Genomic DNA, 71,313 nt, shown 5'->3' with positions numbered 1-71,313 from the left:
ATGTGGACCAAACTCCAACCACTTTTAAAATGTTGTAGTTTCAGTAAAGGTCATTCACTACTATAAAAGCTCAATTGATGGTGTTACAGCAGCTTAGATGGCCCACTGTAGCTGCCTCTATACAAGCAAATGACAAGTTACCTGAGCACTGGAAATCTCTGTCTTGTAGTGTTAGAACTGTATCATTAGCCTGTACCAACTTTTTCCCAAATAATTCCTGGGTTCTTGTTCAAAAGTTAGCACTGGATGAAGATTATCACAAAGAGGTCATGTGCACATAGCCAACCTCTTTTGGAGGCTCAGGGGGTTTATCAGCATGGACATGGGCTATTCTGTGCTAGATAGCCTCAATTACTATAAACATTTCCGGACACTTGTTTTGCCAGCTTAAACATGGCTTATAACTGTGTGTACGCTCCTAGGTCGCTCATTGCAAAGCAGAAAAATTTACCTAAACACCATTGGATGGCCTTTAAGATAAGGCATATAATGAAAACCAGGACTAAGACTGACTCCTGGGACTGTTACCATGCTCAGCAGATACCCAATAATTTCTTAAACCTCTGTAACATACTTGTACATTTGATGCCTAAAATATAGCCTATGTTATGAATGCCTTGAAGTGTTATATATATTGCTGTTATGGTGACTATTATTTCATGACAAATTAAGCACATACTCTAGTTAGAAAGCCTAAGCTGGTACAGGTAGAAGCTTGAAAAGTATCTCTTTTTTTAACTAAAGGAATGAGTATGCACATGTAGTCTGTGTCTGCAATTAATAATACAGCAATGCCATCATGGACAACTGCATCAATAGATTAAACCACCCCCAGCCTCATTGTAATTCAACACTGTAGGAGGACAAGGTCATGGCTGTATTCAGGGGTTAAAATTAAAAGGAAAATTCATTAACTTTGAATCCAGCTTATCATATCTGCAAGACTATATTCTGGGTAATTGCTTTATGTTCTTAATAAGATGGGAAGCAGTAGAAACTGAAACACTGTTGAAAATAACTTTGGAGAATTAATACTTTAAACAGTATTGTCTATAAAACAAGCTAGTAATTCAAGAAATATATGTGTTTTAAAAAGCACTTATGAATACATCAATAAACATAGATTCAATTTTCTTTCTTCACTTTGAACTCCGATATTTTTCTCAAATAACTTTTGGAAATTAATGATAATCAACAATTTAGGAACACTGTGGTGGAATTCAGTGTAAAATAGGAGTTGAAATCTTTATGCATGACAAAATCTAATGAAAGGTAAAAATCTTTGGCACTTACTTTATTTCAAGACCTTTCTTTTGCCTTTCCTCCTCTTTAGCAGAGGACCCTTACTTTAGATGCATGCGTGGGTACTGGTATTGTTGTTGGCATCACAGAAACAATCAGAGTTACTGAGATTAGAACTGATTTTATATGCGCGTATAGCAGTGCAAACAAAAGAGCGTAGATATACAGATAACCAAAAGTTGTATGGCTAAATTAATATGATAGCAAACTTGAAATCAGGGCCAAGTTCAGTACCAAGGATGTGGGACAGCACCGATAACATGAACTCTAATGCTTTTTACAGAAAACCTTGCAGCAGGAAAGAAAAAGCTCCAGTATCACTGAGTTAGGGTAATGGTTTCTGTAAGGTTGTGCAGTGAGAGTTTCCACAAGGAAGGTCTACATAGGTATCAGCTGAAACCACCAAGTTCAAACTGTGCCCTGGCTAAAGATGAAAAACTGTATGTGTGTGCGCTTTCATCTACTTGTTTATAATCTGTTCAGACGGGAGGTGAAGAGGTGGCTCTGCCTTCCCTGCTCTGATGTTAAAACGCTGACTGGGCTTTTTCAAAAAAGTGGGAAAGATTATATAGGCACTAAGTATTTTAAAATGAAAGCCTTTCAAGAGAGTAGTCTCCAGCTTCTTCAGAAGATGGGGTGGACACCATGGTTCCACTGGTGTGAAGGTGGGTGGTTGCACTTCCCTTGCTGCTGGGCAGAAAATGGTTAGAGTAGGGAAGAAATGCTGTGGGTCCATTTCTACCGCGCTTGATGTGATGGCAGTGGAAAGCAGCACTGTTCCCTGCCAGCCTGTTCCCATCTGCCTCAGGGTGGCCAGAAATGAAGGAGTACGAAGGTACTTAAAGTTTTCTGTTCAAGCTCTGTTCTTGTTTGCTCCAAATGTCATCCAGTCTGAGAGGGGAACTAAGTCTTTTATCACCCTCAGTCTTTGATGAAACTACCGATAAGGGATATTCACTGTTCCTGCTGTAAACTTTGTACAGATGAGAGCAGGAAGCTTGTGTATTCAGTGCCTGTGTATGTGAATGATGGGACAGGAGTAAAACATATTTTTTTTTTATCAGGGTGCACATATGCGCTGGTTTTGGCTGGGATAGAGTTAATTTTCTTCCTAGTAGCTTGTATAGTGTTGTGTTTTGGATTTAGTATGAGAATAATGTTGATAACACACTGATGTTTTAGTTGTTGCTAAGTAGTGTTTACACTAAATCAAGGACTTTTCAGCTTCTCATGCCCTACTGACTGAAAAGGTTGGAAACACACAAGAAGTTGGGAGGGGGCACAGCCAAGGCAACTGATCCAAAACTGACCAAAGGGATATTCCATACCATATGACATTATGCTCAGCATATGAAGCTGGGGGAAGAAGAAGGAAGGGGGGGACACATTTGGAGTGATGATGTCTGTCTTCCCAAGTAACTGCTATGTGTGATGGAGCCCTGATTTCCTGGAGGTGGCTGAACACCTGCCTTCTCATGGGAAGGAGTGAATGAATTCCTTGTTTGCTCTGCTTGTGTGTGCAGCTTTTGCTTTACCTATTAACTGTCTTTATCTCATCTGATGAGTTTTTTCACTTGTACTCTTCTGATTTTCTTTCCCATCCCACTGGGGGAGAGTGAGAGAGCAGCTGGGTGGTGCTGAGTTACCAGCTGGGGTTAAACCACAGCAATATGATACATGTGTTCATGGATGTCACTGCAGTCTTACTAGTGTAAAGAGTAAAACCAAGGAGAAATCCTGAACTGCATCATGCATTCAGGATGGTGCTAACTCAGTTGCATGCCTGGTGTTGGATAGGACCTGTTATGTTTCCTGCTAGTTCAGAGCATGGGCAGAGAAACCACAAGTCTGTCTGCAAAAATAAAACCAGAAAGGCTATACAGACGTGCCCTTATCACATACTCAGGCTGAAGGCAAAAGAGCTACCTGAGGACTAGTTTTACAAGCAAAAAGAATATCTTGGACAGTCACTTACTAGGTGAAGCGGGGTCAGACCTTGACTCAGGCCTCTTTCATGTCATACCATGTTTAACAACACAAGTGTGCATGATGTAGGAATTACACTGCCAGACGCACAGTAGTAAATACCAAATTTCTCATTTGCAACTTTTGTTCCATTTCATCATCATTTCTGCTCTCTCTGGCGTGCAGAAAGGTTTATCAAAACTTTTTTGTGCTATTGCAAATTAGTGTTTTTCCTTTGTAGTTGTTCCCCAGTGGTCATTGAGTGAGAGGACCTTTTGAGAGGTCAAGACTGCTGACACAGAAAGTCTTGGCTTGAAAGATAGCCAAATATTCTTGAAAGTATTTAAATTTATCACCAGCATTGCAGGAATAAGGTGATGGAAATAAAGAATTATTAAGAAGAAGAATATCTTAAAACTGCACAATGTTTTAAATCAACAATTTTAAAATTACACAGAGCACATAAAGAAGACAGGAAGTCTCATTAAAAGTCTGTTCTCCACTGTTGAACTAAATTCTATGATGTCTCAGATCTACCGAATGATATATTCTATGTTCCTTTCATGTTATTTCAATTTTAGCGTTAAAAAAAGCGCTACGTACTACTACTGCTCATATTTCAAAATGAACTGATGCTAACTGAGGTTTAATACAGAAATGGTGATAGTGCTTTTTCATCCTCCTTGGAGTTAACATTTGTTATCTGCAAAACACATCCAGACTAGGTGGACATTGAAAATATAATCAGAGAAGTGTATTTCTTTATAGCAATTTTGCAGCAGCTGCTATGGCAGTACAACAACATCTCTAAACCAGATTCATATAGACGATATATAGTGCCATGGGGTGTTCTGAGTTCACCAAGAGATGAAATCCATTTTTCAGTAACACAAATACTGGCTTCATTTACAAAGAGTAATGGATCAATTTCTTGGCCACAGGCTGCGTATCACAGTCTTGTATTGAGCTTCTTTCATGCCCTTAAGGGCAAGCTTAAGGAGAAGCCTTTTGGGTCACGTTTCCTGCCATGTTAAACTTTGAAATGACTGACTCTTTTGCTGGCTTTGAACAAGTCTTAAAAATGGTAACCAAAACAGATGCTGACTCCATAATTAACGTTTTTTATGGTTTGCAAGTCTAATCCACAGGTCAAGTCACAGGTGAAATCCATTGATTTAATCTTTTTCTCTTTGAGTGACAATCACTTCAGCCTAGTTAGCAGTGCTGAAGGGTTTTATACAGGACCATAAACTTCTGTTTTCATCAGGTGCATAAGGAACAAATATGTCATGTAAACTTAGGAGAGATGTACAAGCATACATCACTTACCTGCAATAAGAAGTTGCTTCAAAGGGTGACTTCTGTCTCAGAAAGAAAAATAAGGATATTTGTTACCTCTGATCCTCACTTGGTCTTAAAAGTGTCTGAGGCATGAGCTGAGCCTGGTTTTATAACTTCATACAACAGTTTTAGTATATGTACTTTTTTTCATCAGGATAGGTAACTTGGCTTCAGATATTACCAAATTAAACCAGTAATCTTTCTTAAGTGGACAAGCCCTCACATTCCTCAAAGTTTCATTGCTTGTTTGAGCACCAAGTATCATAAAATACAAAGTGTTTCTTGATTTACTGCTTTAATTACTGTGAAAAGCAGTATGGGTAGGAGAAGACATAGTCCCAGAATTTGGAGTCCGAAATCCAGGCTGTATTTGCAACTTGAACCACTGCATGACCATGGAATAGCTGCATCTACTGAAATCAAGTTGTTCTAGTGCAAAAGTTACTATTAGCTGCCCCACAAGTCAGTGTTTTTCAATGTTATTATTACTTAGTACATTGTAATAGTTTCTTTTTCTTTGTGTATTTCCAGAGGAAGGAGTACATATGCTCTAACATCTTAAAAAATGCACAACCAGTACCTTTGATTTTGGTCACCAGAATTTAAGAAAATGGTATGGAAAAGAATAATTACAGGCATTTAGTATACTTCAGTGTCAATATGTATGGATAGGAAAACTGAAAGCATTAAATCATATTCAAAACTGACATGTAAACATAAACCAACATCCTGAACTACCATCTACTCCAGAAACTTTACAAAAACATTGCTATAGTGAGGGTAAATCTGTTCTGTATGGACAATGAAAACCTTGCTCTTGGTTGAAACTCTAAGGGAAGAGAACCTTTCTTCTGTTGTGTTATGCAAAACACAGCAAAAGAGTTGTCTTAGTCTTGCTAAGAAAGTCACCTTTCAGAGTACAATCTATTTACAAGAGTGCTGAGAACACTGAAGAATATTATGAGTACTGATGAAAGAATATGTACTGTGAGAATTAACGTACCAGGAGTATAAACAGAAATATTAAAAAGTGTACTCCTTATCTACTTCATGGTTAATTCAGAGCAGAGTGGTGGGACTGTAGTATCAGTTTAGGACACTAAGACATCTTGTTTTATATATTTTACATTTGTTTATCATGTACAAATACTGAGAATATAACTGCTATTTAACAGAGGTGAGGAGACCAGAACAAGTATGAACTGCTTACTTTTCCAAAACTCATTCTAAAACATATACAGTGAGACTGGAAGTCCTGTGGTGTTCACACTGATTTATTTATCTTTAACATATGACACCTTACATGGATTTTTACCCTGCTTCAGTGGGCTTTTCCAACTACAGTTTGACATCATGGCTTATCACACAACAATGATGTGCCATGAAGAATGACAGGGATGTGGAGCAACTCACAAACTTTCTGGATTTCATACTGACACCCAGATTTTTTTATCGGGGGGTACATAAGTAAATGTGTTACAGAGAGTAAATGCATAATTGTGCTGCCGGTTGCGAGCATTTTTAAGGCAACACAGAGCTTTTTAATTTAAAAATATTATGTGCATTTTTACAAGCAGCTGGTGTTTAAAGTATGTTTGTAAGCAAATTGCAGTTGATATCTTCTCTACTAATTTGGTATCCAGGGATAGTCTTGAAAATTAGATCTGCATATGACTAACGAAAAATCTGTTCTGCAATGTAATTAACGGAGCTGAGGTAGACCCTCATAAAATGACACTAAACATAAGAGGTGAGTCTCAGAGGTCCTGTGTCATCGTGTTTGCGTTATGATTCACGCATGAGCCAGCTACCAGTGAAGCCCCTGGAAGGAGCCTTCATCACCGCTGGGAAGGGGCACTGCGCTCTCTGGTGGGCATACAGGGGACAGAAAGCAGGAGTCTCAGGAGGTGGCAACCGGTGAAACGCCGCCGTAGCTGTACCCGTCCTAAGGCTGTGAAGGTATAGCTGCTGTGCATTAGCGCTGGGAGAGCTATACCTCCCCCTGAAACACGCAGGAGTGTCTTACGAGCCCAGTCCTTCTGCTCAGCAGCTGAGGACCGCCTGAACTTGATATGCCCACAGCAAACACTTTTGGTTAGAGCCAACCCCGACCTTCATGATGTTTGGTGTGGGTCCTACATGGGCTGGGGAAGCCAGAGTAACTATGCCATTTAAAACAACACCAGCGTTCATTGCTACTCTCCTGGTTTGGCTACAAGGTAGCATCAAAAGGCCTGAGGCCTTTGCTTTTGGGCAAACGCGCACACACACGCAACATGCTGTGTTAGCTACTGAAAGGCCATAGTCCTCCACAAGGGCTGCTCCCCACCATAGCCCTTACAGTCACCGAACTGACTTCCTGAACCCTTTCCCTGTTCCCCATCATGCCCCAGAGCAGCCACCGATCCAGCATCAGCTGCCTCGCTCCCCCTTGCCAGGCACAGCTGCACCAGCCAAAGGCAGCAGCGCTTCTGGTACCTCCCAAAAGCCAGCCCGGCATTCAGGAGGTGGGAAATAGGGCAGAGGCGGGGCAGGGTTGCCTTCCTCTCCCCAGCCAGGCCCCTGCTAAGCCAGGGGACAATCTCAGGGCTGGGGGCCCTGGGCTGGCGGCCATGGGCTGGCCCTGGCACTACAGCTGGCTGACGTCTGTGGAGGGCTTGTCATATCCCCCCACAGCATCAAACCTAAACCAACAGAGCAGTCAGAAAACATAGGGAACTGCTTTTTTTTTTTTTTTTTTAGATCTTAATTTCTCAAAATACTTCCTAAGCCCTTGGCTTGTTTGCGTGCTGTGCTGAGGTACTGCGAAGGCAGATCTGAATGCTAAGAGCAGAACAATACTAAACCTTAAAGGACAAGCCCTCAGCTGCTGAACCATCTCAGTGGCCATTACAAGAATGTCTATTCCTTCATTTGAACCTTGCAACTATTTCCATATGTACCAGCAAGCTCAAGTAAACACTTGTTGCTTTTAATTTGTGCTAGGAATATCAGCACTACATTTTCCCATCTCTCCCTACGTTCCCCTGGCCTCTTTCATTGCTCCGGCAAGGCAACATTAAAATTAAGTTGACCTGACACGACAAGGTTTCTCATCATCATGTAAAGACTCACCTTCCAGCAGTTGTCTATCTCTGTAACTTGTTATTGTCTACTCCAAAGTTTAAATGTATTACAGGGGGGATCTTTTCTATCATGGCAAGTGTATTCCAAAATCAAGCACCTATCACAGTAATTGCCAGGTCCATCCTTGCATTCAGGAAATGGGATTACAGCCCAAGACACCAGCTCCTCCTAACCACAGTGGAGGCACTGTATGAGAAGCTGCCTTACGTACTTGTGCTCTGCCTTTTAGATATTTTGCAAGTTGTCACCATTAGCTTCTGCCAGAAGACATGTCCAGGTCGCACCACAGCAGTTGCACAGCTGACATGTTCACTGAAGCTCAGTTGATCAGGAGCACAACATCCGAGACCAGGCAAAGCTCCTTTCACTGCTTGCTCCAGACCCATGCTGAGGGCTTGAGGGGATGGCTTGCACCTATGTTTTGGAGTGGTGACTCTGCTCTCCCCTTGTCACTACAGAGGCACAGGATGGACAAAATAAATGTTGTTTTATGGGCAGCTAATCATGTGCATTAGCAGCAGGATAAAGTTTTTATGGAAGGCACCTGTATTTTCTTAAGTTTAGCAAATACATACATATCCTAGCCGAATATGATTGAAAAAAAAGATAAAATCAGTAACTGAGTTAAAGGTTTGGGTTTCTTTCTTTTAATTGCAGATTTAATGCAATTGCCTGTGACCATTGTAACTACATGGATAGCTACAGTCAGCAGATGTGGAGGAAATACACTCTCCATGAACACAGCAAGAAGGAACTCAATGAAACTGGCTTCATGCAGTGTTTCAAGAGCACCATCTTGTGGCTTTCCCTTTCCAGAACATATTTCATTTTTTAAAATCCCAATACTACAGCATAATTTACTCAAAAGGGTTGTCAGCCAAAGTAAGGGCTTTGGAAGGTGGGGAGGCAATCCTTATCATACTCTTAATCTAGATTCCTTTTTTTGAACTCTGAGAGTCAGGAAGAACTTCATATTTTTACCACTAAATATTCTGAGCTTTTTTTGTTTCTTTGGTTCTTTAAACTGAACTTTTGAGAGTGATTACTGCCAGAACTTTGAGTTTTAAACTTTTTTTTTCTGTGTCAAATGAAACATTCAACATGGTAAAAATGCCACTTCTTCACGATGGAGCTGTTGGCTAGTGACAGCATATCTGACACATGCTGCAGTTTTGCCATGCTTTAGAAATCAGCCTCTGAGGTGAACAGCTTGGCTGTGTGCTGTGCTAACACACCATCAGTTGCACAGTTGAAGTAAGGAGGGTTTCTTTTCTGGTTTGGTTCTTCCATGTCCCACAGTCCTCAAAGCACAAAGGTTGCTGCTGGAGGCTAAATTGCACTGATAAGTGCATACAAACTTGGCCTTGTTTTCACAAGTGATTATATCATGAGATTAATCATCATTATCTCACACTTCTCTCCAGCTTTTCTGGTTGCTGTCACGCGACAGCTAAGATTACCTTTAATGCTTTGCAGGAAGATGTAAGCATCTCAAGCAGCTTCTTGGGTTTTTCAGGACAGCATAGTAAGGGCAAGAGCGAAGAGCTGCAAAAGGCAGATAGTCAATGTCGATTTCAGAAAGTCCTAAATGACTGCATCCCAGCTAGGGCCAGGATGAAGTTAAGGAATATTTTGGCTCCGTAGTTGTTCAGGCCAGGGGGAACAGCTGCTATCCACAGCAATTTACAGAGCAAAGAAGCATCCCACCCTTCCTCACCATACAGAGCCATGCCTAAAGATAAGGAACTGGGAGAAATCTGCACTCTTGCACCAGCCAGACGGGACTCTGACAGCCTGCAGGTATTTATCACCCTCTGTAGATCTGAAAGGCGTATATAATGTGGGCAAGAAGCTTATCATTCTCCTGCAATGTCACTGGGACTGCCAAATGCTGAGTCAAAGCAGTTTTGACAACACAGCTGTTGGGGACGACTCATCTCCATATGGCAAGTGCTATGCTCTTGCCCTAGGCACGATTCTCGCACTGACTACATATCAAAGACAGGTTCAAGATAGGCTCAGCACAGACATTAACAACAATCTGCACCTACCACTTTGTTCCCACCTTTGGCACATGAATCACTCTCCTCAGCACTGGTTGGGGCACCTGCTAGCACTAGCAACCAACACCCTCACTTTCTATAATGAGCTGCTTACTCGCTCAGCAGGAGATGCCAGCATGCCTGGGTGGGGACTGATTGTCCACTCTGTTTTTCAATGCCGCACACCATTCACTGAAGCTATTTATGAGGAGACCAACAATCATGTGGCTTTCAGTAAGATGCATAGTTTTTATACAGGTCCATTGTTCAGCACTGTTGGGCAAGACTGCCATAAATGAAGAAATAGCTGTGTGGCCACCACAGATCCCCATGTTTTTTAGTAATTTTGCATAAGAAAATTGCAAGCATTGGTTACAAGTCAAGGTCCTTAAGGCTGTTGAAGGCTTGAATCTTGAATGTCTATTCCAATTATTAACACTAAAGCTGGTAGACAAGGGTCTGAGGATCAAGATAAGACAAATGGTTGGGCAAGGAGAAATAGCCACAATGGTTGGCAGCAGACCCATTACAGTTTGGCCAAAGCTTCCTTAGAAGTCAAGTAATCTGACCTTTCCAACAAGGTTTTGGGTAGAAGGTAGTTATCTCTTATCACTCAGAAGTTAATGGAAAAACATGTTTCTTCATATTGTACATCTCCAGTTGTGACCACTGAAGCCATGTAGTCTAATTCTTCCCCTTATCTGAAGGTAACAAGGAATTTTCCTCAAAATTCTGTATGAGCAGATAAATTTCTACAGGAAACAACAAAAAGGCAGCTGTTCTTCACTCTCTGTATACAGTTGTTAGGCTTACTATAGAGTGGAGAGTTCCCCTTAGTAATCTCAAAACCTGAAAAGGTAAACCTGTTAAGTTTTTGACATCCACATTCACTCCAAAACAGGCACACAATTTTTAATTCAATATGTATCATACTCTGCAACACCAGCCTGATTCTCAAAATCAATGCACAAAAGGGCAGTTCTGTCCAGCTCACGTAAAGATATCTGTGCTCTTCAGGATGCAGGAAGTTCAGCAGATGAAAATTTTAAAACAAACTTTTGCTTATAATGTTTCTTATCTGTGCTCAGCCTACAGAGTACTAACAGACTCACTGTGGTTGCACACGTGTCAAAGCCCTTGATCACTGCTTTTTCCTCCCTTTTTTCCCCCCTCCCTCCTGTTCTGCTGCTTTTTGATCTCTTCAACTTTAAATTTTTTAAAAGGAGTGCATTATAATCGGTTCTGTTCTCTCTTCTTTCCATGTCTCTCAAACAATACTGGAGATACCAACATCCACTAGTTGAGGACTGTTATTTCCTATACAAACACCATTCTTCTGACCTGCAGGACTGGTAAAGGCAGTACGGTCTAATTACCAGAAAAAGGTATAATAGGATAGAAGGCCTCTGCCTTTCATTTTCAGATCTTGATCATATCTGTAAGCAGATTTAAATAGGTTTATGGAATGAAAGTTGTTGATATAACTCAGCTGGCCTCTTAGGTCTCAGGTTTAGGTTAGGAGATCAAGTTTGCCACATAAAAACAGAACGCTAGAGGTCCTGCTCAACTGTTTCTACCACTGCCATCACAAATGGAAAATTAACAAGTGCAGGAAAAGTTGCCATGCAGTACGTAACAGCTGTCCCAGTCCAAAGAGCAGGACCTACAATGCTGCCTTCCCAGACTGTTATCTACTTATTGATAGGAAAAACACACCCAAACCCCAGATATCTCCAGAAAATCATCAGTCCTTTTCTTGAGTGCTTGCCTTTCTTTGCTGTGGAATCACAAAGACTTTACTGACAGTGAGCTATTTCTGCAACAGTAGCATAAATTCAGCCAATAGAAAATTTCCCATTGAATGCTTTGGTTTGGAAACTGCCAGTAATTACTGCTAAGAGCCTTTAGGTAAGCTGCAAGAACACAGCACAAAAATGGATTCAATAATTTTTACACAAAACCAGGAGATTTGCTCTTTGTTAAATTAACATTAAGAAGCACTTACTAGAAAACTTGAGAAATGAGCATGAAAAGAAATCTTAAGATAAGAAATAGGAAGTCCAGATTTGCCAACCAAGTTGTTGAGAACAGTAATTTATTTTCACATTTACAAGACAAACATGAATAATATTTAAAGTAGCATTTACAAATATATACAAATATTTAAAAATTATCTTACTATTTAGAAAACTGGCAAAGTATTTTTTAGCAGTATAGCCAAGATACAGTACTTTTTTTTTAAGTTGTAAAAGGTGTCACCTCAGTTCAAGGAAAACCTGTACTTTCTGAATGAAGAAAGAACAACCATTTAAGATTCACCATAAGGTAAACCATCGCAGGAAATGGTATTATGAACTTTCACATTTTAAAATCAAGGTAAACCCTTGAAGAAACTAATAAAATCTAGACTCACTCATAATTTTATGTTAAAAGGTACTTCACTCACCTGACTTGACATCGCACTATAAATGCTTTTAAAATACTTTTTAACAAGAGTAAACATTTAAATAAAACACAGTTTACACTTTCTGCTTCGGGTATTCAGGGACTGAGATAGGGTTACACATGGCAGGCTGCTTGCCAAAACTTTGTCTTGTTCAATATTATTGTGGGGTGCTTTGAGGACTGGAACACAATAGATAAACCGTCAGGACAACATTTAAAATGGTATTAGACTCCGTATCCGGAATTTCCTTTTAAATTTATAGATCGGTAAGACTTTTTAAAAGGTGTATGTTTGATGATTCCTAGGAATTTCAATACAACCGAATAGTAAAACGGAATAATAAAATTAACCTTTTTTAAAATATAGAATAGCAGAAAGCATTTTCTTGTTTGATTTTCTTTGTGGATAATTTCATATCCTAAAAAAAACTTCTATGGGACATCTGACAATTTGTAGTGGGATGGATGGATCACAGTCGCCGTAGATTCTGTTTGCTTTTCTTAGTCCCAGGAAGCGGCCCTAGCTTAGAGTTGGGTTTCACTGGTTTGCCACTCATACAGTCACTGGAGCTGTGGTAGCTGCACATGCACTTTGTGCAAAAGTCAAAGCCACAATTTTCACGATTGCATGTCGCTCTTTGTAGATAGGAGTCATACTTTGCAGGCGAGCCACAGCGAAGGCAGACTTTAAGGCTTTCAGTGTTTTTCAAGGTCTTGGCAGCCTGTTGGAAAAAGCATATTGTGAGTGCAGGGTAAATACACACCCCAAACATTCCCTGATGTTATCTAATTGCCACAAAACATATTACAACTTCTACTCCAGAGATACGAATTACAAACTTAGCCTAATTCTGGTTGTATCAAATTCTGATGGAGATTGAACAGGAATAATCAGTCTATAACTGCAGGTACTTTGGACTGGAACAGAGGTATCCAGTTTAAAATTCTTTACATTTTAAATTTAAAGGACAGGCAGACTAAATGCAAAGCAGTAAGAAAAACAGCCCTCCTGAACCCTCCAAATCTCATCCAAGGACAGCGATTTATTTGATTTTAATTAAAAAAGAAAATAAATCAGAATTCCATTTAGATCATTAACATTTTTGAAAAGTGAACAGTGTCCAAAAATCTCAGCTGTGGGGCACTTGGCTTGAGGCACCAAATGGAAGCAATTCCTACTTCTGTCCAATGGATTAATTTTTGACACAAAACCAGATCCACGATTCAAAATCATTCAGCATTAGAAAATTATAGGCCTGTATAACACCTTATATCACTCAGTTGTTAAACACAAAATGTTTTTATAATCTAAATGCGTGTGTATATGTATAGGTTTATCAGGGAAAGAATTTTAGACTGCTACTTCAGTATACAATTGAACTTTCAGATTCCTAAAGCTACAAAGTGCTATATAGTAGTATTACAGCAGCTTGATCATACTTTCAAGTGCAATCGTATCTTCTTATTGCACCACTTGGCAGAATAAGAATTTTGAGTATAAAACCTTCTTCTGGTTAGGAAAATCTGTTGCTTATTAACAAGCAATGACTTTCAGTGAACATTATTAAAAGTCTTACAAGACATTCGCAATGTAGAACTGCACTGATCTGTGGGGAAAAAAAGCTTAAGAAAAACAACAAGGTGAAGGGAAACTTAGGCTGTTGGCAGTTGTTAACTCCAAATGTTCGTGACACACTACAAATATGTAGCTAAAGCCATTTTAATGTCAGATAATTAGTTGGAAAAAAGCATAGAATGAACAAGAGAAATAGTTGTTTAGTTTTTTAAAAATAAGAACTGCTTAGTCTTTGATCTTTTTAAAATTGCCCTTCAATGTTGAAGCAAAATTGACAGTTTGTGTGGAATTGCTGGAAAACATGTGATTCATTATAAGCCCATGGAAACTAAGAAGAAATGACTGAACTTTTTCATGTTTGATCCAAGCCAAAATATAAGCCAAAAAACCCCAATCACTAAGCCACTTTGAGGGTACTTAGACACCCAGGGGAAAAAAAAAAATATTTAGAATATCCCAGTGTGTCAATATTCTCCACTTAGTTCCTGACATTGTTTTAAAATAGGCTCAATAAGCAAATTTCTGGCAGCCATACTAGTAAGAGTTACAAGCATTTCAGACTGGAGATACTAATTTCAGAAATATGGCTTACAAGCTGATCATGTGCCAGACAACATGTGAGAAATTAAAGATGAATGGAAATCACCAGTTACCTCAGAAAACTCCATGAGTCTGCTGTGATTCTTAGGTGCTTTGGATCTGGTGCCTTTCTTATTCAAGCTCTTTGGTGGGGTTGCTTTCTGAATGGAAGTTAAAGCTGCTCGGTAGAGAACATACTCCCTTGTTGCAGCATGCTCTGGTGCCTTAGTGCCATTCTAATGAAAAGAAAAACAAAAATACAATTTGAGAAGAGTCTTACCTAATACTGACTTTTTGTTTAATGCAGGTCAACAACTTATTATTGATCCTTCCTCCTGGCTAGAAGGTTTCCAATAATAAAGCGTTTTGCCAAGTAGCATGCTAAAAATGCTACGTTAGCTTTCGCAGTCACTGCTGTTATAAATGCAGAGAACAGACCCCTAGTTCATACCACCAAAACCAACCATCTTCTATTACATAAGGCAACGTGCTTTCATATTAACACCTCATAATTATTTAGGCAGAGCACGTAACCTAGTCACTTCAATGTTTTAAAGCACAAAGCAATGTTTCTAATTCTTCACAGTGAACAGGGGTGCTTGGAGTTTTCTTTCTGAGAAGTAAAATCTTCCCAACGATTTTCTAAGTTTGCAGTTCAGGTTAAAAAAACCCCATACAATAGCAGGGAGGAAAAAAAATTATGGGATGAATGTTCAGTGGTGTCCAACTGTTTCACCCCAACGGGCTACCACTGTAATATACTACATAAAATTCAAACTAGTTGACTACCTTATTCTGTGGCAGATCCTAAGCCTTGTTTCATTGTGTCTCTATCTCTCAAGAAAGATAAATACCCCTAGTGATTTAAGAGAGTCCTGTGCCTTGGTAACGTGCAAGGCTAGCGTGGTTGGATCTTGTTTTTATTTCATAGGAGAAATGAGCATTAGGAACAGCTTACAGTGCAAAAAGCTTTTCAGTTTTCTGTAGCCAACACATTGCACTTGAGAGACTGTTGCTAGAAAGTATAAACAGAGAAGCTGGTTCGCACAGTCAGCTGAGTGGTTTCTCTCAGTCTCTGTCCCTTCTGGATCAGTGGGGACACTGAAGTAAGCAAGCCTCTGCTGAGAGCCTCAAGGGCTTGCCCAGCGGGCAGTGCTGGAACTGACCCTCTCCTTCCTGCCTTCCTCTGTCTGCCAGGACATGCAAAAGCTCTTAAGAACATCTCCATCTCTCCTTCGGTAACATTCTCCGTCAGCCTTCCCTGGGCTCCAAAGACAGCGAAGTGACTAGCAATACTTGAGACTGGGCATCCTAAAAGGACAAACTCAGACACTCCAGTGACAATGTCTTCAGTCTAAGAAACGCTTCTGTGATCCTTAAGGCTGGAAGGAGTCCTGACATGGCAGAAAGACTGCTGGTTTAGGTTTGAAATATCTAACAAGTGCAGAAACTTACAGAAAGGTTTTTCACAGCTTTACTATACATCTGGAAAATCCATTTATCTTCTTGCAGAATCTTCTGCCATGTTGTGCTGACTTTGGCAAAACTGCAATGACAATACAAACATATCAGTTACCTCCTAGGAAAGGGAAAAAACTTATTTAATAGTGGGAATAATTACGTAATCTTTTTCTTTCATGTTGAAGATGGGGTATGTTCATTGTTGTAGTCTTTAATTTGCTTTCTAGGGAAGACATTCTCTCTCTATATCCCATGGCTTACATTGACAGTCCATGTTTTAAAGTATTAATACATAATACTAACCATTGAGTAAACGTCACAAGCCCCATATCTAAAACATTCTTAAGCCATCTGATTAGGTTGTTTGCTTTCCCAATGAAATACAGTAAGATCAATATACTTACTTTATCAAATCCATCTCACCAAGATGCCTTAAAATATTTGCTAATATATGCCTCAGGTCCTTTTGGAAGAGTTCAGCAAGAATGTCTATTCTATCTAATCCCATTTTCTTGCCAATTAGGTTAGAAAGTTCAACCTTTCCCCTAAAAACAATTTTGTCTACTGCAGCCCAAGACTTGAGATTTCTTTTACCACTTTTTTTCAAAGTTGAGCAAATCATTTCTTCGTAATGGATTACTGGCAACAGAGTCTTCTTTGAAAACTGTGCTTGGTTTTGGTTCTTCATGAGATAATGCTTTGGTGTGCCACAGAGATTCCCAGCTAAAGGTATGCTATCCTCATGTTCTATTGCATCAGCGTATTGATTACTTAACATAGAGGAATAACCACTGTCCTCATTAAATTTACTGTTTTCCAGTGCCTCCATTTCATAGATACCTTCATCAAGTCTCTGGGTTACTTGTTTGTTTTCTTTGTTATGTACAGGTCTTCCTTCATCTTCAAGATCTAGACATCTGGTGGCTGCATGGTATGAGTCACTAAGGAGTATTTTCTCATGCTCTTCAGCACAGCTTTTACAAAAACCTTCCTCATAAATCAAGGGGCAGGATTCTCCCAGTTTTGTTTTCTCCACAGCAGATTTCAATGGTGCAAACTCAGTGTGAAGAGACATACAACCAAAATCACGTTTCATTTTGAAAGAGTGGTTGCGGTTTGATTTCATTATTTCGTTTGTATCCTGCAAGAAATAACAAGGACAGTATTACAACACAGCATAAACTGCATCACAAATTCTTTTTCTTATAACGAACTGATCACACCTTCCTTCTGCATTATGAATTTTAAGCTTTATCTAACTCACCCTCTAGTGTCTAGAACGCAGACAACTAGCGCAGCTATGGATTTGAACAGCTACACATTAAATCTATGCAAGAGATTTTCAAAATTACAGCTTTATGCGGCATATAACCGGGGCGAGAAAACTGAGTAATTTACGTTGCCACCATTCTACCAGTATAGATTACTTTTAGACACACCAATGCCTCCAATCCGTACCCTAAATGCAGCGACACACAGAGGACATTTGCAGTCCCTGCAAGGGACACCAGTGGCAGAAGGTCCGTGAGTGACAGCAGGCCCATGCAGCGGTATAACCAGGCCAGAGCAGCCTGAAATTTGCACCCAAGGCCAGAGGCAATGCTGCTCGGGCAGCCAGGCATCTGGCATTTTTAAAGGGGAGGAAGCTGGGGGGCACAGGAAAAGCTTGAGTGTTCACATGCATATGCAAATTACAATGGAAAGCAGCGACCCCTAAACAATGGTCAAAGTGAAATAAAGTTTACTTACAAGCATGATTTTAAGAGAGTGGGAGGTCGATAGGTATTATAGGGAGATTGAGCTTTCCTTCCCCTGTTTCTTTCCCCTCCCCCCAAAAGTGTGGTGCTATCTGTATTAACAATTGCAGGGGGATGGGTGAGGGCTGAAGGAAGCCATCTCCGTCGTGTTAAATCGAAGGGGAAAATTATTTTCAGCATGCTTTGCAATCCGCAGGAAAAATAAAATACCAGCTCGAAAGGGGGAGCTTAAGAGATTAAAGCACTTCCAGCAGTTTTGGGAAAAAAAACTGAGAAAAACTAGTTTCATGAACGTTTCAGACAAAAAGTCCTTTCTTCGTACCTACGTTTGCTGGAAGAAAAGAGCAAAAAGGCTTATGGCTTTGTACAGTGTGAGCTGGGGGAGAGATACAAGCCCTCGCTAACCTCCTCCTCCCCTTTCCCCGTCGCTTGCGCGCCGCGAGAGAGGAGTTTTTGGGCTGAAACCCTGCAAAACTGGGAAATGTACCCCCCCACCGCCGCCGCGTTTCGGGGCGCCAGGGCCGGCCCCGACCCCCCCGGCAGAGCGGGCTGAGCCGCGGGCCCCCGCGGCGCTGTCAGGCAGCTCCCGCCCAGCGCCCAAGATGGCCCGGGTCGGCGGCAGGTAGCCCGCCTGCCGGCCCGGCCCTGCCCCGCCGCCCCGGGAACCGCACCCGGCACCTTCTCGGGGGGTCTCCCTTTCCCCCACGCGGGAGGATTCCCCCTAAAATGGTGGCGGAGGGGCGGGCAGGAGCGCGCCGGGGGATGCCCCCCTCCGGCAGCATGGCCCGGCGGGCGGGAGACAGCGCGGCGCGGCGCCTCCCCCCTCGCCACTGCCCGCCGGCGGGAGCTGCGCTCCCCACCCCATCCCGGACCCCGGCCCGGGCCCGGCCCCGGCCCCGCGCGGCGGGCAGTGCGGCGATGGGTGGCGGGACCGGGGCGCTCCGCGGCCGCCCATACGCCGCCGCCCCGTCCCGTCCCGCCGGCGGGATAGCTGCGGGGCGAGGCCGGGGAGGGTGACGGGTCCGGGCGGCCGCCGGGGATCCCCATCCCCGGTCCGCCCGCCGCCCCTCGCGCCGCCGCCAGCGACCCCAGTCCCGCCGGCACGTAGGCCGGCCGCCCCCACCGTCCCAGCCACGGAGCCCTCACCGCAGAGCGCCGCTGCCCCGAACCCTCTACCGCGGAGCTCCGCAGCCCTAAGTCGCCCCGCCGGCCCCGCGCAGAGCCCCGGCCGCGGAGCCCCGCGACCCGCCCGGCCTCACCTGCAGGGCTGCGCCGCGGCGGGCAGTGAGTGCGCGGCCGCTCTCGCCGGGCACTTTTAAAAACTTTGAATTTGGTATCCAAAACCGCGCCGGCCAATCAAACGCCGCCGGCGAGGGCGGCGCAGCCAATGGGAGGCGGGCAGAAGGCGGGGGCCAATCCGGAGCGCCGAGGGCGGAGCCGTACCGGCTCGTATTTTCCCTCCTCGGCCGGCAAGGAGGGAGGCGAGTGGTGCGGAGGTGGCGCGCGCGCGCGCGCGCGCTCCGCAATGGGCGGGGGCGGAGCGCGGGAGACAGGCCCGCCCGCCCCCTCTTCCCCTCCCCCGCCCCCCGAAGGGTCTCGCGTCGCTCTCCTATGGGAACAACCGACCCCCGCGCCGCGGGGGTGACACACGTCCCGGCGCTGCCCGGCCACTTCTGCCTTGGCTTTTATAAACGGACGCGCCTGGGGTCCGCCCGTCCTCCCCGCGCCCCGCAGCGCGCGCTCACGGCGTGCAAAGCTCCTCCGCCGGGGACGGGGCTGTTAAGTCCGGCGGCGGATCGTACATCTGGCCTCCTCCCCACTGGAGAGTGGCATTGATTTTAAAGCGTGATCAAGGTGAGCAGTAACTGGCAGAGTGAGGAGGAGCGCTGCTGGGAGCTGAGCAGCGCGGACACCGCTGCAGGGAACCCGCTACTGCTGAAAATAGTCTTCTCACCCCTCAGGGAGGTTGCGTTTGTAGGGAGACAGCAGCCCTTGCGTTAAACCGAACACGGAGCAAGAAAGGGACTTCAAGTCTTTACGCGGTAAAGCTTGCCATGACAGGCCAAGGAGGTACCACTCAAGATAGTGACATCCACCTTGCATGACTCTGCCAGATGCCAGTTCTGGGATACCTGGGCCAGCCTCCTGCCAGAACCACGTGGTATCTGGCCCTCTTTGCGCTGACCAGAGGCCGGCCACTTGCAGGGCAACGACACAGCAAGTGTCCGTTCAGGGAATGGGGAGGCTGTGAGCCAGGCAGGATCCAGCCAGGCAGGCCACCGGCCGGAACATCAGGGAAAGTCTAGAGTGACAAAGACCTGAACGCTTACGTAAGTTTCATGCAGTAGTCCAGTGCTTAGACCTGGCTGATGGCCCTTTCTTTGTTTGGAGGAATATGGAGCTGAAGTTAGAAGGAATCGCAAGCTCCATCCACCACTTGGTATAAGATAGCCCGGCTTCAAGATGACTGTCCCAAGTGCTCTGTAGTCTTCCATTTACAGTACTGATCTGGTAGGAATAAAGACTTCAGTCCTAGTTTCTGCTCCAACCAATAGCTAGTTATTTTACACACAAATTGCATCAATATTTATTTTTACTTCCTTACATGCTAGTTGGGAGTTGTAAATCTGGAGTAAATCTAGACCTAGGTCGCACACTTACCAATAGGAAATACGTATGCCTCACCTTATGCACACAGGCACTCCTACATTTGAAGTTAATTTATGTGCCTTTAATTAAAAGATCTGGAACTCTATCATTGTTACCCAGCAGTATTTTCTAGAAGACAAAGCTGACAAAGGTATTAAGTGATTCTATGCGTTTTTTTGACATGCATTGGTTCAAACCGCAGCTCAAATGTAAAAGAATATAATAAACTGATAATAATAAGTTGATTTTTATATAAGTTTTTAAAATAATGCATTTCTATAAGCTAGCTGTCGCAAACTTACTTTGTTCCTATTCTAACTTCTTACATTAATTTTAATTAGAGGTCTGAAAGTAAACACCCCTATATTCATGGTAGCATTTTTCCTCGGGTTCCAATTTCTTATCTACTGGTATTTATATTTCAAGTACAGTCTCTGTGTATATACACACATGCATAAGTACAATGCATGATGGGATAATGTGACATGGAAGCTGTAGGTTTTGTATTGCTACACGTGTTTGGGATTGTAAAATGTAGTCTAAAATAAAGGTTAAGTCTTTACCCACAGATATAAACACGTGCACATGTATCAGTAGATTAGAAAAGCAAAAGTTTTACTTTGCTTTCACAGATCGAATGTTTCAAGATGCTGTTAAATAAATAGACAAAAACAGTAAGATGCCGTTCATATCATGTAATGTTTAGAAAATCAATAAACTGGAGAGTCAATGAAAAACATAAAGGAGAAACTGAACTGAAGCCGAATGGAGACTGAAATATCAGCCAAACAATATTGTAACAATCCTTTTCACTTTTGACTCGAGAATGGAAACATCCTTTTGAAAAACAATTCACATACATAGCTTGTCACTTGGCTTCCACAGCTTTTTTTATTGGAGGAAAGGATATTCCTAAACAATTTTTGTCTTTATTAATAACGGCCAGAAGACCATGAAAACATGAAGGAGATATATTTTGACTCCCCCTCCCATGCCACATATAAGTGATTAACAAATATGCAGACTAGTAGTGGGGTCATTTATTTATCACTTTCTTCCCATCACTCAAAACAGGATTTTTTTGTTCTCGCAAGTAAGCTATTTGACACTGTACTGACGTTTAAACTATTGTTTAAATGAAAACTGGAACTAGAAAAAGCTCTTTTTTTAATACGTACCTTTTGAGAGTGGAGAAAGTTAAAAACTTCAGTTCCTTCTGGCCCAGTCAAATTTACTTTTTAAGTGGCTTGCTGCAGCAATAATGAATATGAAAAAATATGAAGGTAATAAAGTCTTTTACTCAGCAACTAAGAAAGCCGTTTATCAATGAGACTGTTTATCAGCCACGAGGAAACAAGTTGTGGTGCCTTTCGTGATCTGAAAAGGAGTTGCATTTTCTGGGTGGTGCTCCAAGAAGCTCCTTTGCAGACAAATGCCTCCATCTGTTGTAATGGGCTGACAAAGAGCAATGCTCAGGGTAGATTCTGTTTTTCATTTTCTGAAATAATTTCCATTAAAGATTCATAATCAGCATATTCTCTCAGAGTTTGTATCATTTCATCTAGCACTTCTTCCCCTAGCATGAAACACTCAATATGATGCACCGATCTGCTTATCCTGTGGTCAGTAATCCGGTCCTGTGGAAAGTTGTACGTTCTGATCTTCTCCGATCTTCCTTTAGTCCCAATCTATCAGACAAGAAGAGTCATTTTATCATTGTTGTCTTGTTATAAAAAGGATTAAATATTGATTAAGCATCTAAAGCGAAAGCTTTCTCTTCCTCCCATGATTATCCAAAATTTGTTACAGTTACATAGTACTCAGACCAATTCAGTAGTTGCAATAATTGTTCTCGAACATGTTAAAGAACAATTTTATTGTATCCTTTTCTAATGTTAATCTGGTTCTTCATGCTGTAATCCAGTTTGTTTCACTAGATCTCTAGAATTTACATAGTACTGAAATTTTAAATCTGGCTAATATACAACCTTCGTTGCTGAAGTAGAACTGTAATTTTTTTCCTCCTATAAGTCCTTCCTGGGCTCCTGTTCGTCTATATTTCCATACACTATTTGCAGTTCAACACAGGAGCTACCCCAAGAACACATGCTTATACAGAATTATATCTTTACTATATCTTTACTAAGTGAAACTTACTTGAATCTTTCGAACACTGTTTCTCTTTTTGGTTTCTTCTTCCAGTTTGGCGTTGTACAGTTTAGCACATAGCATTTGCATAGCCTTCTCTTTGTTTCTAATTTGAGATCTTTCTTGCTGACATTCAGACATGATCCCTACCAAAAATATCATGACATTTAACAGTTAACATATACTAAAAGGTTTTTGCAATTTCTAGAAGATTTTTATTATGTTACAATGAACTGTTTCTTTCTTCAATACTTATTTGGGACTGGGAATGTAGAAGTCCAGGCTTATTAACGTCTAATGATACATTTTGGGACAGAAGTGCAGGCTGAGTTGTACAGGTGCTTTAAGCCAGAAGACAAGAAATTTGATTTGATATGTTGGACAACAGGTACATAACGAAATAAAAGATGTGTCATGTGATCTGACTTACAGAAGACACCTTTAATACTCATAATTTTTGGCCACAGTTTCAGGAAATTTAGGATTTAAGGAGCAGTAAAATACATGAGATAGTGAGTACATGGACTATGATCAGAATATACAAAAGTGGGCACTATTTTCTTTAAAAAAGGTGTGGCTTCTTCCCCCAAAATATACAGTTCAAGTTAAGATGAGAAGTGAATAGCCTAAGAAAAGAGTAGGGAGAAGAAATACAGGAAGAAGATAGCACAAGCTAAGTCATTATTTGGATTTATTTTAATTAACTCTGGTAAGATTACAGTATACTTTTATAAGATTGCATAGCATTACTTTATGAAAGACTTGTTTACAAACAACTTTTTGGATCGCAACAAAAGTTTATAAGAAGAGTTAGGATGAGAGAAATAGAAGAAGTAACAGGACAACTGTAAAGGAAGAGAGATCAATGAAGAAGGGAAAGGTGGAATAGGAAAAAGTCAGGAGATAAGGTGAGGTATAAAACCCCCTATGAACCATCTCTAGTGCATAACCACAAAAAAAATTGCAATACATTTTAAGATTTCTGTAACAAACACTAATAACTGCCTTCAGCAAAAACTAAGATCATTTGCTGGTTTTAGTTTGTGGGTTCTTTTTCCAAACATGCAGGCAATACAAAACTTTTTGAATCTGGAGTGCCTTTTTGTCACCATATCTTGAACAGAATTCTATCCTCTCCACTGTTTACCTTCTGCTTTACTAAGGTGATGCAAAAACTGCAGAATGGATTCATGTCTTCAAAAAAAATCAAGAAATAGGTGGCAAAAATCTGGATAAGTGAAGATAAAGGGCACTCAGGATTACCCTGGGGCTGTAAAGCCTGACTACTGTTTGTGGTAGAGAAAAGTTAAAAAGCAATGGAAGTCAAGGCAGCTGTTGGGGATTGCTCAAAGGGAAGTAAAAAGCTTAGGAATGGCAATAAAAAAAGATATGATAGCTAAAATCAGGTAACGTTTGAGGGTGTATCTTATCCCTCTTACGTTTCCTAATCTGAGCTCTGGGGATGGGCCTCCTATTTATGCGTGTAACCTATGGGAAAAGAGCCAGCAGACAAATGGAAGCCAGCATCCTGAGTAGACTCTGCAATTAAAAGCAACATTTTAGTATGGAAATAGAGCAATCTCTCTTTTGGACACCAGTCAAGAAAGGGCATATCATCAGATTTTAACCTACTTTTCAGTTTCTTTTCCATTATTTGAAAGCTTAATATAACTTTTTCATAAGAAACTGGTCTGGATACTTTTAGAGTGTCATGCTTAATGGCAAAATGGATAGCTTACCCACTGAAGCCAGTAGTCTCCACTGTTACAAACGGGAGTGGGCACAAGATGGTGCATTTAGAGTACTATAAATATGTGAAAACTAAATGAAAACTCTGCTCTACTGTTGTCCAGGTTTGAAAATTAAACCATTGTTTCTAAAGAAATTCTGACAGTAGTTTTGCAATATAGATCTTGCACTAAGGAAAAAAAATGAAGAACCTGTTGGAATATGGACTATCCGTACAGCACTGTCTGTGGTGTTGACATGCTGGCCTCCAGCTCCACTAGCTCGCTTTGTTTCTATCCGTAGATCTTTTGGATTAATTTGCAGTCTCATCTGTTATGGGAGACAGAAAAAACATGCAAACAAATAAAAAAGAACACGTTTATGTTGTTTCTCTCTAGACAGACTGCAAATATGCATAGTTGGTTTATTTTATAAGGCACAAACTTTTTAAAGTTTATGAGTGGTAGCTCGCATCCACTTACAAATATAGCAATAAATCCTTGTAGCCAGATTGGAATGCGACATGATGCAAGCAAGGAAATTGGACAAATAGTAGCTTAAGACATAATCACCCCCTAGCACTGATCTTCCGCCTCTTCTGAAAGCTCTGCACCCTCTTCCAGCAGAGTTGACCATTACTTGAACTTGACCAGATGGTTTTTAGATAAAATGGAACATATTCCCTTTGCTGACTCTGGAATGGGGTGATGGTCTCTGGGAGGAAGGAGCAAGACAACTTCGGGAGAGAATAGGAAGGAGTAACATCTTTGACAATTTGCTAGGTCAACATGAAACAAAGATCAAAACAAAGCTTTAATTCTTAGCCAGTTGTTTTTAACCAAGCAAATATGGCGAGAATGAATTATCACCCTTTGGAAGCGAAAAGTGAGGACACTACAAAAATGGGGCGGAGGAGGTGCTAAAAGAAATCTCTAAGAGCTCTATTAACTACTTCAGCCTTTTGTTACTTTGGAAAAAAATTAAAGTTTTCCACAAAACGTGCAAGAAAATAGTGAATTTTCAAGTTCTAATGAAGTAAATTGCCAGTGACTTTCTTGAGATTAGGATTATGAAGAAATCCAGAAATTCTTTATTTCACCCCCCTAGACAAAAATAAAAATAAACAAACAAACATGACATAGTTTAAAACTAAGATTTGAAAAAAATCATTAGGGGAGAATAACAAGAGAGACAGAAAACAGTTGGGTATCGGCAATAAGGCATGTTAAAACTTTGTTCATGCTAAAGTCTGTTATACTAAAAGATAAATATTACCTCGGTGGGTTGGGGTAATATTGCAACAGTCATTGTGCTGGTGTGAATTCGTCCTTGTTTTTCTGTCTTTGGCACCCGCTGAACACGATGCACTCCTCCTTCAAATTTCATGTACTTGTAAGCCTCAAGACCTGCTATACTGGCAACTGCACGTCTTAGGCCACCTTAAATAAAGAAGAAAAACAGTTGTAAAGCTGTAAGAAAAACTGTTGGTACTATGCTGTTATATTTCAAACAGTGTATTTAGACATCTTTGTCATTTGTTTCTTAAAATTATGAATTTACCATTTAAATACTTAGGCAGAATTATGCTGAAAATGGAAGAAAGCTCTTAAAAACAAACCCAGACATACATACTCACACACTATCTCAAGTAAAGGACTGTCAAATTCTTGTAGAGTCCAATTTATTTTTTATATATACATAAAGATTGTTTATGTACAATGTACATACAGGTACACGTACAATCATAAACCATAGCAGAACTCTAACACCAGTAGTAAGTTTACATAAAGATCAAATTTTGAAAGCCACCTTCAGAAACTACATCAATTTTTTTATAGTTAGTTCAGAACTTTATCATTCAATAGGAAAAAAACAACTCTAACTAAAGGATGAGTATCATTCATACACCACTTATCCATTCTCCTCTGTGCATCCTACCCGTGTCTCATCTTTGCTCTTTCATTTCATTTTAATCTTTCACCCCCTTGGAGCGAGCAGAACTCCAACTCCTGCCCCTCTTACCAATACATGTGGCAAAACACTTGACCACAATGTACTAAAACTAGCATTGAGCAGCTTGGAACCTGGAAGTAAAGCCCAATACAATCATAGTTTCATGACAGAAACAGTGTTGCAATACTAGGTAATGGTATTCTTGCATGCAAACCCTTCAGTCGTGCCAGTGTAACTGTTTGAAGGATCAGAGAAGTGATGGCACTATAAATTAATGTAATTTTTCACCCGTTTTGGTTTTTAATCCAGCTCAGTTCCCAGATCCCATTCTTAGCACAGCAGATGGTGTGCCAAGGGAATGATTAAGGGGGAGATAGGCAGCCCTGAAAGAGTATTGCTGTTGAAGTCTTGCAACATGAAACCGCAGCCAAGGAAAAGAGGAGGCACGTACTTCTCAGAAATACTGTTTCAGGCTATCTCTAGACTAAGGAAACCTACCATAGGGACAAGATAGCAGCTTTTTAGAAAAGGAAAATAGACAATGTAGAATCTGAAAATGCCCTGCAGAGCAGGAAAAAATCATCGGCCAGAATGTAGACCAGGTTCTTCACCTCCACGGAGAAGGTTTGCAAATGTTTTTCTTACACAGAAATTTAACATTTCCTCATAACTTTACTAAAACATATTTCCTTTTACAGTCATATTTGTGGGAAACAGCCCTAAACTGCCTCTTCCTTTCTATTTAATCTCATTTTTTTTTCTTCTGACTTTTAAAATCTTTCTCCTGGTTGTAGAAATCTGTACCACTTTGATTCAAATGCACCGTTCAACATTCACTGATTTAATTTACAGTCATTATCTACCATCAGTTCTGTAAGATAAATCCATCACGCTTAGAGTAAATCTGACCATAAAGCATGTAGTTTAACAAATAAGAATACCTGTCACTATCTTCAGCTGAGATCAGTAAGTTTCATTCTAACAGGTAGCGTGAAATCTTTCTACTGTTATGTAAAGGTTATTCAAATAACAAAATATTTCTTCTCTACTCTAAAAGAATTGCATATAACCTAAAATAATTAATGTAGCTGAGTAAGACAACATAGTTACTCCTTTACACATAAAAGCAAGTATCATAAGCAACCTCTGCACATGAGAAAGAAGCCAGACTATATCAGGAGTAAAAATAATGTCAATGTCCACAAGGCTACAGCACTACTGACAAGTATTAATTACGTGATAATCAGCTCATTGCAAAAGCTAATGTTCTGTCTTTTCTCCCTGGCAGTAATATATCTATACTGCGGGTACAGTCTGTCTATCTGAGCTGCAGCCACATCCATGACACGCTCAGGAGAGATTAAGTTTGTGGTGATAGCAGTGTGCCTGTGGCATCGTAGTGCTTAGCATGAGATGACCAAGAAACTGCTTCAAGAGACAGGTATTTCTGTCATACTGCTTCGAATCAACTATTACCAACACAGGTTTAATATGAAATGCAGTCAAATCCAAAGAAATTTCAACCAACTCTTTACCCTGGCAGACATGTTGCTTGCCCCTTTAAATTAAAATACCCCTCTCTGTCCTGAAAGCTGGTGTGCACAGAACAAGGGTACGCATTTGCACTCGTTTTTTATGTGTCCTCTTATACACAGATTGAGACAAAGTCCCATATCTGTGTCTCTGCCTGCCACTACAGGGTGAGAGGTAATGGATAAATAACATCACGTGGGTTGGAGCTTTAATGTATGCTAAATCATGAACGTGCTATTTTTGTACAGTGGCATCTCTTGGGGTAGGTTAATAAAATCAGTTAAGAGTGGACTGAAACCAGTTCTTAATTGTAGCTTTGTTTAACATTCACGTTGTTCACACATGCTCACATTCAGACTTCAGCCAAATTCCGGAGCTCTCTGAAATGAGGGAGCTGGATGTTCTAATGTAGGACCTTGCTTTTGCTCATGCAGTCCATAAAAGTGGAGTGTGAACAGGATGCAACAGCCTAGTGTCATCAGCAATCATCCTTAACTCCATTCTTACTCAGCACAGCATAGTTTAAACACTGAGGGTTCAAACATGCTTTTCAATGGCAGTGCTGCCTATAATGCCCCTACCTCCCACTTAATTTCTAGCTCGTCAGTTTTGATAACATAGTCATGCAAGTAAGATCAGAAAATACACTGCAAGAGGCTGACAAAGGCTAGGGTTGCCTTTATTTTTCTCTAAATTTACATTGTACCTTCCTAAACATTCATTTCAGTGCAGAGGCAAGACCTCAGCAAGACAAAAGAATTTAAAATATATATCCATTAAAAGCCTAGCAGTTTCAAAGAGAAAATACAGCTAGATATATACTAGGTTAACATATTACTTGAATTTCCCTATTAAGGCATTAAAGATAATACCTCTGAGAGTGTAGGCTCCTTGTCTAAGGACTGAGCTTTCACCAAAAGGGTAGTCAAGCGCAACTCCCTTTCTCTTCCAATCACAGGACTGCAAGTGGAGTCAGACCTGACTGAAAACTATCCAGTAAGAGAGTTTTTAAGCCAAATCAGTGGACTGGCCCAACTAGCACCGTGGCCTCCAAGTTGCTAGAGCTGAGCGAGAGAAGGAACAAAGAGCTGGCTGGAAGGTGGGACAGCCCTTGTTTAAGCTGACTGTGAAACTGTGCTCTGAAGGTGAAGTTGTATGTGACTGCTGGGGTTTACCCCATCTAGGTCTTGCCTCAATAGAAAGGGGAACTCTCCTCTCCCCCAGTATACGAAATAAAGGTGACCCAGACCCTTCCCCCATTCTGTTTATACCCATCTAACCAGCACCATGTTTATTCCACTAAATTTAAAAATAAAAGTTTAAAAATTAAAACATTTCTGTTGGCTTTGAAGGCTGAACGGGCTCAGCTCCTGGCAAAGCATTTGCCTGGTCATGAATGAGGATAAACATAACTTTACTCTTTCAGCAACAAGCTGTGCTTTAACATGGAGCTGCTTCTCGCCTTTATCTTCACTCAGACTGTACAGACAGTTTACTTGACAAATGACCATAAAAAAAGTTTATTAATAGTAACAAATCTAGATAATAGACAATACTGAATTCAAGTGTCATTAAATTAAAAAAGTATATTAATTGAATCCACAGCAGCCACTCTAGGAGATTCCGATACTGTGAATACCTGAGTTCATGTTCACCAACTTGAAGTCAGTCACCTCCTGAGAACTTTCAAGTTATTAAAACATTTTACAGATATAACATTTTTATAAAGCAAATTCTACTAAAGACTAAGAACCCAGAAGTAAAATTCATATTAAGTTAAATCGTATGGGCATATCTGAATGGTGAAGACATGGGCCTCCCTTTTTATGAAGTGTGAATACAGGCAACAAATCAAGCCTGTACCTAGATTTTCAAGTTCCCAATTTGTTATGTCTGACTGTATTTCTTCCATGGAGTCCAATTTTTGAACCTTCTTTTAATCCCTCAATATATAACCGTGAATCAAAAAGTGTACTAATGCAAGAAGGGTCTTTAGGGCACAGGAAGACACTCATTAGAAGGGGAAGGTAGCTTACTGGCATGAGAAGCTCGATTAGGAGATTTGTGGATATTTATTTTTTGTGAATTTTTACACAGTTGAAACAGAAAGGGTTCAAGGTTCTTGAAAATATCACTGAATCCACAATATGGCATAAGTAAACAAAAGTGTGAGAAGACACTTCACATTTCTCACAGCTTGCTAAAAATCTCTCTGCAATTATTTTAAGTGTTTGCTGAAGAAAGATTAGGGTTTTTCTGACAGATTGCATACCCTAACATCCTAGCTTTTCTCATCTCTTCTTCAAAGTTTCACTAAAAAAGAAAAAAATGCTGATTAAAGTATGAATACACGTAAAGTTTCACAACTAATCTGTGCCAAGAACAGTAAGCTGCACAAGTGCCCATCTACTGATCCATGCCCACTATGATATGTGCATTACCTCCACAGCAATATGTAAGCAAAATGTGCTAGTTTACCCACAACAGCATGGATAGCAGTAAGCCTGCAGATGAGTTAACAGACAGACTTAGCATATTTAGCCTGCTGAGAAACATGGCTAGCAATCTGTCAATCAAAACTCAAAATCCCTGCCATTGGTCGGGCATGTTTTGGATTGCTTAAACTGACTGAACCTCTTGCTGCTGAAAGGATGTCCTGGTTTTATCACTGCCACCACCAGTACCCACATGCTTCTGCTTCCCCCATGCCCATTTCTCCTCTTGTGCTGGATTACCTGAAAACTAGTCAGGGTGTTTTTTGTCCTATTTTTCAATTGGATTGACTGAGAAGACACATAATCACAAGTGCCTATGCAAAGAAGTCAGCAGCAGCACAGAGACTTCAGCCTGATCTTTGTGAAACAACTTTACATACTAACTGGATTAAGCTAAAATTAACTAACATATGCCACTGCCTCAATTTGTTGTGTAAACCTACTGATCCCCATCCTTGCAAAAACAGTATTCCTTGATATGCAGTGAACCAACTTCACAGCACACCACCACCAGAAGATCCAGTTTTTCGACCTCCTTGCATTCAGCCCCATGTTGCTGCTTATCTTATTCTGCCCCTAAGGCTCAAGAGAACTGACTTAACACATTAACTAGGCAAAAAACTATCCCAGTTGTGAAAAGCAAAGTCTTTGCCAGTTTAAGTGAAAGGACATCAAAACAAGCAAAAAAAAAAAAAAAAAAAAGTAGGACTGCTCACAGGGGCAGAGGTAAAGTAAGGAAAAGGGCAGAAAGGGAAAACATCTCCTTTTGCTGGCACCAAGCTGTTAAACTGACTACCTGTGAAATTTTAGTTGAAGGCTTTCATAAATAATTAGATCTCTTATCTCTCTACTCAAAGACTTAACAACTCCCCCACTTTGCTCACCCATCAGCTCTTACAGAGGAGCTACATCCAAAATTCCTGTTTCCTTATATAAATCCCCAGATGATATTATTTCAGATAAATTAAAGATGTTTTAGATTAAACCTCAAGATTAGTTCTGATTATACTGATTCCTCTCTGCCAAGGGATCCATCGTAATAAGCAGACTCTCAACCCGCCACCAAACTGATCTATCAACACTAGAAACATTAAGTAACTAAGTGGAACAGCACAGAAAAAGTATATATAATCTGTATTTGTAAAAAAGATAAACAACGTATCTACATCACGTTCTGAATTTTCTTCTACCAAGCACTTAGTTTCACTTCTACTTTTTGAAACTACTGGAAGACAAAGTTTATTTTTTAGCACTTTAGTATTTTAATACTACTTCTGAAATGGAATTTCATTGTCAAATACAGAAGCTGAGGAAAATTGTACTCAGATATTCAAGCAATCTTTCACTTCTAAAATTAAGTTAGTGCAAATTAGCTTCCTGTAGTCAGGAAATTCAAGTGCCATATGAATGACTGTTTCAACTTAAAGAGTTACAAAGATTAAGTATTTTTATTACTGACCTATTTCACTGGGAAAGTATTCTAATATTTCAAATTTCCACTTTTTATAGGCAGCATATCGTTGATACATATCAAATATCTCCGAGGTGAACAGCATGGCTTCCTGCCCTCCAACTCCAGCGGTTACTTCCATGACAAGATCACTCTTGTCTGTTTCTTCTGAAGGAATCAAAAGCAACACGATCTGTGAATACAAAAAACACCCAGCTAAGACTTCCCTCTGACACTGCTACCCACAACTGAGATAGGATAAAATGCCAGACAAGTCTGTAATCAATCTCGGCTGCATTCTCCTGCACTAACTTGTTGGTTTCCCAGAGGACAGGCTTCTCATGCCTCTTGCAGTGAAGAAGCAGCAGCCAGGAAAGGGGCGGGGGGGGGGGATGCTGCACTGCAGGAAGGCTCCCTGTGTCTGTCCACAGTCACAGGAGCTACATAGGTCTCTCTCAAGACCTACAAAACTTCACAGAAGGCTTCACCCATCAGGAGCACCCCAGCATTTGGACACCACAGGATACATGCCTGTTCTTGCATCTCCCTTCCCATCAGATTCCCTTTTAGCCCGGTCTCAACTGCAGAGCTAAGAAGGCATGGATGTTCAGGAGGACAGTCCTTCAACAACAACTCAGCTGTTTCATTCATTTATTTATTTAAAAAGGGAGAGCCAGCCTTATATTGACCTGTAGTAGAAAGATACACTACAAGTAAAAAACTGTATCACAATTTTGCAGGCTGGATCAAAACTCGGGATGATTTGCAAATGCTTTTCAATCATCTTTCTTTACTATCATTAGGTGACATTTCTTTCCACAGACAACTACTTCTGGCAAAATCGTTAAATATTTACAAAATTATTTATAAAGTGACTGTTGTGTTGCTGTTGAAGGAATAAAGAAGGTGATAATACCAGCTTCTACTTCACCAATAACAGTAAGAATATGTAACAGTTTACGTAAACATTGTTATTTTCACCTTAAATAACATCGATACTATGTAGAACCTATACAAGGTAGCGGTCTAAAGTAGTTACATCGTATTTAAATATTTTTTTTCAAACCCATTAGTGTGTGTGATACAAGTTTAACGTTTCCAATAGATGAAAAGCTGGACACCCATAGCGGTACACCCAGGCAAAACAAACTGTAGCACCTACTTATGAAGATGTATCGATGCAACCAACTTCAGATACAAGTAGGCAGTTACGAATGGGCCATCTCTATACCATCTCCATTTTTTATTTTCCTTAGATAACAGACACTAGTTGAGAAGTATAAATGGCAGGGAGGGGAGGAGGAGAAGAGTTTATAGTATACATTTTATTTTGATGAGAAGACAATTTGGCTTTGTTAATTCAAGAATGGCAAGGAAATAGAGGCTTTTAAAGGGCGATCTAACCTCATGTTTCAGTTCAGCTATCTCTTCTTCGCAGGAGGCGATTTCCCTTTCTGCAAGCTTCTGGAAATCTTCGCTTTCATCTGGAATATTGAGTATGGTTAATCCTCAGACTTTTATCAGTGCGACTTTCAGAAAAACCTTCTGAAAAATAACCACAGGAAGAACTTACTCTACCGAAAAAGAAAACACCAAGCAACAAAACAACAAACCACAAAAAAACCCCAAACTAAAACCCACCACACAAAAGCCCCCACACACTAAACCTGTCAGAAAGCGAGATCAATAATATGATCTGTAAAAGATACACAGTACATGTTAAGAGTATCTTCTGATATTCAGGGATGAGACATGGGAAAATCTGAAATGCAAAAAGTTCCACTTAAATATTAAAAAAAAAGAAAAAACTAAACAAAAACAAAAAAAAACCCAACCCCTAACCCAAACAAAAAACTAACAGTTGCTGTGAAGGTGGTTGAACAATGGCCCAGGTTGCCCAGAGAGGTTGTAGAGCCTCCAGCCTTGGAGATATTCAAACCTCGAGTCGACACAAGCCTGAGTGCCCTGCTGTAGGTGACCCTGCTTGAGCAGGGGGTTGGACTGGATGATCTCCAGAGGCCAGTTCCCACCTCAGCCATTCTGTGATTCTGAGAAATTACTTTCTGTATTTCAACATCACATCAAGGATTTAAAGAACACAACAGCTCCACAATTGACACTCTTCATTAAAAGGGCTATCACCCCTATCATTGTATGAAAAAATCTGAAGCTAACAGTAGCGGTTTCGACTACCTGTCTCTGTCAATTTACTCCAGAACAGCTGCAAAACTTCTAAAACATCACTAAAAACAAAGGTATGGAAGAAGTCTTGCATAGTAAGAGGAACTTGTAACTTCGAAGTGTTACTTGACTGATCAACACTAATGCTTTACAGTTAAGACTTGTTTTTCTGCACTAGAGTTTCAATACGTTAAAATGTTCCCTTTTTTCTGGTCAATATCAAACTTCAGATGTATGTGTGTGTCGTGTCCCCCCTCCCCCCCCCAAAAAAAAAAGTTAAAAAGTTTTTTTAAAAAAATCAACATCTTAAGCAGCCTCTGATCTGCACTGATTCAGCTCACTCACCCAGCAGAAAAAAATATTACCCCAGAAAGGAGAAAAATGGTACACACAATGAAAAAGGGGGAACTGGGGTGGGCAGAGGGACATAACCGCACAGTTAGCAGCAAGAGAAGAAAAAAATAATATACGAGACTTCTTTTTTCTGTGTACAGCAAGCTTTTAAATGCGTTCAGCTGAGAGAGGAGGTGCACTCTTACAATAAAGCCACACCTTTTCAGGTCTGTAACAGCATTTAGTCACTAGCACAATTTTAAGTGAAACTTTTTGACCTTACAACTTAGGTTTAATATTGGTGAATTAACCACACGCACCCCCCCCCCCATCACTTCTGTAAGAAGGTTATTCATTATTAGCTTTTTAATTAATGGGTTTAAACAACAAGCATGCTTTACCTACAGCTGGCTAAAAGCATGCATGGTTGACTACCTGACTAACTGTAACTCTTTAAGCATGTAAACTCGATCATCTTGAACTACCTACACTTCTCTACAGTAACTACTGACTAGTGAAGAGCTGGTCATTAAGGCCAACAGAGGGAAGGATAAAAATTAAGGAATTACAGATCTATTAGCATCAAATCAGCTATTGAAAACGCAGTTATTATTCGATTAAGAAATAATCTAATATAACAATTAATAGCAGTTGCATACTTTAAGGTGCAAATGTAACATAGGCCCTAAAATCAGTTTAAAAGAACATATATAAATATTTTTAAGGATGAACTACAGAAGTGCTCCAAGTTACTGACTAAGCCCTTGTGACCATTCCACTTTGCTGAAGTTCTAAGCCTGATTTTGAGGACACTGGCTTCTTCAGCAGTTTCTGAAAGAAGGGGGGGGGGGAAAATCTTCCATTCCATTTCATTCAGTGAGTTTGGGGCAATGATTAGTTTGCTCAAAGGAACCATTTCTCCCTTTTCAATCTGAGGTGGGAGAAAATGAACAGGGGGGTGGGGGGAAGACCATTTGCCATCTCCATTACTCAGAATAACTGACTACAGTTAACACTTCGGACTAATCAGTATTTAACAAAGTAGTAAGTATTAAACGGTCTAGGGAACATTTTAGTGATCTTAAAGTACGCCTTTCCTGCATTTTGGTTTCTAACACCTATCAAAATGAAGTTTGATTCAGGGTAAAAAATAATGACTATTCGGCAGCACTAAAAGCGCGCAGCTACGAACACAACACGAGGCCGAGCCACGGAACGGAGGCAGCACAAACAGATGCCGAGGTCTGCGACTGCCGAAACGGGGCGGGCGGGCGGGCGGGCGGCACGCTGCTCTGGCTTGACAGCAAGAAAAAAAAAAATCGAAAAACAACAAAAAAAGCTTTCCATCCTTGATTAGCTACCTTCCATTTTATGTAAAATGGATGCTACCACGCTGCTCTTCCTCCAGGTATCAGCGGCTCCCTCGCCTCAGCCCCCACGCCCGCGGCTGAGCCTTCCCCACTGGCTGACACCCTGACCTCTGCCCAGCAGCTTGCTTTGCTTTCGGCAACAGAGACACGAGGAAACCGCCCCACCCCCCCGCCCCCAGCTGACAGGCTTTTAACCCTCCCCGCGTTTCACCGCTCTCCCGCCACCGGGGCACGCGCGCCGCCGCCGCCGCCGCCGCCCCGCGCCTCCCGCACGCGCGGCCAATCACCCTGACAGGTGCGCGGCGCCACGTGGCGGCCGCCCCCGCCCGCCCCTTGGGGCGCTCCCCCAATCGCGTAAGCATATGCAAATGAAGGGGCTCCGCCCCCTGGCTCGCGGCGGCCGCGGCCCCGCCCCCGGCGCTGCCGCCCCGCACCTTGGCCCGCTAGCTCCCGCGTGTCGCGCAGCTCCCGCTCCTTGTCCCGCAGCCGCTGGATCCGCGCCGCCAGCTCCGGCCCCGCCCCGCCCCCGCCCCGCGCCCGCGCCTCCAGCAGGCGGCGTAAGGAGGGGGTGGCGAACAGCTCCTCTAAGTCGGGCCGGGCGGTAAGCCCGCGGCGCGGCTGCAGCAGCGGGCGCGGCCCCGCCGCGCTGCCCCCGACCGGCGCCGCTCGCAGGGTGGGCGGGGGTATCGCGGCGGCCCGGCAGCCTTGCGCCGCGCGGAGGGCTCGCCTGAGCAGCCGCATGCCCAGCACGGGCGTGAGCTCGAGCGCTCTTCCGCCGCCACCGCCGGGGACGCCCGAACGCGCTCAGCCACCTCCCTTCCGGCTTTCCGGAAGCTGCCGAGGAGGCTCGGCGCTGATATCGGGTGCAGTCGGCAATTCTCGGAGCTCGGCCAGCGGAAAAGGACGAAGGTGTTCGGCTCCCTTCGGCGCGCGGGGCCTTGCCCCGAGGCGGAGCGCTCTGATTGGCCAGAGCTAGCAGGGCGGGCCGAGGGGCGGGGCCCGGCGCTCAGGCTGCTCTCCCGCCCTGGCGTTGGCGCTGTGGTGGCGGCGGCGGCGGCGGCTTCAGGCAGCGCGCGCGGGGGTTGGGGTGGTGTCTGTGTGGCATTTTTATTCATTCTGACAAAAAAAACCCACACACAAAAAAAAGCGCCCCAAGACCCCAAACCTCGCCAAATCATACACGCCGCGAGTTTGAAGCCGGGCTCCTGGGGTGGAGCCCGCGGGGGTGGCGGTTTTCACTGGGGCGGTTTGGTGTCCTGGTGGGCGGCCAGCCCTCACGGCTGCTGACGGGGAGGGGGACGTGGGAGGCTGCGGTCGGGGGTTTGGGTGTCCAGGTTACTTCTACAGGTCTTTTCATCTCGCTCCAAAAGACATTTCCAGAATTAAAAGACCCTGAGGAGGAGGGGGTAGCTGCAAATACTAGCGGAAGGATACCACCGCAGTAAAAGCAGGTGCAAAATTAAGCATTTGGAGAGAAAGAAATGCGTTGTCAGAAGAAGAAAATAAGGGCAGCTGAAAGAGCCTTTACGTCAGAGATTAGTGGTGAGACTGAAAGACCACCCTTTTACAAAATACAGATCTGAGTACAGTGTCTTATGTCAGAGTTTTAAACTGGAAGGCAGTGAAGATGCAGTTGTTTAGTAAATGCGATGTGATGGATGCTGTGGGATCATCTTGACATGTCCCCTCTGGTATGCAGACAGGGTGGCAGAGTAACCTTGTTTTAGAGAACACCATTAATGAGATTCTTGTCTAAAGTCAAAACAGTTTGAAGAATATTCTTTATTATAAAAATGTGCAACTATCCATAAAACTTTATTAGGTAGTATTTTATATTACAATCATTGGAGGAGTCAAAGCCAGGTCTTTGCTGTTCTTCTGTCCTTGTTCGTGTCTTAACAGAACTAGGTAATCATACTTTACAATTAAATTACATTGGTGGAATAACAGTAACTTCCATATGATACATTAATAAACTGTTATTTTCATGAGTGAAATATCAAAGACAAGAGTAACTCTTGTACATCTCAGTAGTTTTAGTCGTCAGAAATGAAAACTTGGAAATTTTATTCCATTGTGGAATTCCAGAGGCAATATGGTCAAGGTGAGAATTTGTAATTTGGAGTAGTAAACATTAAAATGAATGGTTGGACAAAAACATTTTCTTATGATTGTAAATGCACCACTTTGAATAATGTTTGTTGCCAAAATACACTGTAGCAATAACTGACAAATAGAATCACACTCGAAGAGCTTTGTGGTGAATGTAGAGCCTGTGCGGATACTCTGGCACTGATAAACGGCCCAGGCCGTTGCTCATGAAATCTCACCCACCAAAAGCTTCCCTTGCACTCACTGCTCTCTGCCCATGAAGCTCCCTGAAGCCTTCTGTCAGAAGGGTAAAGGAAAAATGATCAAATTTATGCATTTAATAGACAAAGTATTTTGCTGTTCTGTAACAATTAAAGAAATCATGAAAGTCAACGGCTGTGTGAACCCTGCTTGTGAGAGAAGTACGCAGAACTCGGGGAAACTCAGAGTAAGGGGTGATTTCGTGTAAAGCTTCTGAGAAGAAAAAAGTGTGAGCCAATGACTGATGGTCAGTCTTTGAATGACATGAACTGTATCCCTGTTTTACATCAGCAGAGAGATGGATTTCCTCAGAGTGAGTTTATGGATAGAGGAAGGGGCAAAATCTGGCTTTTGGTATAACGTTAAAGTAATATGCAGACAATGTTTATGTCAGCTTTTTTCCCAGCTGATTTTGGGAACATTATTGCTTTGTTCTTTCATCCCACAAATGTCACTTCTGCTGCTGGCAGAAGTATTCAGGGCCTATGTGAATGGGGCTGATGTTCTGTCACTGCAAACGTGCTCAGGGTATTGGTGAACAGGACAGGACCTTTGTCACTGCAGCCATGTCCTAGGATGTGCTACAGTGCTACTGTTGGGTCTCTCCAAAAATAACAGCATCATGAGCTGAGAAAAACCCTATTTTGAAGTTGGTAGTTAGACATGGTTCAAATCAACTTGGAGCAGATGTTGCAACCTTGATTTTTTGCCTTGTTGGATTTGATAAGGACTGAGGCTGTTGTTGACTGGGTTAATGCTGCCGGGACCAGGCTCACAGATATTGTAGATGTGTGAGCTTTACTCCTTGTGGTGTAGAAAGTCACTGAAATTAAGAGACTTCCTTGTATTGGCTTTGACTGCTTTTGGATTGGCGTTGTGGAACACTTATGCTAAATGGCTTTCACAAGCACTTACTGCATACAGAAGCTGCCGGTTCCTGAGTGGGCTCACAGCGTGGTCAGTCCAGCAAGCTGCCCTCACCGGAGGAGACTGCCACCTCTTTTAGATACTGGTTCCACAGGCAGATGCCCTTGTGTTTGAATTTGCTGCCTAGGGGAGCAAGTTTGGCATCAGGTGACAGCTTAAACCCTGGCTGTCTAAGGTACAATGTAGGTCTCCTCTGTTTGCTTGGTTTAGAGCACAGCCTAGCAGACACTTTAGCATGCTTTTAATTTAAAAGAGCTATTACTAGCTTAAGTCTGGCTTCTGTCCACTCTCTGTTGTCCTGCGAAATGGGTTACGTGGACTCCAGAGGTGCTCAAGTGAGCTGTGGATGGGCTGCGGACCTGGAAGCGCGTTTCCACAGTGCCATGCTGCCTGGACTCAGCTGGTTAACTTGGAGCCCAATCACCTGTGTTATTGACCTGTCTTTTCTCCATCATACCTTTAGTGTCCTTCATACTATATGTGCTTTCAGTCTAATTTAAATACTCTCGATACTATCTGCAGGTTTCGTTTTATCCTGGGTATCCAAACCACTTTCAGCTCAGTTATGTGAACATTGACTGTAAACAGCTAAGTTGAACACATGCATAATGCAATATATATTCAGTTTCTTTGAAACCTAAAGGTCAGGAGTGTACACAAGTGCTCTGCTTATTTGTGGCTATTTGGCATTAGGCTCTATTTGACAGAACAGATTAAACACTGGGCAAAAGTGACAAAAACATAACTCGCTTTCTGTAGTGCACTTGCTATACACATTCTCATGAAAAACTGAAATACAAGTTAAATACATACTTATTTTATTCCAGGCTGTAGAATAACTGTATCTAGGCAGTTTTTCAAAGTGTATTGTACGCTGCATGCACAATAAATCAGTTTAATAGCTTGACTGTTTTACAATTTGTGTTCAAAAAACTGTATGATAGGCAATGAGATCATGTTGCGGCATGACTTGTCCATTTGGACCTTACCCATTTTTTCATAAAAAGTTTTGGGAAACCCAAACTGATAGGTGAAATGTATATTAAATGCTTTAATATGAGCATTTGCTCCAAGAAAGAAGCTTCACATTATGTTCAATTTTTAAATCCATCCGAATAGAGGATTTAAGACAAGAAATTTTGAACGTGATTTCATTGCGGTATTACACTGAAGACTGGCGTAATATTTTTCAAAATGACGTAACAGTTTCCAAATACAGATTTTGGAATCTTATGCTAGAAATCAAGATAATATTTTAGGGCCCGCACATTCAGCTTCAAAACTGTCTTTGAAAGGATGACTTGTCTATGTTGACAAGAACTTCTACCCGTGTGAAATATCTTATAAAGATAGCTTATGACTAGCAGGTCACCATCAAATAGTAACATTAAGAGTATTCAAGTCTACATTTGAAAAGACTTACGCATGCAGTTTTCTCTCTTACACATTGTTTAGATGTGTGGACTGAATGTATTGTGCCTCAAACACCAACAAACTTGAAATTACACTACGTAAATATATACATATATGATGCTGTATATGTTTAGTACCACAGTAAATATAACTGTAATCAAATGATACTAGACATATGTAGGACCATAGTTAAGTTCCAATTAGGAAAAAAAGCGAGAAAAATTAATTTTTTCAACAGTATTTCACAGTAGAAGGAGGCAGTCCTTTCTCACTGAATTTTCCCCCCTCAGGATTTGTAAACATCATAGCTATTATTCTATCAGTATAATAATTGAATATTTTATTCATTATGGTAAGTAGCTAACCAACATGAATAAAGTTGTCATAACACCATAACACTTTCAGACAAAACAGGTATTTATTAAAAGAAACATTTATAAATATTTTGTCTTGCATTTTAAACTACATTTTCATAAATAACAATATTTAAAAGTGCTGAATATGGTAGGATAGTCAGCAACGCCACTGTAAACAGATTTGTTTTCCACTTTGCAGATTTTTTTTTTAGATCCCATTTTGTGAAACACTACAACAGTTAAAATATTTGCATAGGGAATAGAGAATAGCCCTTTTAATCGTCTCCTGAATTCTATATAAATTACAAAACCAAATGAGTTTAAGAAACAGTTCATTAAATTGTTCGTATATATATCCAAAAAAAGCACACAGGTTTCAAGTAAAAAGAACGATTAAAAAATTCCCCACACTTGCTATTTGAAGCATGTTCAATAAATTAAAAAAATGAGAGGTAGTAAAACAAAGGAAAAAAATAAGCCCCAGAAGATAAACTAAGACCTGCATCCTACCAGGTACTGTGGAGCAGCAGAGCCGCCTCGGCAGCAGCGGCTCCAGCAAGAGCCGGCACCGGAGGCTGCCTGCAAGGAGTAACTGGGCGGGTGGAGACAAGCGTGTTGGGGCTAGATTCCACTCAGGGACACAAGTGCCAGACCCTCCAGTCCCATCGAAAGCAACGGTCTTATGCCATGTTTAGTCCTGCGTAAGTGAGAAGAACCTTGCCTCTTAAGTCTTAGTATAAGACCAGAGTTGCCAGTATTAAATATATATATACACATATATATATTTAACAAGTATTCAAAACCATTTCTTGGTATATCTTTAGCAGTTTGTGAGGGATGCTAACGCTCCTTTTGCTTGTACGTGGTAGGTATGAAGATGGGGGTTTTTTAAGTTCCGAGTCACTGTCTCTTTAAACATCAAAATGCATCCTAGAATTGGACATTTTTTTGATAAAAAGGCCAAGCAAACACCTATTAAAAACACCATGGCAGCCAAGCAATGGGAGTACTGTGCTGCCTTAGCTCTGATTGAGGGCTCAGTACAGGATTCTTTACCCAGGAAAGACACCCATTGTGTTTCCGTAGGCATTTTGCTTGGGTAAGGACTGTAGGTTTAGGAGCCCTTGAAGTTTGGTTTAATACTACTCTCCAAACCCCTTGTTTTCAAGGAGTTACTCAAAATCAGTGAGGCTAGAAGCTAAGGTAAGTCTTCTTTAACCCACCACCTCGTAAAACATTACTTTGTTTAAAAACATTTTTTTACTGGATTTAGCTTTCAAAAAAAATAATCTTACCGGACAGATGCAGTTCATCAAAATGTTCTAAAATGCTCTAAAATGCTACATGTAGGCAATCTTTTATTAAATTTCTTTATTAAAAAAACTAAATTATCAAGCTTTTGTTTTTTTGTTTTTCTTTTCTTTTTTTTTTTTTTGCTGAAGTACATAACATTATACAACAGTGTTAGAACTGGATAGCCAGTCTTTAATAAATCAGTTACAGTATCTGACATCTGAAATGTACATTGAAAATCTTTGTTTTTTTAACAATTAAACAATATCAGCGCATAGATTGTGTCACCCAGATACGGATCCCTTTAAGTGGTTTGTGCTTTTTTTTTCTTCTTTTTTTTTTTTCTTTTTTTGACATTGCAAACTCTGTAATGAAAATGCCACAGTTTTGGCAGTGAACAACCAGAGGAATCCTCCGCTTGATTTATTTTAAATAAACAGTGATAAATAGCTCTTTTTTTCTGTACAGAAATATTGGCTTCAAAAAGTCAGTGTATTGTACTCAGTAGAGCATGTTGAGTAATGCTACACCTTAAAAATTGGCTTTTTTCAGTTAGTGATGTTAAAAAATGCAAGCCTCTTTCTGGTTTGCTGCAATTGTTTCTATGTACCATAAGACTGTATTGCACAAAAAAAGTCCTTAAATACAGATATAATTTATGTTATTGGATTAAATATTGCAACAACTAAGTGGTAAGTGAAGCAGTTTTACCTTGCACATGCAGTGTGAGGATACACAAGGAGACTGTTCATAAAACTACAAATACATCATTGCAATCTTGACCGCAGTAGGGTGAAAGGAGTGTGAAACAAATGTATTTTGGCAAATCCATTGTTCCCCTCCCACGCCATCTCGAGCAAGGAGGACCTTGGTAAAAATGTAGACGGAGACCATAATATGTATTTGTTTTCTTCACAGTAGCCTGAGTAGTGCTAAACTGTAGTTCTCCAGGAACCCAGCTCCAGATGTTATTAAACTACTTTTCTTCCATCCCACCCACCCAAAAAAAAAAAAAAATCAAGTTATTTTGTCTGAAAATTAAAACTAAGTTTCGGAAGTAGAGCCTGTAATACTTTCAACAAGAGACTTATAAATCTGAGAGTTCAAAAACCTTGGAAAAGAGTCTCTGTGCATTAGGGTGTATATCTGGAGTTGGGCGTCCTCATACATATGAGGGCTGGGATCCAACAAGTTCCTGTTGATCACTTCTCTCACCCGGGAATCAAGACTAACCTGAAGAAGACGAGAACAGACTCGTATTAAACAGCGGTATCGGAAAGGCTGTTATATGTATCTTTATTTCTCAGGGCTCCATTGAACATGCCGAGTTTATCAGTTTATTCAAGTAATTCTCTGTCCTTCTTTCAGAGCCACCACACAATTAGAGACTGAGAGCATCGACTCTATTTCAGTTTTGACTTGGTCTTTGCATCCGTCTTAAGATCTGTGAGATGAAATGCAGCTATATAAGAGAATAAATACAGCGCAGCTAAACAAAGCTCTCCAGTAACCTGGATCTCCCAAAAAATATTATTTTACCCTAAAAAAATAATTTTTACATAATAAAAATTATTTCTCTAAACCAAATATTTAATGGCTCTCATTCAGAGAGCGGGAATGTTTTTTTCTTGGCCTTTTGTGGTCAAATCTTTAGAGGCTTTCTATTCAGCATTCTCATCTGGCTGCCCTACAGATTTTTCTCCCTTTTTTTTTCAGGCACCATACTTGTTACTTACAAATTACCCAGAGTTTTTTATAATTTTTGTCGTGTTAAGTTCCCCATTAATATTAACTATTTCAGATTTGTTCTTCTTTTCAAGACTCTTTAACATCTGGTAATTTATACTTTCAGGATATCGTATGTCCATATTGAAGTTGTTAGCAAGTTTCAATTTTAGCTTCTCATTTACTTTCCATTTGTAATGAAGTCCTGTGCCTAGGCAGAAAAGGGCATATTATGCTTGGGATGAATGCACGGATGATTTTAGAATATCATTTAGAAATTTGAGTGAACGTACAGCTTATCCACAAAATGCTCTAAAAACAGTAAAATTAATGCCTTCTGGATTAAATGAAATGGCAGTAGCAGGAAAGCCCACTGGGGCCAGCAAGGGTTTACCCAGCTAAGAAGAAAAGTAGAGAAATACCAAGCACAGATCAGTTAAGCTACTGTGATTTACACCAGGTTGCAGTCTGACCCTACTACTCTGCAACCATATATAAATAGATATTCATGTTGTCTGAAGGATTGAGTTCAACCCTGGAAAGCTCCACGTACCAAGATACCTTGATACATGAAGGGTGCTAACTGAGATGAAAACTCAGAACGTGTGTGGATGTGTGAACTTGTGTATTTTAGATGTGGTGAAGCAAAGTCTTTGAAATACAGTGGTATGGTGTGGTACTGAGGAGTAAACATACATTTTCATTATATCTTCAGTACCAGCTGAAGAATCTGGCATTGTTGGTTTGTTGGCATATTGGGGTACGTTACTTCCATGGCAGGCAAGCTCTTTTTCCTCCAATATTTGCTGTTACTTGGTTATTGGTCGCAAGGCACAAATATGATGCAGCCTAACTGTGAGTAAACTGTTGCCTATTTATGCTAGCAAACTGTACCTATTACTCAAGTGTGCTATCTCTGCAGAACATCCATTACGCCTGCTTAATGCACACCCTCCGTCTAAGTGCTCATTGCCAGGCCTGCACGCAGCACCCCGGGGCGCAGCAGGCCTCCCTGCTGTACGCCTCCCTTACGGGTGGCATCAGCTGACACAAACAGCCTCCCCCTTTCCCACCCTGGTGCTTCCCCTCCTTTCTGCTGGCACGCCTGTACGGGCAGCCCCAGAGCCAGCTGCGTACAGTAATCGATCCATCTGAAAGTGGCATTTCTTTTTTGTTTTTCAACCCAGGCATTTTTCTGACTGAATTCACTGTCTAACTAATGTAGCTGTGCAAGCAGAGCGGACTGCACGGCAGGAATGAACACACTGGTGGGGCTGCTCGGCCAGTGACTACCTGCTTTTAGACACAACAGCGTGCAGAGGAGTAGTATTATGGTAGTTTTGAGAAGCAGTGTTGCAGCCATGCATCCTTAGGATCTATTTTAATAGATTTCCATCCTAGACCATTGCATTTCCGTGGCACAGAAATGACACACTAAGATATAAGCAGTTCTCCCTGGACACACAAGTACACACTCCTACCTTAGCAAAAACAGTTTGTGCAGCTAGCTAACTGGTTCTTCGTTATCACATATAATAGCTGGGATGGGGTTAAAAGCTCAAATTTGGCAGGCTGGAGGGGTTTTGTGCCGTTGACTATAGTAGAAGTTAATTGTACTTATAGAATGAAAAAAAAAAATTAATTATGGAACTATTAATTTACATTGTAGTTTTTCAGTGACTCACTGAAGCCAGATGGCAAAACTAGCTGGATTTACTAAAGGTATTTCCTTCCTAAACAGACGAATACAAGGTATTCTTTAGAACACTGAGACCTTCTGCCTCAGTAACTTCATCCCTGAACAAGTGATGGTAAATATTTCAGCTCTTATGCCAAAAGAGAACATCTGAAATGGGATGCCTGGATGAACAAGAGCTTTTCAGCTCCTGTGCTGGTCCAAAGCATTGCAAACAGTTCTTGTTTGCCTCGTAAGATTTCCAGTAGGAGCAGGAGCCACTGGACTGATGACATCCGCACATGTCCAATGCATCAAGTTGGTGAGCAACTTGACCTCTGAGTCAGACAACACTTAGTTAGTGTTTGGATTTTAACTTCTGGTTGATCTTAGCTTAAAAAAAGACAACTGAGCATTCAGCACATACTTATGTACTATAGATATTATATTATAAGGAAAACTCGTTATTAGCTTGCTGTACTGGCAGTTGTCTCACTCCAAAGCAAAAATATACACTATGGCACAAGAGAAGATAATGGAGCTATAAACTGCTGTTGGCTTCATTCATATAAATGAAGTTGCAAATTACTACTGAATGCAGTGCAGAAGTAAAAGGTAGGAAGCAAGGTCCACAATGAGCATAAATTAGCATAACATCATGGAGTAGAAAGTCAGATGCAATGCACGGAGACAAGGCAAAGGAGCTAAAGGTATATGACATGGCCTAAGACTCTGGTATAGTGCTTATATATTTATAGATCTCTTTATTCCAAAATGTGGTTTGATGGGATGATTTTTCTTCACTCCAGGTGAAGATAATTTCAGAATTTGTCCATTTCAGTTTAAGGGTTGAATTATATAACCTTATATAATTTCCTAGATATTATTATACCTTTCATTAGAGAAAATACGTGGTTTCCATTCCTGGACTCTCACATAAGAATAACCAGTGCAAATCTGGATTTTCTCCCAGACAGCTGTTGCAGCAGATAAATCTATAATGATTCTGATTTAAATTCCTTAATTTTGGTGCCTTTTCTCCAGAAATCCATTTACATTACTTACTTTGTCTCTCTGGAAGGCGTGTAGCATTACTGAAGAAGTATACCTATTTCTCAGCCTTTTCCTACTGAAGTTTCTTGAGAGAGCTTTGAGGTTTTGTAGCCAGTGATGCTAAATGGCCCAGCACCTGTGCCTGTACTTTTTCTGTCCCTTCCTTTCCTGACTTAATGTCCATACTAAGACTTACATCTGAAAGATCCAGCAAGCTTTTAGACCCCCATCTGGCAATCCAGGGTATAACATTTCTGCTCTGGAATAACAGAAAATGCAAATGTAACCTTTACAGCTTTACCTCTTTTGGTGATAGTATTGAAATGTAATCTTCATATATAAGTCTTGCTTTTTCTTCAATAACTTTCTTGTTCTGTTCCTTCTTTAGATCTTCACATGCAAGCCAGAAAAGCAGGTTTTCCTCACTATACTCTGTTCGAAGAAACTCTCTGAAAAGGTTCCTCCCAGCTGGTGTTTTCATCATCTTGTCAAAATTCTGAGCCCAAGACAAAATTTCATCTGCAGTAGGGTTTTGGCTGCAAAAGCAAAGTATCATTACAAATATGCTTCTATTTTTGTAACAGTGTTTTCATACATTCGTCCAAAAATTCTCCTTTCAACGCCACTTCAGTCCAGAGCGAAAACTGGAAGCAACAAGGCTTCAGCAGTGACAGGGGAATTTTGTTCATTCTTCACTTGTGCATTCATTATCTCAATAGCCCAGTAAATGTGTTTAATGTTACGAGACATGCACTTGGCTTTCTACAAGTATTCTACTGGTGTTAGCCATCAGACTCAAAGACAAAATCCCACAACAGCATTGAATTCCTGCCTCTGCAGTTAAAGGAGAGGTGATTTCAGGGAGCTGGCAGTAGACTCTCTTCCATGAGGAGTTTAGATGACACCTGATGTCCCTGCTTGCTTCTGATGGTGTTTGGCCAATCACTGGCTGCCACATGATTTGGTTCAGGAAGGACAAGAAAAACAAAAGGCTTTTGGCAGCCAAGAGCATACTAATGAGGCCCAACAAAATAGTAATTCAGAGAGCTTTTAAATTAGCATATTTCTCTGTGCTTGTACCTAAGGGTTGCTAAGCTTCCCTCTGTTTGGTGCTATTGACCTGAATGATGATCTGTTGGCACATGATGTGATGGATGTTCCTGGTAAAACTGGAGGGGAAAGAAATGGGAAGAAGTCCTTACTCTCATATTCTGAAGGAAACTATTTGTGGCTTGTAACAGTGGACGCACCGGGTAAGTAATCAGAAGACTAACTTGCATCACTAGTCCATTAATGTACCAATGAATAGCTTGAGATGGTAATACTCCAAGTCACTGAATAACAATTAAATATGGTTTCAAACTTAATTCTGAGCTCTCACCCTCCCCTTCTTGATACAATCCAACACAAGAGCTTTACTAGCTGTTTTTAACAGCTTCTGTGTAATCATGTTGCACAGTAAGTGACATTTGTCTATGTGATTTCTCTTCAAGTCCATTTTTCAACTCCTCCTCTGCATGCAAGGCAGACTGGATGATGGGAAGCTGTTTGTGATAGCTTTTTGGCAGTCCAAAAGATCTAATAAATGAGAAAGTGTTTAACATTTAAACTATCCAGCAAAAGAATTGTAATGTGAACTAAAAAATAAAAATATACAGATTTGAAGGTGAAAAGTCCTCTCTCTGAGGACAGTAAAAAGAACCTGTGGGGGAGGATGGAGCTGACAAGCACCCTGTGCTCCCTCATTGTCTATCGGGGAGCTCTCTTCACTACAGTATTTTGTGGAAATTTCTGACATTGTCCTCTCATAAATGACCATGAGCAGCAATGAAGACAATGAGTTGTTTGGGTTGCTTTTACCATCAATCATATCCCCTAGAGTTGAGTTTTAATTTACTTTTTCTGGGATTAGAGAACTCAAGGTCACTGATAGGTTATCATTTTTCCCAACATAATAAACATGGTCCCAATCTTTAGACAGAAATAGAATCTCAGACTTCCAGTGCGTGTTAGCCCATTTTTCAAGGTATGTGTTTTCTTGATTAATTCCACTGAAACCATAGTCTAAGCTGTTTTGTGAAAGGTAGCCATGTTAAGAATCTGACTGTGAAGTACACTTTTGTCCGTTTTTCTTCTTGTCTGGATAAACAGAAGAAAATGATCCTACCAGTAGCAGAGCCTCTCTTATAGAGACCCACAGGTTTATGGAACCATCCATGCACCTCACATTCACAGAATCACAGAATGGCAGGGGTTGGAAGGGACCTCTGGAGATCATCTTGTCCAACCCCCCTGCTGGAACAGGCACACCCAGAGCAGGGGGCACAGGAACGTGTCCAGGTGGGTTTTGAATATCTCCGGGGAAGGAGACTCCACAGCCTCCCTGGGCAGCCTGTGCCGCTGCTCTGGCACCCTCACAGGAAAGAAGTTTTTTTCTCATAGTCAGGTAGAACTTCCTGTGTTCCAGCTTGTGCCCATTGACCCTTGTCCTGTCGTTGCGCACCACTGAAAAGAGTCTGGCCCCATCCTATTGGGAGGTCCCATTCCTCCCCACATTTCTTCCCCACAAATAAGAAACTGTAAGTAAGCCTGACTTATTAATGTCTCTGCTGGCATTTCATTGTCAGGACAGATTTTGCTTCCTTTTGTATAGAATTTTTTGGAGATAAAAAGGACATTCCCAAAGCATAAGAACCAAAGCAATTACTGACATTAGTTTAGGCAAACTAGAAACATTTACTAGACAACAGTTTGACCAACTTACCATTCTTCTATGACTTGGATACTCTCCATTTTGGTTGTATGTGTTGGCCTTCCTGCATTGTCTCCTCTATCTTCATTCCTAACAGTGAGGCTGCAATGTAGTACAACACTTTATTTTGTCTAGAGAAAGTTAATTTAAAACAATGACTATAGTAATGCAAATTTTTAAAAGATATAAACCTATGTAAAGTGTAATTTTTCACTCTTTCCCCTAAAGTTTTGGAGAGAAAATTTTGATAATGACTTTTTTCCCTTAAATCTGATGAACATTAATTAACAGGTGCTATTAGAATGTGTAATTTTCTACAAGCTCACAGTTTATCCACTGAAAGATGGACACAAACTTAGAGGTCACTTCTGGAGTTATTTCACTTCATAAATCAGGAATATAAGTAACAATAAAGGTAGGGGGAATAAGAATATCTGAATTGGACATTGATGAGGCTTTGGTGTCCCACCAGTTCTGGATGGTTGTTCATTTTTTATGAATGTTCCCTTTTTTCTCTCCAGGATACAGTGGCAGGAGATGGCTCAGACACAGAACTTAGCATGTGGCAGCTCCTAACGATTTCCTCCTCTGACCTAAAATTGTTTTTGATTCCAAAAAGTGAAACTTACTGGCCTCTCAACAGAAAGGCATCCGTTACCCTCATATTACCACAAGCAAGGAAAAGAAAGACTAACTTTATGTAAGGATGTTTTTCATTCTATTTTTTCTCCTTTTTTGAGCTGGTAACTAGCATCACTTATTTTCCTGTAAATATCTTTTTAATCAGATTTCCTTTAGTGGTAGCGACTTCCTCTGTGTGTGCTCTCTATGAATGTTCTGGAATGTGGTATTGCCAGCAAAACTGCAATTTGTGGTAACTAGTGAAATAAAGGACACTGAACGACATAAATATTCATACAGGAAACCTAGTTCCAATAATTAAGCTTAAGAAGTGCTACGTAGTAAGGAGATGGAGATTTCCTTTTATCACATGTCCCCTACGTATCCAGTTGAGAGAAAACAAGCAACCAGACAAAAAATCCCCCTCCCAATGCCAAGACAGCTCATATTTTGAATATTGAGCATTCACCATACAATGATTCTTTCAGTCATACTAAGTGGTGATATACAAAAAATATGTTGGTAACATAAAGCTTCTCCCTCCCCCAGATATCTGAACAACTTCTGCTCAGCTTTAAGAAGAAATTCCAGCTTTGAGATGATTTTAGCATAAATAACCTTTCTTTCTAGCCCCTCTGCATTTATGAGTTTCTTCAACATTTTTTTTTCAAGCGTTTGGCAGAGTTAATAGGTTTCTCTCTTCTGAAAACTGGAAGTTTAAGCTCCCAGGTAAAGCAGAGCACATATTAAGACTTAAACATTACAAAGACGTACACTTTCGAACGAAGCTGTTTGATACTGGTTGCTCCTTCACTTACCTGCCAAGACCTTAGTTCAGGCCCTTGGTCCTGCTTCCCCTGTTACAGCGTAGGAATGCAGCTCCAGTGCTGCTAAGGTGTTAGGGTGTCATCAACTGCTGCAGGAGAAACAACACATCCTGAACTCTGGGGTTGGCAGGTAAAAAGCCTTTCCGTCTCCTCTGACCTGTTGCTCGTCAGTCTATGGAGGGAGCACCCAGGAAAGCCAATGGGAATTCCGTATACAGGAGGAGAAAAAAAAGGGACCATCCACTCTCTGTCTTGTAATCTTTAAGTCCACACATGTAACTGCTTAGGGTCAGCTTGCATCTGGCCGGAGCACAAAGTTGGGGTGAGGGAGAAGCAGGGAAGGCATAAAGCTTCTCTCTCTCCCTCCCTCCCTCTTTTGCAGTCCATAGGTAGAGTAGCATTTGTTTTCTCTGCTGGGTGCAGAGAACCGAGTGTCCTTTGGTTCCATGGAAGAGCAACACCATGGAAGGAGGAAACAGTTTGTATAGGTAAGGAATGTAACAGGGTATTGACCCGAGTCCATCCAAAAGAGAATGAAGCTGCTCATTTTCTTTCCTCCATCACACGAGCAGCAGCTAAGCTGTACTGAGATAATGTACTTGTTGGGCAATAGACATCCAAAGCTTGGATGTGGAGTCTTACTGGAAGTAGGGGGCGACTCATCTGAGAGCAGTTAACCTACACTGCTAATTTAATTTGATGTCTGGGGTCAAATACTGTTTGTTTTGCTCATGCAAAATCTCTGCTAAACTTAGGAAAACCAACATGGGCTGACGAAGGTGGAATACAAGTGAGCGGTGAGTAAGAAAGAGAAATAGGAAAACGGACAGGAAAGCTATGCTGCAGTATTTTGCTATTATGTCTGCACTGAAGACAACGTGATGATTAAATCCTCTTGCCTTAGTAGTGGTTTTTGTGCTGCCACGAAGATAAGGAGTAGAAATCAAACCGGGACACTGGGAATTAGTTGGTAGGCTATCGGGTTGCTGTTCAGGAGATCTGTGCTCAATTCCTACTTCTTGGCTGAATTTTGTAGATGCTAGGCCCTGCAGGGCAACAACTACATTTAGACTGAACCTGTGTATGTCACACAGTAGGGCCATCATCGCTCTAACCATCATTGTAACACAAAAACCTTCCTTATTCCAGCCCAAAGGCCACCTGAGTTGCACATGTAAGTTGCACATACATAACCTAAAGGCAGAATTTGGTTTTAAGGTGAAAATCAATATTTGGTTAAGATCCTCTGGGTAACGGATGTCGTGACATGTTTCTTTCACTGATCTACCCTTTGAAAGATTGTATGTCACTGGCACTGCTCTTCACCCTATCCCAGTTCTAGGAATTTTTATTGCTATCAGATCAAGAGACAAAATAATTTTAGGTCATACATCCAAAAGCCAAGAAGGATATTTTTGATGCTTGAATCCAGCTTCCAGTGTGAGTGAGCTACAGGCAGGACTGCCATAACTTAAATAATGGTGATTTAGTAAATGTTGATTAATGAAGGCTTTCTTAAAAAACCACAACTTCCTCCCCCAAAGAAGCCACAAGAGATTAATATTTAATTGTGATTTTAACATTCCACTGGTAGATGATGTAAAATGGCCATTCACCTAAAAAGTTGACAAACACAGGTTGAATTTACCAAATAGATTCAGATAGGAAATATTTTTTCAGGGTCATTTGGAGGAGGAAAAGCCCTCCTTTAAACAAGCAGGTTAGTGCACTCATTCAGGATTTGAAACACCTTTCCTGTGGGACTGCGGTGGGGTAGGTGTCTTTCAAGCTGTTCTGCTGAAGCTGTTCCACTTTGGTAAAAATAATAGAACACTCATTACAGAAGACAGAAACAGGAGACTCTTAACTGAATGGCAAATAATTATGTAATGAATACTTTTAAGCATTTTATATAAAGTACAATATTTTATACATCATTGAGGGGAGAGCCTGAAAACAAGAACATACGATTAATGCATTTTCCTGAAGTGAGGGGAAGGTGGTTTTGAAAACTCTGAGACAAAGATGGGAACCAACCATAGATTTTTCACCAGCTGGGTAAATACCTTCACTCTTCATACAAAGCAGTTGTGCTCCTCCCTGTCTCCAAGCATTTTGATTCCTTTATTTTTATTATGTCTGGCTTAAAACATGCTATATGAGCAGAAACATATTTTTCCTGGCTTTAATTTGGAGGCAGAAAAAGTACATGCCAATATCTTCTTAATTTTTCATTGTTCAATCTGACCAGACTGTCTTCAATACTGTGGTCCAACAGTCAGCCATTGAAAAATCAATTGTTTGCACAGCTCTGTTCACAAGTTCGCTCCTACATGCTGAGGCAGGCTCTGGTAGAAGCCAGAGGTGGATGTGGTCCCCGTATGCCATATGATAAAGCAATAGAAAACTATACTGGCACTCTAAATTCTTTTATGAAACCAAAGATAATATTTTTTGACAACTTGTTTTTCTGACAGCTGGAATTTTTAAGCCTGATGGCAGTGAAAACTAGTCAGGGCTGTGTTTATGAACAGCATGATGATTTTGCTATTCTGTACAAAGCAATAATAATGAAAAATAACAGCAATATTATCACAAACCATTCATAAAGAACAATACAGCTATGTTAATCTCAAAATCACTTAGAGTCTAGTCAGTAATGCTTTCTTTATCTCCCTTTTAATGGCACAAAAATAAGCATCCATAAGAACAGTATTATCCAAGGATAACTTTTTTTTAAAGCTGAGTAAAGGGTAAAAAACCTTCTTCTATCAAAGTTAGGAAAAGAATTAACTTTTTCTTTACAATAAGTGAATAATGTCTAGAATAATTATTCTGAGAAAACTAGAGCTAGAGTCAATTTTTATGAGGAAGTGATGCCTTTCACTAGATAGCTTCATAGGCTGGAGCACTTCTCCTACAAGGACAGGCTGAGAGAGTTGGGGTTGTTCAGCCTGGAGAAGAGAAGGCTGCGGGGAGACCTTATTGCGGCCTTTCAGTACTTAAAGGGGGACTATAGGAAGGATGGGGGCGATCTCTTTAGCAAGGCCTGTTGTGACAGGATAAAGGGTAATGGTTTTAAACTAAAGGAGGGTAGACTTAGACTGGATATAATGACAAAATTTTTTACTACGAGGGTGGTGAAACACTGGACCATGTTGCCCAGAGAGGCTGTGGAGGCCCCATCCCTAGAAACATTCAAGGCCAGGTTGGATGGGGCTCTGAGCAACCTGATCTAGTTGAAGATGTCCTTGCTCACTGCAGGGGGGTTGGACTAGATGGCCTCTCATGGTCCCTTCCAACCTAAACGATTCTATGATTCTATGATAGGCTCAGATAAACTTGCATTATATCCATCAGGCCTCTGGCTGTATTAGAGAGAAAGGGGATGCATCAGCCATCAAAGCCATGCATATTGATCTCTTATCTCTGACCTCTCAGAATTTACCTCCTTGTAAGAATAGCAAGACAGACTAAAGCGCTTAGACTGTTGTAGTAATACCGGTATATGCAAAGCATAGAAATGCAGAGCAAACTTCGGCCAAATTAGTGGCACTAAATGGGTTCTAGAGCAGGGCTTGTGTGGACCCCTGGAGGTCTGCAAGGCCAGTAAAAGTGATATGCAGTTCATCCACAGAAACATGTGAAACAGTAAAAATTGCAAACTTGGTATTTCCATACGTCTGCATTGGTTGTCTGTGAGAAACTTTGGAGGGAAACGGTGGTCAGAGCCTTTGGAGTAATTTACTTAAATTGATCAGAATCTGGTCTTAACTCAGTTAGGAATACATGATAATTTTTGTTCCAAAGAGGAAACAGATCAAAAAATGTGAAGGATTTTTTTAAATTAATGTCCATCCTAGTTCTTTAATGAGATAAGATTTACAGATCTTCACTGAATTCAGTAAAGAAGTGTAGGATGTAAAATTTTATACTGAAAACAAGTTAGAATTTTAGTGAAAAATAGCTACATCCATCTCTGCGTAAAAATGAATTATCTTGTGCTTAAAACTAAATGATGGAGATTGTGTTTAGTAGGCTGACACAGGAAAGCAGTCTGTTGGGGAAAAGCCAACAATTACCATAAGGCTCTAATCAGCCTACTTGGCAGTGTGCACTGAAACTATAAACTCCTTTCAAAAAATCCAGGTACCTGTGGTGCTCCGTTTCCTGAGTGCCAGAGTTACATTTGCCTTAGGTGAAAAGATGGTGCAAGAGACATCTATAATCCAAATTGTTTTTAAAAGAAAAAGAAACAAACAAGCATAGACTCCAGCTTGGACTCAGCACTTTTAGAATGAAAAAAAAAAAAGTGTTTGCAAGGAAAATTTGTAAACCCGAGGCCTGATTCTGCAAGCCTGACCTCCTGTAAGAAAAAAGCCTAAACAAATATTTTGTTTTGTTTGGGTGTCTGGTTTTTTGTTTTGTTTTGTTTTTTAATTTAATAACACAAGTATTTGTAAGGTTAGCATGCTGGAGAACTTGTATTACAGCTAGAACCCCTCCCATATTGCAAAGCTTCAGATGGAGGAAGGAACGTGGACTCACAAACCTCCCAGCTTACGCTGTGGTCTCATAATTTTGATCTGTAACTATAAAAGCTGCAGTGATAACTGGCCTTTTTTTTTTCCTCATAGGTCACAAAAAGTAAAATAAAAATGCAACAAATGATAAAAACGTACGCTTTGACTCTTCCAATGTCTAGAAAACATTCAACTTCTTCCTCTCCAATTTTCCTTGGTGTTATTTTTTCCCCTCAATTGAGTCTGCTATGTTGCAGTGTGGTGTACTTCAGACTTTTTCTCTTTTTTTCCATCTCTTTGTTTGAAAAGCATACAGCTGAGAAACAGTCTGTAACAGACGGTTGGGCACTTGTGAGTGCTGTGAATGTGCTTTCAACTGAAAAGCTTAATGTCTGCTCAGGATCCAGTAATAGTAAATGCAGGCAGACTTCTGGCTCCCATATGCACCTTTCTGCATACCATAAATCCTGTGGGCCAAGGGGGAACTCAAGGTAGAAATTTTCTGGTCTGATTTTTGCTACCTGGGATGGGTACAGAAGCTGCTCTTCACAGGCCCTTCCACTGGGATTTTATAGAGAATGAAGCTGACTGGAACCCAGTTTGTGTTCCACAGAGAGTTGACAGTTAAAGATAATTTACTTCTGAATTGGATTTTCCACAAAATAGTGTTTGTGGAAAAGTTTAAGATTAATTACATTTCATCATTTGTTTTGATGGTTTTAAAAAGAATTATTATTACATTTTAAAATTAAATAATCAGTTGTCTTGGTTTCATTCATTTTTAGTAACCATTATTCTAACTAGTCTTTTGTAAGTAATTCTAGTTAATGTAATCAAATAATAGATCTAAATGAAATATTGTGCTTAACTTTAAAAAGCTCTTCAGAAAAATTACATTCTGTCTTAGTAGATGTTTTTCCCAGTAAGCTTTCTGATTACAAGAAAAGAGATTTTCTAATAAGAAAACAGTTCATCAGAAAATCCAGCATCTATAACTCTTAACTTCGTGATACCTGGAGTTTATTAGAACCTCATCTTGCAGAGTTCTGCAAACAGTTAGCAGCCCCACTTTTCACTCAGAATCATGTTTATACTAAGAACTGTGGAGAGAAGCTTGGAGAGCATCAAACTCCTAAAGCACAGAAAAACCTGCATTTGCTTTCTGGGTTTTTTTGAAGCATCCTCGTTTTCTTAAACCTGTCTTGAGATTTCTACACAAGTGGCATTGATGGTACGTCTGTGGAGCGTGTGCACATAGGAATAGACGTGGTCAAAACCCCTGTGTGCCTACACACAGGTATCTTGGCCTGTTTGCTGCCATGTTTCTGACACCTATGCTGTAGCAGCAACCCAGGGGTGACTGAAGGAATCGCTGACAATTCTCCTGTTTCCATTCCGTAGCACTGCTCTTGCAGTGCTATTTAGACTCTTCTGTGTGAAGGAATAGCTCTTAGCCCTGTGAGATATTTTAGAGTTTAGAAGGAAATACACTTAAAACCACTACGATTAACAGGGTCCTACCTTTCTTCCTTGTGAAAACCTGGACTAAGGTCTGTGAATTATCTTGTTCAAAGGCTTATGATAAGGCCAGCTCACCATCATTCAGAGTGGTGAGCTTCCCCGTGAAAGATAAGAAACTTGTCAGTTCGTCTGAGTTTGTATGATTCTGCCATACCTTGAAGATGCGGAAAGCAGGCTGAATTTCTTACTGCTTTTTAATTGCAGTGCTTTCTTAATACTGTGCTGGATTCAGTGTAATTGGCCAAAGTCATTACAGATTCAACTATAAACCATAAAAGAAAAAGGAGATTGGTGGAAATTAAGGTTTAAGATATCTGGAGCATCTCAGGCTATTAAGGTCTAGTCAGTTAAGACATTTAGCTCTGTCCTGATAGTCTTACTCATGTTGCACTACTCCTCAGCTTGAGTAAAAGCAGAATTGAACCCAAGTGATCTAGTGCTTTAAGAGTATAATCATCTCTTTGTTAATGGGAAGTCTTGGCCAAGAGTTTGGAGTTTATGTAAGATCATTATATAAGGTTATTAAATTGCATCCCACATGCCACTCTGAAGGTAGATCATCCTTACTGAAATATGGATGCTAAGCTAAAGTAAGTTGTAGAGGGATGTGCTCAGTAAAGCAAGTACCTAAAAAGGTTTTAGCAAATCTGCAGTGTTCCACTCTATTCCCTTTCCTGTATATTTAATGATTTAAAATGAATAGATCTAAAATCTGGTAACCTTTTCTATTCATAAGGGACAGTCGCACTAACTGTCTCTTTTTAAAGCCATGAGTTATATTTTCCTGCTGGATTTTCCATAAGAGTTGAATTCAGTATACATTTGGCAGAGAAGCTTTCAAATTTATCCAAATTCTTCTTTTTTCCCTTTAGAGCCCATGAAGAATTTGAAAGCAAAGCCTTATAGAATCAAAAATCCAAGTGTCAATACATCTTCCATCATGGATTGCTATTTGCAATGTGATTTTTGATGTAATTTTTATACTGATTTTTTCTTCTTTTAGAAAATGTTCAGAAGTGGATCAGTAGTAGGAAAATTAACGAGCTGGAAACCCCCTGATGCAAGGGATGTTCTGCTAAAATACCCACAAATATATCCAGAAATGTTTTGTGAACATTTAAGATCTAAGTTTAGTCTTTGCCAAGTTGAACACAGAATCACAGAAACACAGAATCACAGAATGGTTGAGGTTGGAAGGGACAGAGCTCTGGGGTCATCTCGTCCACTCCCCTGCTCAAGCAGAGCCACCTAGAGGAGGCTGCCTAGGATCATGTCCAGATGGGTTTTTAATATCTCCACGGAGGGGCACTCCACAGCCTCTCTGGACAAGCTGTCCCAGTGCTCAGTCACCCTCACAAAGTGTTTAGTGATGTTCGGAGGGAGCCTCCTGTGTTTCAGTTTGTGCCCACTGCCTCTGGTCGTGCCACTGGGCACCACTGAGAAGAGCCTGGCTCCATCCTCTTTGCACCCTCCCTTCAGGTATTTGTACACACTGATAAGAACTTGCTGAGCCTTCTCTTCTCGAGGCTGAACAGTCCCAGCTCTCTCAGCCTTTCCTCAGAGAGGTGCTCCAGTCCCTTCATCACCCTTGTGGCCCTTCATCAGACTCTGTCCGGTACATCTGTGTCTCTTGTAGTTTCTGGGGAGCCCAGAACTGGACACAGTACTCCAGGTGTGGCCACCAGTGCCACAACCAATACATTTACTACAATCATACTTAAAGAAAGACTGATATTTAAGAATATTTTTGGGGGCTACTTAAAAGATGTAATGATATTTACACTTCAGGATGACTTCAGGGTGAAGGAAGGGAATGGTCTCAAGGTCGATGCAGGCTATAAGGTATGTGAAAGGAGACTGGTCCTTTTAATGGACAACCTTGCTGAACTTGCTTTCCTCCTCTGTTCTTGTGTGAGTGATTTAAACTACCTAGCTACAGATATTGCAGCTTAGCAGGCATGCAAAAGCAGATGGAGACTACCAGTGTGCACCGTTCTTGAACTTCTGAAATAAAGGACAGTGTCTCCCTCAAACTTAGACCAGTGCTAACTGGGCGAAAGTTATAACTGTGCAAGAGAGGAAAGAACGAATGGTTTGAAGCAATTTGACTTTCCTAAACTCTCCTTTTTCTCTCCCTTTTAGCAGATGTATTTTGTTTTTCTGAAAATCTCTAAGAAACTATACTTTCTGCTGGATTCTGCTCTAAAGAGATTATATAACCTTTACATAATGATAGCCACACCGGAAGCTATTCCAAATTCTGGAAACTTTTAGTCCTTCCTAGGATACATTTTTGAGATTTTTGTTCTCAGATGTGGAATGTAATTTCTGTATAGGGAAGAAATCCATGGCTTGCCGAAGTTTGCTTGCAAATGATTCCTAATGGAGTTACTCTAGCTTTGTTTCATTACTGTAGAGCTGGTTTCTGCTTTAGGCAAAATTCAACTCAAGGGTGTATTTCTCTTGTCAGGTCACCCAATGGATCACTAGTCTGGCTGTCAGCTTCTTTCCTTCCTTCAGAATAATATTACCATTCATATTCCATCGTGTACAATGGATACATCTAATTACTAGACAATCTGTAGTGTCCTTACTCCTGGCTACAGCTATTTTGCGAGCAATTCCTTCATATATTTGAGACAATTAAAAGTGGCAGTTGTCTAGTGCTCAAAGAAATAGAAATTGTATTCTTTGAAAGGGTAACTGGGTGAATAAAAGCCCTCCAATCCACTAGCAAGCAAGCCTAATGGTCTCAATTAATTCTGATAAATGGGCCTAGTCAGCTTCTGTAGTGTCTTTTTTTTATTATTCTTGGTTTGTAGAGATGAAAATAGTGGCAACAGTAAAGAATTGAGCCTGATTAGCGTCCCTCCTTTGATTCTATAGATTTAGTTGCAATTTCCAAATGGGAAGAGACGCCTGGGAACATTCATACTAAATTCACATTTTTTTCCTTTCATAAGGTGTTGTAAAGTTCTTTTGTTAAAGAGAGATTTATGTCTTTGTAAAGTATAATTCATACCATTGTGTTTATGTTTTGTGAAATTTGCCTGGACCAAACTAGTTTATGCTTATCCACATTACAATCAAATGAGACGGGGGATCTTCCACTTAACACCTGTCCAAATAACAAACAGGACTGAGAACCACCATGCCAGTCTGTGTATATTGCAGGCATCTGTTTTGATGGCTGTTAACTGCTGGGTTCCAGATTTTCCGTCAGACAAGGCCGAGCTGGGAAGCACTTTCAACATGGATGTCAACAGGAACTGAAGATATCCATTGCTCCAAAATGGGTGCTCAGCCTCTGCTGGTGTCAGGTCCTCAGTCAGCTACTTCAGAAGAGCAAGAGTTGCCATCTAGACAAATATATGTGCTATGGAATCATTAAGGGTGACTAGACAAAATTCACATCTCCTTTGCCTTTCTGCCTCACATAATGAATGTCTGACCCACTTTTCTAGTAAGAGGATCTCCATCTTATAAGTGTTATCTACAAGGGGCGCAGACTCATTTCCATGATACATTCTCTCATCTTTTCTCTTAAAAGCGCAAGACATTTATTCCTGCTTTAAATTACATTCTAAACCGATTTGGAATGATACATGGCTAAAAAATAAACCTTTGTAAAATGGAAATTTCACTGCTAACAGATTTAAGTAGCCTATTTTTTTTTCCCTTTTGGCTTGGAACTACAGACTGCATTTATTCTTGCAGATGAAATGGGCTGAGAGAGTTCTCTGGCCCTGAGGCTGACGGGCACCACATAGCTCCAGTCCATAAAGCCGATACCTGAAACAGGGTTTCTGCACCTGTGACAGGTCGTTGCCTCAGATTGTACACTTTGGCACTGGCCAAAACTCTGCCAGGGAGTTAACACTTGCTAACAGTTTAACTGTACGGCTGATTGCTTGAGCCCATATTAGACCCTGGCCCTGCTTAGTTTACTAGTATAGACACAGCCAGCGTGTTTAATTTGGATAAGATCTTTTGTTGTTGTTTTTGCATGTTAAGCATTTAAGTTTTTATTATACTCCACAATGAATAAAGTTCAGAGGATTTGCAAGGCTGCCTGGGTGCCCTTAAAATGACACTATGTATCAACATGCCTTACTTCAGCTTATATTTTGATCTCAGACCCATTTTGACCTTTCACACACTTCTCCATTTCTGTGGTTTTCCACAGACTCCTGAGTTAATGAATCTTTGTGGAAATACATAATTGTCAGATTTGCAATAATGAAACAAAAAACCAGCCCAAACCCTATCAGGGGAGATTTCAAAGGCTCCAAACTCCTAACAGCTGAAAATCACAACATAAACTGGACACAGGCATCCTCAATACTCTTGCTTTTTTTTTTTCTTCTTTCCACAGCAACAGTCAAGCTGTGTGCTGGTGACAGAAAATCTGTCATGACACTACGAATCTTCCTTCAGCCACTGTTCCACACACACCAAGCTGAATAGCATTTTGGCACAGGCAGGTGCCTGAGTGGCAAGGGAGAGCCAAGATGCTGATGCTCTAGAGCAATCCATCTCTAAAACAGCCTCTGAGGAGACATCAAGCTGCTTTACCCCAGTGGAGGTGATTCTGCCATTGCTTTCTCTCCCTCTAGTCTCCTTAAGAGCAGCTGTCCCTGGATACACTCTGTGTACTGTGCCAGCGCAGAATCAAGATCATTTTCTAAAGTTAACTAGATTTAGTCTGCTATCTTCTTCTAAGGAGCTACTGTCAGCATCTTATGTGCAGCTGAATTAGAATGAGCCTTGTGTAATCCCAAATCCCCTCTGAGAATGTATTTATTCTTCAATTTAGGAGGATTGTAGTTTGATTCTTTTTTTTTTTTTGCATTCCAATTTTCTTTACAGGATTGTTTGCTTGAAATAGGACTATTTTCTGCAGTTAGACTGATGAGGGTTTCTTATCTTAGCAGTATTATACACATCAGAATCTACGCATTTGGTTTGTGAAGCTTCAGAAATACTTATTTAAAATTTGCTAATATATTATGTTTATGTTCTGCTCATTATCTAACCTGCTTGTGTTATCACAGATGGGTAAAAATGTCAGTAAGTACATAAGCCTCCATCTGTTCCTCAAAATGCAATGAACTTTCAAAGTTTAAAATATTAAGGATAAAATCCTCAAACTAGGAAAACTTGGCCCAGAGAGCCCAGGACTGTTTTTGATGTTAATGGGGATTCTACCACTAGCTTGTGATCAAAGTTAACAGATGGGCTGCGTAAGAAGCTACTACTCCACTCTTTATGTTAAACTTCTATTTCATTATGGGGAGGAACAAGTTTACCTCATACCTTTGAAAATAGAAACATTAATCAGTTTACATAGAGTTAGACTCAGTTTACAGTGTTAAAGTTTTTTCAAACCAGAATTCTTGGTTGAAAATTAATTGAAAAAGATTTATGTATGCTGAACGTCTTTGTAGTGTCTTGTGTATCTTTGTGCTTCCACCATGATTTCTTGGCTGGCCAGCAGTACCTTAGCAACTACCCCTTCGCAGACAGTTGCCAAAATAAAAGCAATGTGTAGCTTACAGCTTTCTCCTAGAGAACTGCATGATTTTGATTTACTTTGCATGTCCCGCAAAGCGATGACCTGCACCAAAGACCCTTCTGCATGGCAAATGACCTCTGGAAACCCGTTGCTGCTGCTGTGGGAGCTGGTGGCTCACAGTTCCTGCCCCTGCTCCAAGGCTGCACAAGACCTTGCGCTTCCACGGGGCTTTGGGTGTTGGTGGCAGGGGGCTGAGTTGAAGAAATGAGGAAGACAAAAGGTGATGGATGAGCTTGGAACTAGTAATTTCTTGGCTGCTTTTTGACAAGCACAGAAGAGATGTATTTGATTAATCTAGAACAAGGCTCCACAGTGACCAAGGCAGGCTCTCATGAGATTTAACAGGCTAACTTTAAGCTTCCTTTAGTTGTTTTTACATTAAATTTTGCTATTTGTATATTTTATTTATATAGTCCTTTTGGCTTGCCAGTAACATTTTGATTTCCTGCATTTACATCTTACTCTTTAGAAGTAGATGCAGCAAAAATTATGGAGTAGTTTCCTGGAGTTCGTATACCTGAGACCTCATCTAGCATACCTTTGCACCTTGTGGCATCATTTATGTAGAAGAAATGTGCTCCCCTCTTCTGAACAGTAGCGTTTTGCATCTGCTTCACAAGGAGGTGCAGGCAGAGGTCAAAGCTGCCTTTACTCGCCACCTCTCAAGCTCTGGGTTAAGTCATGTATTGAATCACATCTGAGGTACATTTGTGTTCTGGCTCAAGGAGAGGGCAGACTTCCAGGAATTATTAGGCTAACACTGACAATCTGGCCCAGCATCACAGAAGGGTGCAAGCGCAGAGGCTGGCAAGTCAGGCTGTGATGCCCTGGGAGAGCTGTGTAAACAAGCATGCACACAGCCACCTGTCCCCAGCCTGCCCTGAGGACCTAAACATCCATAAAACTCCAGCAAAATCACTTGCCCTGTCTGAATGATAAAGCAGAGTAAGCCTATTAAATATCTTACCCATTAGGAAGACATGCTTCTCTTCTCTGATTTTTTTAACTTTAAGAGATCATCCCTTTCTTTTGCTTTAAAGGGAAAAAAAGGCTTCACTTGGGTATCATTTAATAAGTACTGTTAACATAACTTAAAGTATGAAAAAAATACTGGACAAGCTATTTATTTTTAGAGTGTCTTCTGCTTGTTTTTCCAAATGCTGAGAATTTAAATTTCTTATTTTAAGCAGCTCAGGGAACCTTCAGAGGCCCATTTCTGAGGACTAAGTATTTAAATCCTTATCCCACACTCACCCCATCGTGCATTCCAGTGACAACAAGAATGTGTGCTGGGCAGCTTTCTCTCATGGCCTCTGCACTGAGGATACGTGGACTTAAAGACAAGGTGATTTAAGGCTGATTTTCTAGAACACCACATTCGGTAGTTTGTGTGACAGGTCATACAACAGATTTTACCCAGCTTTAAATTCTACCTGTCAGAGGAACTGGTGCTCCGTTCTTAAGAAAGCACCAGTGCTTCCCATTGCACTGTGATGATACAGTTGATACTATCCCATAGATGCACAAAACATGATTCCTGTGCTACCTAAGTCTACCATCCCCCAGAATAAATTATCCTCCAGGAAAGAGAGGGAATGTTTTCATCTCTGACCTCTGCAACAGCAAATGATAAAAACGTAAGGAAGTCCTGTGATGTTTTAAAGTACAAAAGGCTCAGAATGGAACACCTTTTCCCATTAAATACTTTTAAAAGTCACCTTCTATTTCAGTAAAATAGAGTACAGTAGTCTGCGCCTCTGTGTTCTGCACTAGAGTACAATAATTCCCGATGTGCTTTTCCATATTTGCTTTTCTCAGGGGTGATGTTTTGAAAAGGTAAAATGCAGAGAGTTGAGTACATCTGCTTCAGATGTGTTGTCCTATGTGTTCAGGGAGGAAAAGCAGAATTTAAAAATTAGGTTCATAAAAGAAATAAAATTGAAAGCCAAAATATTCTTCAAAATTAGTGCTTTTGTTTCAAATATATTTTCTTTTCTTGCTGTAAACTTTAACAAAATCCTGGAGCCTGGGGACTCTTTTTGTACCAGCCCACCTCTAGTCTATTCCTAGTATAAAAATTCTGCTGCAGACAGGCATGGGAAACAGAACATGGATTTTGTTTTCCACATATTTCAGAACATGTGGCTATAATTTATTGCATTAAATGGGTTTGGGTTTTTTTTGTTTCCATCCTTTCTTTGCTTCCCCCTCCTCCAAACTTTCTACTATAGTTAAATAAGATAAAACAGCCATGACTATGACACCCAGGGATTATCTTGTCATTCAAAGCTTAGACACAATGTTTCGATGGCAATCTAATACTGAATATGCCAGAAAAAGATTTTTCATCTCAAAGTACTAGAGAGGTGGGAAGTGCAAAAAAATTGGTTTGTTTTTTTTTTTTTTATTTAGAGTACCATGCACACTATCTGTTTGTAAGGAGGAGGAAAACATTGAACCTTACAGAGAAAAAATAATAATATAATTTAAAATTGTCCTTAGAACTGTATCTGTCATCTCATATTCATGGCAAAAGTGACAGAAATATCTTCTTGTAGGCCCAAGTCAGCTGCTAAACCCATGCAAGGAAAATGTTCCCTTTAATAAAGAAAAATATTTGTGTAACAAGGTCATCAGGAAGAAGTTTCAGACGTAACTCATGGCAGTCCTAGGCAACTTATAAGAACTGGAGGATAGAGGTTTCTTGCCAAGAGCAACTCTTGTTTACTGCCAAGCTGGCAAATACCCTATCTTCCTTGGCATCTCTTGGGTGTGGGAAACTAGTCATGGAAGGGTCACAAGAAATCAAATGGCAGGCATAGCTTTTGTGTAGGGCACAGCTCGGAGCTGCTGGACGTGTGAGTCCCTTTCCCGCTTCCACAAGAGTCTTCAGCAGTTGTTTTAGTGGTTCCCTTTAGGTAAAGGCTTTCCAGCTCACACATTTGAATTGAGCTACAGAACCAAGTGAAGTTGTGTGATCATCTTCACTTATCCCCTGGAAGCCTTTTCATGTCCCCCAGACTCCCGTACTGCTAATGTCTCTTGCAGGGCAGATGTTAGATGCCTTTTGAGCCTTCTGTGTGTGGTAAAAGGAGAGGGATTGTCAGGCATCAGAGTGTGACACAGCTTTAAAATTCACTGAGCACCTTATGAAAGGAAGAGAGGGTAAAAAGATATGACTCCTGCTCTGGATGGGAGACAAAAGAGGAAGAAAAATAAAATTGGCAGAAGGGTCAACCTCCCTGTGCTAGTGTCTTGAGAGCTTTTTTTAAGAAAGTGATTCACAAGTGTTTGCAAGAGAATGACTGGCTTCACATCTGCTCAGGAAGCTGCAGTAACAAATTGCTAAATAAGGCTGGGGAGGTGAAATAGCAGGCTTCTACCCTTACCTCGCCAAGCTGAGCTCAAAACTGTAAAGTCATAACACTAAATACTAAATGCGCAGCTCTCTGGAGAAAGTGTAATCGATGGAATTCTAGACTGTCATGTTATGAGTCTTACTGCAAATTTCGCAACTCTCAGGCTATGCATTGAAATTATGCCTAGTAAGGAAGCCTTTTCTTCTGTCTTCTATGGGAATGGTGTTTTGTGGAAGCTTAAGACACAGGGTGAGATTCAGTCCAGCACCTTAGGTACCCGACTGGTACTTATCTGTTAGTTGCTTTAGTGAGGCAGACTTCCTGAAGTAAGTTCCTACGGTCTATATCTGGTCAGTGGAGAGAGGAAGGTTCTACAGAAGATCTCCAGAAGGGTGTATCATCTGCCTCTGGTAAGTGGACAAGCTTTTCCTGTTGAGAACTACAGAAGCACTTTATTTTCTCCACTGAGGAGGACTGCTTCCTTCATTACTGATGCTCAGGCACCAGTTCAGGGCTTAAGCGAGTTGGGCAACACCCTGACCATACCTATTAAATGGCCAACTTAAGGGGTCTGTCCATCTTCATCTTTTCCAATCTGAGCAAACCTTGGTAATCAGCCCTGCTTTGCCCCTGTAAACTGAGCAATCTATTGTCCTGACAATTATCAGTGCCAATAGATGTACCAGGTCTGGCTGGGATGGTGTTAATTTTCTTCATAGCAGCCCGTATGGTGCTGAGTTTTGGATTTGTGACCAAAACAGTGTTGATAACACATGAATTGAATGTCTTAACTGTTGCTGAACAGTGCTTGCACAGTGTCAAGGATTTCTCTGTTTCTCACGCTGCCCTGTCAGCGAGCAGGCTTGGGGTGCACAAGAAGTTGGGAGGGGACACAGCTGGGACAGCTGACCAAAGGAATATTCCATACCATATGATGTCATGCTTAACAATAAAAGTGGGGGAAGAAGGAGGAAGCAAGGAGGTTCAGAGTTGTAGCGTCTGTCTTCCCAAGTAACCGTTATGTGTGATGGAGCCCTGCTTTCCTGGAGATGGCTTGACACCTGCCTTCCCATGGGAAGCAGTGAATGGATTCCTTGTTTTGCTTTACTGTGCACACAGCTTTGCTTTATCTATTAAATTGCCTTTATCTCAACCCAGGATTTTTGTCACTTTCACCCTCTGATTCTCTTCGCCATCCCACTGGGCAGGAATGAGTGAGTGGCTGCGTGGGGCTGAGCTGCCTACCAGGGCTACCCCATGACAATGGAGAAGGACTCCAAATATGTGTTACATTTAAGAAGGAATTACTAGAGGGAAAAAAAGAGTTTGTAATAAGATGTACTGAATAATTTTTTGATCTAACTTTTTGCTGTTACCAAGTCTCTCTTAGGCAAGGTACTATTTCCCCAAACAAAGGTGTGAATATTTGCCTATGCTGTTATGCAAACAGAAGACTTAATGCCTATTCTGATTATAACACAGGCTGGAACAGAAGTAAACAAACAACACATGATTCACAAAAGATATTTTTAGAATTCTAATTATTTGTTTGGATATATGACCTATTGAACTAACTCTTCATAGAGGCAAAAGTGAAAGCTTCTTACTAAAAGCTGCACATACCCCCCTCCACCCATTTCTATGAATGGCGAGGAAGTTGAGGCACTAAGAGGTTAGTGATACAAGAGCTGTCCTCAGTCACACAGGCTGGTGGAAAAACAGAGATAAAATCCCCTAACCTTGATATTGACAGTTAAAGCATTGTCATCACCATTAATGAATCCAGCAACATTTCCAGACAGGTATTTCTTGAGAAATTCACGTTACTCAAATACAAAGACCTGTGGAACTAGGGAAAGCATGTAATTACATTAGGTCCAGCGAACCTGTTCCAATTATCAGTTAGGCTTTCCTATGCCAGAGTTAATTACCTAAATACCTTCTAAATACCTAGAATCACCTATATAATGAGTGACTAGTAAAGCTTGTTACTTTTTTTTTAGTTCTTTTTGTAGATTTTTATGGTACATAAATGAGGTGAGAACAGTAATACATACTCTACCTGGGCACTTCAAATTTACCAAACAAATTTGGCACCAGAACCATTTACTTCATTTTAACTGAGATTCTGAAATATTTCATACTGCCTTTTTCAAAGTTTTGTCCTATCTCTCCTCTCATGGAGTTTCCACTATGGAATCACAGAAGATAAAGCTGGAAAAGACTTATTACTTCATCTGTTCCACCTTTTTGATTTTAGAAAATGCAAGTGATGTCCCTCTGCCCTTTGACCCATTCTTTGACTTAATCCTGAAAACTGGCTTAAATTGACAGGATTTCTCCATGCTCAGTCTAACCTACTTTACCAAAGAAAAACCTTCAACCCCGGAAGACAGGATATTAACAGCAAAAAAACAATTACAAAAGCAGCTGAAAGGACATCCTACATTTTAAAGCAATAATTGCTTTAATTTAGATTTAAAATGCATAAGATGCTCAGATTTATAATGGTATTGTATTTTAAGGAATGGAGGCACTCCAAGGGTCACAAAGCTCATGAAAGCTTCAAAATAGAGTACAGTTGTCTTTAATTTTTAGAAATTAGACTGACACTTCTATGGCTATTCATGTTCCAGTATGCAAGGCAAAAGCCAATGCTAGCTGTACATGACAATTATAAGCTTTGTTTCCATTCAGTTAGGGATGTTGTAGTCATGGCAGATAATTTTATGAAAACATTATCTCAGGGGTTGTTAAAAAGCAAACAGAGTGCTAGGAATTAATAATAAAAAATCAAGAGCAAACACAAAACACGGTGCACCCATATCTTTACTGCAACAAATCTAGTCACACATCTCAGACAGGAGATAGAATGGGAAAGGTACATAAGGAGATAGAATAGGAATAGGAAAGAATAGAATAGGAAAGATACACAAGGTAGGTGGATAGACAGAAGAGAGATAAGGATAAACCATGGTCTGGGTCGGTTTCTGTATCACAGAGATTAAAACAGAGAAGACTTTGGAAGAAAAGACAGCTGAAGGGGAATATGAGAGAGCTCTATAAAATCTTGTTCATCCTGGAAACAATTATTCACTGTTCTTCACAATCATAAGAACAAGGAGGCATCAAATGAAATTAACATCTAGTAGGTTAAAACAAATAAAAGGGAGTAATAGTTCACAGACTGCACAGGTCCGTTGTAGAATTTATTGCTACAGGAAACTCTGGATGCCAAAAGTTTAGATGAGTTCAGGAAGTTGCTTCAGAAAATGGTTTGACAAATTAGTGAAACAAAATTCCATCAAGGGCTATAAAATACACAGAAATAACCTCTGGGCCAGGATGTCCCTAAGTTGCAGATTGCAGGAAGCTGTGAGGACTTTTGCTGTGGGTAGGCTGAGGAGGTGCATGTCCACTTGTTTTATCCTTTCCCTGTGCATCTGCTACAGGTCACTTCCTGAAATAGGATACTGAGGTAAATGAACCTCTGGTCTGTAACAGTAGAGCTAATCTTACATTGTGCCCTTGTCACAAAGCAGAGATAACTGGCAAAATGTCCTCCCTTTTCTTCCCATTTAATGCACTTCCACCTCTGCTCTATGGATTGAACACATTGCAGAGTAACTTTGTAAAAGCATGAGCTCTCATGCATCCTTGCTCCAAATATCCTCTGCCTCCAGGTGAAATTGGAAGTAACAGCCAAGACAGATCCACTCTGGTACTGCCTCCAGGATGTGGCATCTTGGAAAAAGCTGTCACATTTGATGCCTGGTACATGCATGCTGGTATGTATTTTTAAAGGTATTGGGGGCAAATAGCCTCAGATTTTAGATTGGGGCCAGGCAGTTGATTCAAGTTAACATAACACAGATAGACAGAGGAATGGTCACTCCAGAAAGAGTGAACCTTGTATGTAACAGGATGCACAGGCTCCAAACAATACTACATATCAGCTACTTTATATTTCAACTCTGTGTTCATGAAAATAAGAAATAAAGACCTGATGCATCTCAAGACACTGAGAATTTAAAGCTATGTCTGAAACTGACTTTAATTCTTTGACTTTCCAAGTTGACTCTTTGTTTAGGAAGAGACAAGCAGCAACAATTTTTGAGCCTTTTTTCCACTAAAATTTTGCCATACCGGTTAAAAGATAAAGTGGAATTTAAGGCTTGTGTTTTCAGATTTACAAAATACATATTATTCAACAACTAAGTAGTATAAAAGGTCACCATATATTCACATTTATGACCATCTCCCTTTTACCGTCCTGAATGCAGAGAACTGCAATATCAAAAGTACAAGCAGAAAAAAAAAATATTTTGAATGTAAATTATAAAATGTTCAGTATCAAGTCTCTCATTCACACATACTAGTTTTACAACTGATATTTACTCATTTAGTTATGGTTTAAGTAGGGTAAATATAGCTTGAATTTACTATTCTCTCCTCTTCCCCCTCACAAGATGTCCAACCAAATTAGGGAGTTGTTTAATCAAATTTTTTAGTGAAATGTTAAATTATGCCTCTTGGCAGCAATCCTCTCCCAGAAGTTTACACGTTCCCAGTGCTTGGCACTTTCCATTCTCATCGTTTACCTGTGGTGGATGTGAACCAAATATACTACAGGACATACCATGAACAGCTGCAGCAACAGCACCAACAAAAGCAACATGTGTTGTTGGGCCTTTGGTTTCCAGGTGCTTGAGACACAGCTGATGTTCCTTCATTTTGTGACTGCTGCCTCTTTCTCATTTCAGCTACTTCAGTGCCCAAGTGGCTACAAGAACACAGACATAAGAGATGTACAGAATTACTACAGACCATCATAAAGTACATTCACATTTCTACAACAATCTCCGATTCTACTGATTCGCACAGCCCATGGCAACAAAAGCACGTGGCCATCAACTGTGCTGGCCCAGTAATAGTTCTATTGAATTGAAAGCAGTTTCCAGAAGACCACATTTTAGCGACACGCTTACGCTACCGTGCCGTTGAATCACATCTATTCTTATTGCTTTGACTGGACTGAAAGGACTGTTTATTACCCTTTTGAACAGCAAGCTACGCAGCTTGTGTAGCACTTGGTAGAGACTGAGTCGTTCCTTACCATATGACTATCACAGCTCTTTCCATTGTACTAAAAATACAGCGGGACGGTTATTCACTTTAAACATGAGCTGGAAACTGATCCTTTTTACTTTTTGACTTCTCTGGTCAATGCTGGACCACTGAAATTGATAAAAATGATATATCACAGGCACTAATAGCTGCTTGTTAAGAGCCAAGTTTACTGCAAGTGTCATAACTGGGAGGCTTGCTACTTAAGAGTTATTCTCTGTAAATACAATGAATAATAAATATGTATTTCCAAAATACTTTTCCAACTTTGGGATTATTTTCTGTCACAGAAGATTTTCTCTTGCTCATTGCCAGTCTTTCCTAGGTTTTATTAGGCCAAGATATTTTTCTTTCCAGTGACTTGCAATATGCAGCTGGAAGTAATATTCCATGCTTTACTTAGTTTTCAGAAGAAGCTGAAATGTTTATTGCTATGTTATTTAGGAAGGTTTAGATGTCAGGATCCTTCTAGTGGTTCACACCTTCTTTGTACAACAACTGTATGTTCCCCAGAGTAATGGCTATTACAAGCACATGCAAGTTAGAACCAATATAGTACTTTTGCCTTTCAAAAAATACAAACAGATTACTGTGGGGAGGAGCCCAGTTTAAAACAGGATCAGGTAGGAGATGGCCTGGTATGAGTAGCGTGCACTGTGCTCCACACCCCCAGGGCATCCTCCTGCAGCCTGGAGTGCTGGGGAAAGGCAGGCTCTGCTGGATTTGCCACCTGGACACATCATGCACAGACAACTGAGAGATACACTACTCCATCTACAT

The 71,313-nt window shown here is 40.7% G+C and overlaps 3 protein-coding genes across 6 annotated transcripts; all 3 read right to left on the bottom strand.

Annotated features, from left to right (window-relative positions):
• Positions 1 to 11,848: 11,848 nt before the first annotated feature.
• On the bottom strand, positions 11,849 to 20,107 carry FBXO5 (F-box protein 5). 3 transcript variants are annotated; one of them, XM_075087903.1, is made up of 5 exons: positions 19,925 to 20,107; positions 16,242 to 16,978; positions 15,832 to 15,922; positions 14,451 to 14,612; positions 11,849 to 12,943 (listed from the first exon to the last, which is right to left on the bottom strand). In XM_075087903.1, the coding sequence occupies exons 1-5, from the start codon at positions 20,087 to 20,089 to the stop codon at positions 12,692 to 12,694; spliced, it is 1,407 nt and encodes a 468-aa protein (XP_074944004.1). In that variant the 5' UTR covers positions 20,090 to 20,107; the 3' UTR covers positions 11,849 to 12,691. The 3 variants fall into 3 exon arrangements, with proteins under 3 accessions (XP_074944004.1, XP_074944006.1, XP_074944005.1); XM_075087905.1 differs by lacking the exon at positions 19,925 to 20,107 and adding an exon at positions 18,854 to 18,947; XM_075087904.1 differs by lacking the exon at positions 19,925 to 20,107 and adding an exon at positions 17,587 to 17,609.
• An 816-nt stretch (positions 20,108 to 20,923) lies between these two features.
• MTRF1L (mitochondrial translation release factor 1 like) lies at positions 20,924 to 36,309 on the bottom strand. Of its 2 annotated transcripts, none has more exons than XM_075087906.1 (7): positions 35,869 to 36,309; positions 32,955 to 33,034; positions 31,560 to 31,743; positions 25,395 to 25,558; positions 24,332 to 24,449; positions 22,401 to 22,537; positions 20,924 to 21,931 (listed from the first exon to the last, which is right to left on the bottom strand). In XM_075087906.1, exons 1-7 carry the CDS (start codon positions 36,173 to 36,175, stop codon positions 21,716 to 21,718), a joined length of 1,206 nt encoding a protein of 401 aa, XP_074944007.1. In that variant the 5' UTR covers positions 36,176 to 36,309; the 3' UTR covers positions 20,924 to 21,715. The 2 variants fall into 2 exon arrangements, with proteins under 2 accessions (XP_074944007.1, XP_074944008.1); XM_075087907.1 differs by having other exon boundaries at positions 32,955 to 33,095; positions 35,869 to 36,227.
• Positions 36,310 to 38,219: 1,910 nt separating this feature from the next.
• RGS17 (regulator of G protein signaling 17) lies at positions 38,220 to 70,185 on the bottom strand. The gene is made up of 4 exons (XM_075087902.1): positions 70,046 to 70,185; positions 48,993 to 49,082; positions 46,530 to 46,764; positions 38,220 to 43,008 (listed from the first exon to the last, which is right to left on the bottom strand). Exons 1-4 carry the CDS (start codon positions 70,162 to 70,164, stop codon positions 42,820 to 42,822), a joined length of 633 nt encoding a protein of 210 aa, XP_074944003.1. The 5' UTR covers positions 70,165 to 70,185; the 3' UTR covers positions 38,220 to 42,819.
• Between the last annotated feature and the right edge of the window lie 1,128 nt (positions 70,186 to 71,313).

This window comes from Phalacrocorax aristotelis, chromosome 3, assembly GCF_949628215.1.
Source record: "Phalacrocorax aristotelis chromosome 3, bGulAri2.1, whole genome shotgun sequence".
NCBI classification, from domain to species: Eukaryota; Metazoa; Chordata; class Aves; order Suliformes; family Phalacrocoracidae; genus Phalacrocorax; species Phalacrocorax aristotelis.
This window is presented reverse-complemented; position numbering and strand designations above follow the sequence as displayed.

Excerpts from the sequence above, each read along its gene's own strand:
- FBXO5 (XM_075087903.1), bottom strand. The coding sequence starts at position 20,089 with ATGGAAGACTACAGAGCACTTGGGACAGTCATCTTGAAGCCGGGCTAT. Across the intron at positions 15,923-16,241 it reads GGTGAGATGGATTTGATAAA|TTTTGCCAAAGTCAGCACAA; the intron begins GTAAGTATATTG and ends TTGTCATTGCAG. Across the intron at positions 14,613-15,831 it reads AAGCTGTGAAAAACCTTTCT|AATGGCACTAAGGCACCAGA; the intron begins GTAAGTTTCTGC and ends TCTTTTCATTAG.
- RGS17 (XM_075087902.1), bottom strand. The coding sequence starts at position 70,164 with ATGAGAAAGAGGCAGCAGTCACAAAATGAAGGAACATCAGCTGTGTCT. Across the intron at positions 49,083-70,045 it reads TGTTGCTGCAGCTGTTCATG|CCTCACTGTTAGGAATGAAG; the intron begins GTATGTCCTGTA and ends ACTACATTGCAG. Across the intron at positions 46,765-48,992 it reads ATCCAAGTCATAGAAGAATG|CCAAAACCCTACTGCAGATG; the intron begins GTAAGTTGGTCA and ends TTGCTTTTGCAG.
- MTRF1L (XM_075087906.1), bottom strand. The coding sequence starts at position 36,175 with ATGCGGCTGCTCAGGCGAGCCCTCCGCGCGGCGCAAGGCTGCCGGGCC. Across the intron at positions 24,450-25,394 it reads TATTACCCCAACCCACCGAG|ATGAGACTGCAAATTAATCC; the intron begins GTAATATTTATC and ends CTCCCATAACAG. Across the intron at positions 22,538-24,331 it reads GATAGTCCATATTCCAACAG|GGATCATGTCTGAATGTCAG; the intron begins GTTCTTCATTTT and ends TATTTTTGGTAG.